At 42.6% G+C, this 61,114-nt stretch overlaps 3 protein-coding genes across 3 annotated transcripts; 1 reads left to right on the forward strand and 2 right to left on the reverse strand.

The window, feature by feature from the left end:
* Window positions 1-12,611: 12,611 nt before the first annotated feature.
* On the reverse strand, window positions 12,612-14,102 carry LOC123725446 (zinc finger protein 239-like; the record flags this gene model as incomplete). The annotated part of the gene is made up of 2 exons (XM_045690984.1): window positions 12,612-13,446; window positions 13,699-14,102. Coding segments are annotated over 2 exons (1,128 nt in total), but the record flags the coding sequence as incomplete, so codon positions are not given.
* A 9,192-nt stretch (window positions 14,103-23,294) lies between these two features.
* On the reverse strand, window positions 23,295-47,541 carry LOC123725614 (zinc finger protein 2). The gene is made up of 4 exons (XM_045692069.1): window positions 47,503-47,541; window positions 47,191-47,284; window positions 27,026-27,079; window positions 23,295-25,309 (listed from the first exon to the last, which is right to left on the reverse strand). The coding sequence occupies exons 1-4, from the start codon at window positions 47,539-47,541 to the stop codon at window positions 23,877-23,879; spliced, it is 1,620 nt and encodes a 539-aa protein (XP_045548025.1). The 3' UTR covers window positions 23,295-23,876.
* Window positions 47,542-55,395: 7,854 nt separating this feature from the next.
* LOC106595136 (zinc finger protein 3-like) lies at window positions 55,396-59,261 on the forward strand. The gene is made up of 2 exons (XM_014186511.2): window positions 55,396-55,916; window positions 57,700-59,261. The coding sequence occupies exons 1-2, from the start codon at window positions 55,583-55,585 to the stop codon at window positions 58,218-58,220; spliced, it is 855 nt and encodes a 284-aa protein (XP_014041986.1). The 5' UTR covers window positions 55,396-55,582; the 3' UTR covers window positions 58,221-59,261.
* Window positions 59,262-61,114: the final 1,853 nt, after the last annotated feature.

The following is a 61,114-nucleotide window of genomic DNA, read 5'->3' on the forward strand; positions in this document are numbered from 1 at the left end:
CAGCTATAAATGATAGGTTATGAATTAACAAGTATAAATGATGGGTTATGAATTAACAGGTATAAATGATGGGTTATGAAATAACAGGTGTAAATTATGGGTTATGAATTAACAGGTATAAATAATGGGTAATGAATTAACAGGTATAAATGATGGATTACGAAATAACAGGTATAAATTATGGGTTATGGATTAACAGATATAATTGATGGGTTAGGAATTTACAGGTATAACTGATGGGTTGTGAAAGAACAGGTATAAATGATGGGTTATGAATGAACAGGTATAAATGATGGGTTATGAATGAACAGGTATAAATGATGGGTTATGAATTAACAGATATAAATGATGGGTTATGAACTAACAGGTATAAATGATGGGTTATGAACTAACAGGTATTAATGATGGGTTATGAACAAACAGGAAAACATTTTGGGGTATTTATTAACAGGTATAAATGTTGGGTTATGAATTAACAGGAAAAATGATGGGTTGTCAATTTAAAAAAAAAAAGATGAGTTATGAATTAACAGGTATAAATGATGGGTTATGAATTCAAATAAATAAATGATGGGTTGTGAATTAACAGATATAAATGATTGGTTATGAATGGACAGGTATAAACAATGGGTTATGAATTAACAGATATAATGTCAGTCACTCCGGCGGCTCGGGGCAGTCTGGCCACTCCGGCGGCTCGGGGCAGTCTGGCCACTCCGGCGGCTTGGGGCAGTCTGGCCACTCCGGCGGCTCGGGGCAGCTCTGGTGACTGTTGACTGGCGGGCAGCTCTGGTGACTGTTGACTGGCGGGCAGCTCTGGTGACTGTTGACTGGCGGGCAGCTCTGGTGACTGTTGACTGGCGGGCAGCTCTGGTGACTGTTGACTGGCGAGGCTGGGTTTACGCACTTGAAGCCTGGTGCGTGGTGCTGGAACACGCACCTCCAGGCTAGTGCGGGGAGCGGGAACAGGACGAGTCGGACTGGGTTGACGCACTTCCGGGTCCGCACGAGAGACAGGAGCTGGAAACCCAGGGCTATGGAGGCGCACAGGCGGTCTTGATCTTACCTCCTGCACAACCCGTCCTGGATGGATGGAACTAGTAGCCCTGCACGAGCGGGGTGTTTGTACAGGGCGGACTGGGTTGTGCAGGGGCCTGATGGTAGCCGTGCGTAGAGCGGGAGTTGGGTAGCCTGGTCCTCGGAGGCGTACCGGCGACCAGATGCGCTGCGCAGGCATCCTCCTACCAGGCTGGATGCCCGCTCTAGCACTGCACCTGCGAGGGGCTGGAATAACGCGCACCGGACTGTGCGTGCGTATGGGTGAGATGTTTCGCTGAGGAGCGCACTATGGCGCTCTCCACCTCATACGCTCCTCCATATAACCACGGGTAGCTGGCTTCCGGCTCTTCCTAGGCCTAGCCAAACTACCCGTGTGCCCCCCCAAAAAGAATTCTTGGGGGTGCCTCTCGTGCTTCTCCCTCAGCGCGTCCAAGGCCTCGTACCTCCGCCTCTCTGCCTTGGCTGCCTCAATTTCCCACTGCGGGTGGCGATAATCCCCAGCCTGGTGCCAAGGTCCAGCCCCGTCCAGAACTTCCTCCCAGGTCCATCTCTCCCGCCAGTCCAACTCGAAGTCCCTTTTCTTCTGCTGCTTGGTCCTTAGTTGGTGGGAGATTCTGTCAACGCTCATCGTTAGAAATGGCGGACCAAAACGCAGCAGGTATGTGTATACTCATCCTCTTTATTTACGGGAAAAGAAGGAAAACCCAAACAAACACGTATACAAAAATAACAAAACGATGAACGACAAAATGACAGTCTTGAAGGCACCACAGCAATCCAAGAATAATCTCCCACAACCGACAAACACAAACACACCCTCATGTATGGGACTCTCAATCAAAGGCAAATAGACAACACCTGCCTTCAATTGAGAGTCCCAACCCCAATGAACCCAAACATAGAAGCAGACACACTAGACTCAACATAGAATTACATGAACATAGATCATAAACCAAAAACCCGGAAATACTAAATCAAACGCCCTCTTACCAACACACCACCCTGAACCACATAAAACAAATACCCTCTGCCACGCCCTGACCAAACTACAATAACAATTAACCCTTATACTGGCCAGGACGTGACAGTACCCCCCCCTTAAAAGGTGCTAACCCCGGAAGCACCTTAAAAAAAAAAAATAAAACACAACCCCAAACAACAAAACAAAATTTCCCCTCTACTAATAGGGAGGGAAGGGAGGGTGGCTGCCGTCAACGACGGCACTGTGCTACACCCCCCCTCCCCAACCCACCTATATCAGGAGGTGGCTCCGGTTCTGGCCGTTCCAGGCAGTCGGGCCACTCCGGCGGCTCGGGGCAGTCTGGCCACTCCGGCGGCTCGGGGCAGTCTGGCCACTCCGGCGGCTCGGGGCAGTCTGGCCACTCCGGCGGCTCGGGGCAGTCTGGCCACTCCGGCGGCTCGGGGCAGCTCTGGTTACTGTTGACTGGCGGGCAGCTCTGGTGACTGTTGACTGGCGGGCAGCTCTGGTGACTGTTGACTGGCGGGCAGCTCTGGTGACTGTTGACTGGCGGGCAGCTCTGGTGACTGTTGACTGGCGGGCAGCTCTGGTGACTGTTGACTGGCGGGCAGCTCTGGTGACTGTTGACTGGCGAGGCTGGGTTTACGCACTTGAAGCCTGGTGCGTGGTGCTGGTACTGGGCGTACCAGATTGGGAACACGCACCTCCAGGCTAGTGCGGGGAGCGGGAACAGGACGAGTCGGACTGGGTTGACGCACTTCTGGGTCCGCACGAGAGACAGGAGCTGGAAACCCAGGGCTATGGAGGCGCACAGGCGGTCTTGATCTTACCTCCTGCACAACCCGTCCTGGATGGATGGAACTAGTAGCCCTGCACGAGCGGGGTGTTTGTACAGGGCGGACTGGGTTGTGCAGGGGCCTGATGGTAGCCGTGCGTAGAGCGGGAGTTGGGTAGCCTGGTCCTCGGAGGCGTACCGGCGACCAGATGCACTGCGCAGGCATCCTCCTACCAGGCTGGATGCCCGCTCTAGCACTGCACCTGCGAGGGGCTGGAATAACGCGCACCGGACTGTGCGTGCGTATGGGTGAGATGTTTCGCTGAGGAGCGCACTATGGCGCTCTCCACCTCATACGCTCCTCCATGTAACCACGGGTAGCTGGCTTCCGGCTCTTCCTAGGCCTAGCCAAACTACCCATGTGCCCCCCCCAAAAAAATTATTGGGGGTGCCTCTCGTGCTTCTCCCTCAGCGCGTCCAAGGCCTCGTACCTCCGCCTCTCTGCCTTGGCTGCCTCAATTTCCCACTGCGGGTGGCGATAATCCCCAGCCTGGTGCCAAGGTCCAGCCCCGTCCAGAACTTCCTCCCAGGTCCATCTCTCCCGCCAGTCCAACTCGAAGTCCCTTTTCTTCTGCTGCTTGGTCCTTAGTTGGTGGGAGATTCTGTCAACGCTCATCGTTAGAAATGGCGGACCAAAACGCAGCAGGTATGTGTATACTCATCCTCTTTATTTACGGGAAAAGAAGGAAAACCCAAACAAACACGTATACAAAAATAACAAAACGATGAACGACAAAATGACAGTCTTGAAGGCACCACAGCAATCCAAGAACAATCTCCCACAACCGACAAACACACCCTCATATATGGGACTCTCAATCAAAGGCAAATAGACAACACCTGCCTTCAATTGAGAGTCCCAACCCCAATGAACCCAAACATAGAAGCAGGCACACTAGACTCAACATAGAATTACATAAACATAGATCATAAACCAAAAACCCGGAAATACTAAATCAAACGCCCTCTTACCAACACACCACCCTGAACCACATAAAACAAATACCCTCTGCCACGTCCTGACCAAACTACAATAACAATTAACCCTTATCCTGGCCAGGACGTGACATATAAATGATGGGTTATGAATTAACAGGTATTAATGATGGGTTATGAACAAACAGGAAAAAATGTTGGGGTATTTATTAACAGGTATAAATGTTGGATTATGAATTAACAGGAAAAATGATGGGTTGTCAATTTAAAAAAAGATGAGTTATGAATTAACAGGTATAAATGATGGGTTATGAATTCAAATAAATAAATGATGGGTTGTGAATTAACATATATAAATGATGGGTTATGAAGTAACAGTTATAAATGATGGGTTATGAATTAACAGGTATAAATGATGGGTTACGAAATAAAATATATAAATGATGGGTTGTGAATTAACATATATAAATGATGGGTTATGAAGTAACAGTTATAAATGATGACTTGTGAATTAACAGGTATAAATGATGAGTTGCGAATGACAATATACAAATAATAGGTTATGAAATAACATATATAAATGATGGGTTATGTATTGACAGATATACGTAATGGGTTATGAATTAACAGGGATAAATTATGTGTTATGAATTAACAGGTTTTTAATGATGGGTTATGAATTAACAGATTTAAATGATGGGTTATGAATTTACAGATATAAATGATGGGTTATGAAAGGATAGGTATAAATGATGGGTTATGAATGAACAGGTTAAAATTATGGGTTATGAACTAACAGGTATAAATGATGGGTTGTGAATTAACAGATGTAAATGATGGGATGTGAGTTAACAGGAATAAATGATGGGTTATGAACTAAGAGGTATAAATGATGGGTTTTGAACTAACAGGGATTAATGATGGGTTGCGAATCACAATATCTAAATGATGGGTTATGAATTAACAGATATAAATGATGGGTTATGAATTGACAGGTATAAATGATGGGTTGTCAATGAACAGGTATAAATGATGGGTTGCGAATTTAAATATATAAATGATGGGATATGAATTAAAAGGAATAAATGATGGGTTATAAATGAACAGATATAAATGATGGGTTATGAATTAACAAGTATAAATGATGGGTAATAAATTAAGAGGTATAAATGATGGCTTATGAAATAACAGCTATAACTTATGAGTTGAGAATTAACATATATAAATAATGGGTTAGGAATTAAAATATATAAATGATGAGTAGTGAATTAACAGGTATAAATGATGGGTTGCGAATTAAAATATATAAATTATGAGTTATGAATTAACAGGTATAAATAATGGGTAATGAATTTACAGGTATAAATGATGGGTTGCAAATTAAAATATATAAATGATGGGTTATGAATTAAGAGGTATGAATGATGGGTTATGAACTAACAGGTATAAATGATGGGTTATGAACTAACAGGTATAAATGATGGGTTTTGAATTAAAATGAATAAATGATGGGTTATGAATTAACAGGTATAAATGATGGGTTATGAACTAACAGGTATAAATGATGGGTAATGAATTAACAGGTATAAATGACAGGTTACGAATGAACAGGTATGAATGATGGGTAATGAATTAACATTACGACCCTGGACCTGACAAAAGGGTACTGGCAAATTCCTCTGACCCCCAGGGCCAAAGAAAAGACAGCCTTTGCAACCCCTGACGGTTTGTTTCAATACACCGTCATGCCATTCGGCCTACACGGGGCCCCAGCCACCTTTCAACGGCTCATGGACAAGGTCCTAAAACTGCACCAAACATACGCCGCAGCTTATTTAGATGACGTGGGGATCTACAGCCCAGATTGGGAATCCCACTTACCCCGGGTACAGGCGGTGTTAGACGCCCTTAGAAAGGCAGGGCTCACGGCGAACCCTGCCAAGTGTTATGTGGGGTTAGAGGAAACGGAGTATCTGGGATACACAGTGGGAAGAGGATTAATCAAACCCCAACGTAAGAAGGTGGAGGCAATTAGAGAATGGCCGAAACCAGTAAATAAGAAGCAGGTTCGAGCCTTCCTAGGGCTGACCGGGTACTACCGGAAGTTCATCCCAAGTTATGCCACAGTGGCCGCCCCACTCACCGACATGACTAGAGCCAGAGGGCCAAACATGGTCAAGTGGGATGAAAGGGCCACCAAAGCATTTAGGACATTACAGGAGGCCCTCTGCTGTAATCCAGTGCTGGTGGTACCAGACTTTGAGAGAGAGTTTGTGGTTCAGACGGATGCTTCAGAGGTCGGCTTGGAACACCCCATCCTGTTTTTAAGCAGGAAGCTGGAACCATGGGAAACCAACTACTCAGTTGTTGAGAAAGAGGCGCTGGCAGTAAAGTGGGCTCTGGAAAGCCTGAAATACTACCTGCTGGGGCGCCACTTCACCCTCATCAGTGACCATGCACCACTCACCTGGATGCATAGGGCTAAAGAGAAGAACGCTCGGGTGATGTTTTGAGTCTCCAACCGGCAAAGAAGGGGGTCGAGTGATAAATGGCAGATATGTGAGGGCAGAACTAATAAACGGGCTCTGCCCGATCACTAAAATGGCCACCCCGATCAGAACTACAGATCACAAAATGGCCGACTGCCAAAACTACAATTCCCAGAAGCAAGGGGAACCCTCAGAAGGTGGAGCCGACCCACAGATAAAAGGTCAAGAAAAACCAGGAAGAGAGAGAGAGGGCGGGAAGGATCTATGAACCATAGAGAAAGAGACAATCTACATTGGCTGGATTTACCGTGTACGAGCTGGACTGTTTTGGACTTACCTGTTGGCGTTTAGACCTGGACCTACCGAGAACCATATTTGTGTACCGAACCCTGCTATCCTTGACCTTACCTGTGGCCTGGGTGGACCAGGACAGCGAAACAAACACACAGGTACTGTCATGTTCGAAAGAACTTTCATTCTGGGCTGACTTTGGTGACAGTTTCCCACTTAATTTGTGACAGACGCTCCTAACTTTGAAGAGGTTTGCCACAATATATAAATAATGGGTTATGAATTAAAATATGTAAATGATGAGTTGTGAATTAACCGGTAGAAATGATGGGTTGCGAATTAAAATATACAAATGATGGGTTATGAACTAACAGGTATAAATGATGGGATGTGAATTAACAGGAATAAATGATGGGGTATAAATTATGGGTTTTGAACTAACAGCATAAATGATGGGTTGTGAATTACAATATATAAATGATGGGTTATGAATTAACAGGTATAAATAATGGGCTATGAATTAAGAGGTATAAATGATGGGTTGCGAATTAAATATATAAATGATGGGTTATGAATGAACAGATATAAATGATGGGTTTATGAATTAACAGGTATACCTGTAAATGATGAGTTGTGATTTAACAAGTATAAATGATGGGTTGCGAATTAAAATATATAAATGATGGGTTTTGAATTAACAGGTCTAAATGAAGGGTTGCGAATTAACAGGTCTAAATGATGAGTTGTGAATTAACAGGTATAAATGATGGGTTGCATATAAAAAATATATAAATGATGGGTTTTGAACTAACAGGTATAAATGATGGGTTTATAAATTAACAGATATAAATGATGGATTATGAATTAACAGGTATAAATGATGGGCTATTAATTGACAGGTGTAAATGATGGGTTATGAATTAACATGTATAAATGATGGGTTATAAATTAACAGGTATAAATGATGGGTTATGAATTAACCCAGGCATTTCAATATATTCAAGATTTCTTATGATCCATGTGCAATATGCAAATATGTTCCTTGCAATTATTCATTATTTCATGAGAGAAACATGATAATTAATGATTTCTGAACAACCATATTTAATATGTATAGAATATCTTATGAACTTTATTTCACTTGGTGACGTTTCATTATTGTCAGGAATTCCGCTTCCTGAGTCTGTTTTCTGCCTGAGCTGACTGTTTTTTTGTTTTGGAGTCTTTTGTCTGAGGTTTCTGAACGCACCCTGTCTGGTTGCCAGGCGACGAAGCTAGGCGGGAGATCTTTTGATTACCGCACCTGCATCTCATCAACCATCTGCACACCTGGTCCTGATCATCACCTCTTCATAAACCCTGACATTCATTCCCTGCCGGATCGTTAGCAACGAACAGTATGTTGTGCCAGCGTATCAGCCTCATGTTTCCTGAGTTTGTTTTGTTATTCTGTACTTGTTGCCGGTTACTCACTCCCGTTTACTCTGTCTACAGACATTCTCCCGGAACATTCAACTCCCTTGCCTGGCCGTCGGTGGATACAGTGACTTCATTGGATCAACCCATTCACTCTCATCAACTCACCTCCGCTGCCGTTTCCGTCTCCTGGATTATTCAATTTACACATCAAGACTACCAATAAATACTCACCTTCATTTTACTCACCTTGTCTGCTTCTGGGTTCTGTCTTAGAGAATTGTGACAATTATAGTGAGCATAACATGACATCATGACATCTAAGTAGCTGAATATGATTATGGTCTAACAGTTTGAAGGACACAACTCATGTTATTCTGGTTAAACAGTGAGAGACTAGTTGATAAAGGAGTGGGGATGTTTTTATAATTAGGAAATAATGTCATATTTTACTCGTACCTCAGCCAGCATTGTGAATGGTGTCTGAGGCGTTGACATACTAGACCAGGGCAGTAAATCTAATACTTAGGTGTTTTTAGTCATGCATGAAAGGTCTGGGGTGGTTATAAGTTACTGACCTTGGAATAGGTTTCTGGCCATGCTGGCAGGGTCTGAATCGAACCCAATATCCATCTGGCACACTGGCAGGGTCTGAATTAAACCCAATGTCCACCTAGCACACTGACAGGGTCTGAATCAAACCCAATGACCACCTGGCACACTGGCAGGGTCTGAATCGAACCCAATGTCCATCTGGCACACTGGCAGGGTCTGAATTAAACCCAATGTCCACCTGGCACACTGGCAGGGGATGTCCATCTGGCACACTGGCAGGATCTGAATCAAACCCAATGTCCACCTGGTACACTGGCAGGGTCTGAATCAAACCCAATGTCCATCTGGTACAATCTGGGCTTATTTGCTGTCTCTTTCCATGAATCATGGACGCCAAAGGTGGACCAGTGTTTTTAATGATGTGGTCAAACTGTTTACCAAGTGGGGAGTACTGAAGGAAGCATTGGACGTGTTGGTCTGGAGGGAGGGGAGGTTTGGGCGTCATCCTGGGTCATATTTAAGTAAAAATACTTTAAAGTACTACTTAAGTAGTTTTTGGGGGTATCTGTACTTAACTATTTATATTTTTGACAACTTTTACTTCAATACATTCCTAGAGAAAATATTGTACTTTTTACTTGATACATTTTCGCTGACAACCAAAAGTACTCGTTACATTTTGCATGCTTAGCAGGACAGGAAAATGGTCCAATACACACATTATCAAGAGAACATCCCTGGTCATCCCTACTGCCTCTGATCTGGCTGACTCACTAAACATAAATGCATCATTTTGTAAATAATGTCTGAGTGTTGGAGTGTGCCCCTGGCTATCCGTAAATTGTAAAAACAAGAAAATTGTGCCGTCTGGTTTGCTTAATATAAGGAATGTGATTTGAAGTATATTTTAGAAATTACATTTACTTCTGACACTTAAGTATATTTAAAGCCAAATACCTTGAGACTTTTGCTCAAGTAGTATTTTACTGGGTGACTTTCACTTCTACTTGAGTAAATTTCTATTAAGGTATCTATACCTTTACTCAAGTATGACAATTGGGTCATGCAGCCATTCCTCTGGGTAACCCCGCTGTCTGAAACGCTCATCCAGACAGTCGGCTTGTTTGTCATAGTCACTCTGTGTACTACAAATTCTGTGTATGTGACTGTATTGGCTGATGGGGAGACTCTTTTTTAGGGGTGAAGGGTGAAATGAATTGAAATGTAAGTCACTACTGTAAGTCGCTCTGGATAAGAGCGTCTGCTAAATGACTAAAATGTAAATATACTAAACTGACATTCCATGCACTATTTTGACATAGTGGAAGATATCGAATTTATACTGTTTTTCATACTAAAATGGACAAAGATAAGTTTCTTTTGCACATATTTGTTAATTGGTTTTGCAAGACTATGTTGATTGGTTGGTCATTGGGTTCATTTGTTTTGCAGTATGCTCAAATCAAATCAAGCTTTATTTATACAGCACATTTCAGACATGGATGCAACAAAATGGCTTCACTGGAAAAAACGAATAAAAAAATAATGAAAATAAACTGACATATTTAGTACACAACAAACATAAGATAAAAAACAGAAGACTAACAACTGAAAGACTAATGAGCACCCTAAGGAAATGCCATTAATATTAATTGGATGCAATATAAAACCCAAAATATAAGCTTGTTTTTTAGGAGGGAAAGACACTATGGGGGTGTCCACTGAAAGTTCACTAGTAACAACAACTGGGACCTAAAAGACACCCACTAAATCTGCCCAAGAAGAGGAAAACAAAAGAAAAACCCACACCAAACTTAAAGACAGGATGCAAACCTAAAAGGTGGCGCAACTAAAGGTGTTGACTCTACACATCTATCAAGACAACTGGAGCACTGGGACAGCCACTCTTAAATCGAACCTGGACCAGCTCAGGTGAAACACCTTCCCACTAATGAGATGGACAAGCCAGCACAGGTGTAACACATACTGACTAACGAGGTGACACCAATCAGTGCGCCCTACGTGCTAACGAGCTATACGTGCTAAAGTCCAACCTCAAAACTTAAATGAAAAAACCAAAGCCTTTAACACCTTCCCCCTTAAGACAACAAATATATAATGTATTTCTGTTGGACAAGTTTGCTCACCACCAACAGAAAACAACTTCCATTTCCCAATATAATCAACTAAATTGATTCCCTTCTACAATATAAACATGGTGTCTACTGGCTGTCAACAATTAAAAACATGAAAAAACACAAACATGAAAAAACAAGCTTCTAGAACTCGCGTCTTCCTAAAACTCACTAGCTTCTAGAACTCTCATCCCCTTGGAACGAGCCCAAACAAAACTTATCTCCAATACGGAAAAACGTGGAGTCAAAATAAATTGTGATCCATGGCAATGCACTGGCTAAATGCAAAACACAAATCTTTTTGACTGCCCACCCTTGAGACAATCAGCAACCAAGTTGTCCTTATCATGGACATGTCTGATTTCAAGAGGAAACTCCTGCAATATCCGTAGTCACTTTCCACCTCACTGAAACTTCTCTCTCTTTTCAGGGTTCACTAGATAGGCATATTGTTGGATCGGGGCCCAGTCCCCAATGTCATGCTCTAGTACATTTGGGTTGGCACATCTGAGAATGAACCCTGATATTCTAAAAGCAGGGCAACAATGTCAATATAATTGTACAAACAATTTGTCAGTTGGTTGCATTAATAATAATCATTAGAGGTCGACAGATTTATCGGAATGGCTGATTAATTAGGGCCGATTTCAAGTTTTCATAACAATCGGAAATCTGTATTTTTGGACACCGATTTGGCCGATGTTTTTTTTCTACACCTTTATTTAACTAGGCAAGTCAGTTAAGAACACATTCTTATTTTCAATGACGGCCTAGGAACGGTGGGTTGGCACATCTGAGAATGAATCCTGATATTCTAAAAGCAGGGCAACAATGTCAATATAATTGTACCCAAAAATTGTCCGTTGGATGCATAAATAATTATGATCACTAAATGTTACATAAATTGTAAATATGAATATCAAAACCAAATGTACACCCCTTTGTTCATATGTATTGGCCATAATTCACATCTGGAGTGATGTTGCTAGAGTGATGTAGGATTGTTAATACAATTGATTATAGATCAATTTATTGTACTGCGTTCATGTGTATAGGCTGCAAGTACAAGTCATTGAAAAAACGACCCGAAAATACATATTTTCCAACTACAATTGAACGTGTATTTTCAATTACATTTTGCTTTGTGGGATAGCCCGATGTCAAAACACAGTTTTAACATGCCCAAATCAATAACGAATATGCAGAAACAGTTTGTGATATATTGAAAACCTAAACATAAAATGTACTATCTACACAAACATCTGCCACAATAATCACATTAATTGTATTTTCTAAACAAGCACCTTATAAACTGCACAAGCACCAGAAGCGCTGTTGTTTTGACAAGTAGCAATAAATCACTGATATCGATTAATTGGGAAATCAGGAAACTAACGCAAAAAAAAAAACACATGGAAATGGGAGATATCTTTTACCTCACTGGTTAGAAACAACCCGCAGAAGACAGTCAGCTACATTTTGGAGTGATACATTTAAATGTAGGGGTCGCAAAACAAAGGAACACAACACTTATATGTCATAACTCATCGATATCATGCTAAAATCATTTGTGCCGAGAGGAGGAAGATGAGGTTGCACGTCCTGTTAAAACTAACAGCTCAAAAACCACACGGAATCTTGGAATAATGTAAACATCACTGGTTAGAGGACAATTTGTAGAAAACAGCTAGCTACATTTTGAAGTGTTGCATTTTGATTCCAGTGGGTCACCAACGTGATAAGTGTAACACAACTCTTTTTTCTGTGAGTCACTTTTTGTTAAATCACATAAATAATACTCTTTCAATTCAGAGCCTGGATTTTTCCCCCGGAGGCTAATATCCATATCATGCTGAAATCAATAGAACAGGGAAAACATTTAGAGTTCTCCATTGTGACATCATTAAAATACTTCTACTACAATGTTAAAACATTCTACATTGTGACATCATTAAAATACTCCTACTACAATGTTATAACATTCCACATTGTGACATTACATTTACATTTACATTACTTCACTGATATCATGAAACAACTCCTTCATGTATTTTCTGATGTTTAGTCAGAGATCTTTTATCAGAGTATCTCTTCCAACATTGATTAAAGCTAAGAGATTTATCTCCTGTGTGTGTTCTCTGGTGTGACACCAGGCTGTTAAGCAAAGTAAAACTCTTCCCACATTGAGTACAGCTATAAGGATTCTGTCCTGTGTGTCTTCTCTGGTGCAAAGTCAGCTGGCTAGATGTAGTAAAACCCTTCCCACATTGACTACAGCTATAAGGTTTCTCTCCTGTGTGTGTCCGCTTGTGTATATTCAGGCTGTCTGGCCGAGAAAAACTCTTCCCACATTGATCACAGCTATAAGGTTTCTCTCCAGTGTGTGTTCTCTGGTGTAAAGTCAGCTGGCTAGATGTAGTAAAACTCTTCCCACATTGACTACAGTTATACGGTTTCTCTCCTGTGTGTGTTCTCTGGTGTGTTGTCAGACATCCAGATGTACCAAAACTCTTCCCACATTGATGACAGCTATGAGGTTTCTCTCCTGTGTGTGTTCTCTGGTGTGTCATCAGACATCCAGATGTACCAAAACTCTTCCCACATTGATCACATTTAAAAGCTTTCTCTCCTGTGTGTGTCCGCTGGTGTACTATCAGGCTGTTTAGCTGAGTAAAACTCTTCCCACATTGATTACAGCTATATGGTTTCTCTCCTGTGTGTGTTCTCTGGTGTATCCTTAGATAACTAGATGTAGAAAAACTCTTCCCACATTGATCACAGCTATAACGTTTATCTCCTGTGTGTGTCCGCTGGTGTACTATCAAGCTGTTAAGGTGAGTAAAACTCTTCCCACATGTATCACAGCCATAAGATTTCTCTCCTGTGTGTATTCTCTGATGTGATTTCAGGGTTTGTAGCCGAATAAAACTCTTCCCACATTGATTACAGCTATAAGGTTTCTCTCCTGTGTGTGTTCTCTGGTGTATAGTTAGATAGCTAGATGTAGAAAAACTCTTCCCACATTGATTACAGCTATACGGTTTCTCTCCTGTATGTCCCCGCTGGTGTACCATCAGGCTGCTTAGCTGAGTAAAACTCTTCCCACATTGATCACAGCCATAAGGTTTCTCTCCAGTGTGTGTTCTCTGGTGTGATTTCAGGGTTTGTAGCCGAATAAAACTCTTCCCACATTGATCACAGCCAAAAGGTTTCTCTCCACTGTGAATTCTTTTATGTATTTTAAGGTCTACTGAAGAGTTGAATCTTTTCCCACAGTCAGAACAGCAGTGAGGTGTCTGTCCTGTGAGTCTCTGCTGGTGTTTCTTGAGGAGTTCTGATCTGGAGAGACTTTTCTCTGCCTCTTCAGTATCATGATGTTGTTGAGGCTCCCCAGAGGATTCACGATAGTCCCGTCTCTCTCCTGTGTGAATCACAAAGTCAGAGATTCCACGGTTTATTCGAGGTAAAAGGTGATGCCCAGAGCATACCCATGAAGTTGTACAACAATTGACGTCTGTTAAATTTGACAATTAAGACAGTCAAGTTAGCAACAATAGTCATATTTTGTCTTGTTTTCACATTAGTAGTAACTAGAAATAAGTTAAAGTTGTTGAAATCCTAACAGGCTGACTACACCGCTCGTGTCGCATGCGCGAGCGTTGCAAAATAAATGTAGAATTCTATATCATTCAATTATTGCACACACATTGCTCGCACGTGCCAACAAGCGTCTCCGTTGCCAAGGGATAAAATAGAAGTCAGTTCTATTTGTGACGCAGATTGCGCTGCAAGTCCTGCCTCTCCCATCTCCTCATTGATTTATAGAAGCAGGTACCCAGTAGAGGTCGACCGATTAATCGGAATGGTCGATTAATTAGGGCCGATTTCAAGTTTTCATAACAATCGGCATTTTTGGCCACCGATTTGCCGATTTCTTTTTTTTTCTCCTTTATTTTACTAGGCAAGTCAGTTAAGAACATATTCTTATTTTCAATGACGGCCTAGGAATGGTGGGTTAACTGCCTTGTTCAGGGGCAGAACGACAGATTTTTGCCTTGTCAGCTTGGGGATGCAACCTTATGGGTAACTAGTCCAACGCTCTAACCACCTGCTTTACGTTGCACTCCACGAGGAGCCTGCCTGTTACGCGAATGCAGTAAGAAGCCAAGGTAAGTTGCTAGCTAGCATTAAACTTATCTTTTAAAAAACAATCAATCATAATCACTAGTTAACTACACATGGTTGATGATATTACTAGTTTATCTAGCCTGTCCTGCGTTGCATATAATCGATGTGGTGCGCATTCGCGAAAAATGACTGTCTTTGCTCCGACGTGTACCTAACCATAAACATCAATGCCTTTCTTAAAATCAATACACAAGTATATATTTTTAAACCTGCATATTTAGTTAATATTGCCTGCTAACATGAATTTCTTTTAACTAGGGAAAATGTGTCACTTCTCTTGCAAACAGAGTTAGGGTATATGCAGCAGTTTGGGCCGCCTGGCTCGTTGCGAACTGTGAAGACTATTTCTTCCTAACAAAGACAAACGACTTCACCAAACGGGGGATGATTTAACAAAAGCACATTTGCGAAAAAAAAGCACAATCGTTGCACGACTGTACCTAACCATAAACATCAATGCCTTTCTTAAAATCAATACACAGAAGTATATATTTTTAAACCTGCATATTTAGCTAAAAGAAATCCAGGTTAGCAGGCAATATTAACCAGGTGAAATTGTGTCAGTTCTCTTGCGTTCCTTTGCAAGCAGAATCAGAGTATATGCAACAGTTTGGGCCGCCGGGCTCGTTGCGAACTAATTTGCCAGAATTTTACGTAATTATGACATAACATTGAAGGTTGTGCAATATAACAGGAATATTTAGACTTATGGATGGCACCCGTTAGATAAAATACGGAACGGTTCTGTATTTCACTGAAAGAATAACCATGATAGTTTCCGGATTCAACCATATTAATGAACTTAGGCTCGTGTTTCTGTGTGTTATTATGTTATAATTAAGTCTATGACTTGATAGAGCAGTCTGACTGAGCGGTGGTAGGCACCAGCAGGCTCGTAAGCGTTCATTCAAAATAGCACTTCCGTGCGTTTGCCAGCAGCCCTTCGCAATGCATTGCGCTGTTTATGACTTCAAGCCTATCAACTCCCAAGACGAGGCTGGTGTAACCGATGTGAAATGGCTAGCTAGTTACCCGGGTGTGTGCTAATAGCGTTTCAAACGTCACTCACTCTGAGACTTGGAGTAGTTGTTTCCCCTTGCTCTGCATGGGTAACGCTGCTTCGAGGGTGGCTGTTGTCGATGTGATCCTGGTTCGAGCCCAGGTAGGAGCGAGGAGAGGGACTGAAGCTATACTGTTACACTGGCAATACTAAAGTGCCTATAAGAACATCCAATAGTCAAAGGTATATGAAATACAAATCGTATAGAGAGAAATAGTCCTATAATTCCTATAATAACTACAACCTAAAACTTCTTACCTGGGAATATTGAAGACTCATGTTAAAAAGAACCACCAGCTTTCATATGTTCTCATGTTCTGAGCAAGGAACTTAAACATTAGCTTTCTTACATGGCACATAATGCACTTTTACTTTCTTCTCCAACACTTTGTTTTTGCATTATTTAAACCAAATTGAACATGTTTCATTATTTATTTGAGGCTAAATTGATTTCATTGATGTATTATATTAAGTTAAAATAAGTGTTCATTCAGTATTGTTGTAATTGTCATTATTACAAATAAATAAATAAATAAAAAAATCGGCTGATTAATCGGTAGCGGCTTTTTTTTTGGGGGGGGGGGGGGTCCTCCAATAATCGGTATCGGCGTTGAAAAATCATAATCGGTCGACCTCTAGTACCCACGTGCCATCACCTCATTGGTTATACCCACATGGGTGACTGAAAGATGAACGAGGTCAGTAGCAGTAATGCACCTAATTTATGAAAGTTGCCAATCGCAATATAAAGTCAAGAGAAGAAAAAGCCTGGAAGGAGGAGAGATGACTAGAAACGATTCGGTTGACCATTTTATGTGTGGATTAATTGGCGGAGGAGAGGACCTTGTGCATTTCAGGTAAAATAACAACTCAGAGAGATGACTAAATACAAAATAGCAAGCAACAGCAGCCGGTTTGGGTTCCGTGTAAGCAGTGCGCCAGACAAAAAAAGGGGTCTCCAATATAGGCCCTTTTCTGTGTTTGCTAAAATTGCAGCACGAGGGCGATGCACACGCAATTTGGTTGTAGAAACTCCTCCCTGCTAATGAGGAAACCACTAGTTATGGATGTAGTATATCTGCCTGGAGCAAAAATGGTGAGCGAAGATTTTAGTTTTTCACAATGTATTCTGAATATTACAGCGCACTATCAGAGCAAGATCAGGAGTGCTACTCAAGGAAACTCACATTCAGCTCTGTGTCTATTCACTAATTCACCACCGTGGAGGAAAACTCAGGGGAGTTCTCATAGGCTGACAGCAAAAATAGCCTCCATTTACAGGTTGCTTATGAGTGCATTTCACACTACTTCAAGATTATAATTGCAAGGCTCGCTTGAATCTCCTGCTTAATATGTTTGTGTTATTGTCGCAAATCAATGGCTTTACACTTAAAAAAACACTTCAACCAGTAAAATGCTCTTTGGCTAGCTTTGCCATCAGCCTGACAATGAGGGTTTGTACACGAAGTGTTTAATTAACAAATTAACCCATAACTTCACCAAACAATAACATAGACCTACTGTAGGACCCATAACTTCAGCTAACAGTGACATAGACCTACTGTAGGACCCATAACATCACCAAACAACAGACCTACTGTAGGACCCATAACTTCACCTAACAATAACATAGACCTACTGTAGTACCCATAACTTCACCTAACAATAACATAGACCTACTGTAGGACCCATAACATCACCAAACAACAGACCTACTGTAGGACCCATAACTTCACCTAACAATAACATAGACCTACTGTAGTACCCATAACTTCACCTAACAATAACATAGACCTACTGTAGTACCCATAACTTCACCTAACAATAACATAGACCTACTGTAGTACCCATAACTTCACCTAACAATAACATAGACCTACTGTAGGACCCATAGCTTCCCTAACAACATAGACCTAGGACTATAAATCATTGAATTTCAGGTGAAACATGGAAACTAAAATGTCTTTGTCATGATATTTCATAACCTGATCACCAGATAATTTTGTGAATGATCCCACTAGGCTACTCTGTAATGTGTTGTCATTCTAAATGTCCTGAATAAAGGAAAATAGCTCTGTGTGTTGTATAATAGCACATCAAGGAACAGTTCTCTACACATTATGAGCAAAGTATCTCTGTGTCCAAACAGACTAACGAGAGCCTACTGTAAATCAAACAGACAATAACACAATATAAACACCAATTTGTTAGGGATGTTGGATCCAACATGGAGCACGGCATAACTGTCTTTGCCAGAGTAATGAATGAAGAAGCACTTTGGTTGTTGTTGCATCTCTTGATGTTTGTCATGTGACTGTCATTCAAAAATCAATTTCCTGGATCAGCTCATGATAGTTGAACATGTGACTGTAACTAAACATCTACAGTATTAAGTATTATGTGTAATTATTGAAGATCCTCGTAAATGACAGTATCCATTTGGGTGTTGTCAATAAAGTTAAGGTGACTCTCAGTTAGAACCATTGGATTTTGCAAACTCTGAAATGATTTAGGATTTCTGTGCCCATGAAAACTGTTTCCCCAACATAACATAAGGAGACACTAAATGTTACGTAGGTAGAGAGCATTTCAGAGATCTGAATACAAAAAACCTGTACTAACAGGACAATAACCTAAACCACAAGGCCAAATCTACACTGGAGGAGCTTACCAAGATGACATTGAATGTTCCTGAGTGGCCTAGTTACAGTTTGGACTTAAATCGTCTTGAAAGTCTATGGCAAGACTAGAAAATGGCTTTCTAGCAATGATCAACAACCAACTTGACAGAACAGGAAGGATTTTAAATAGAATAATGAATATTCACATGAAGATCAGTCGCCTATTGGATAACATCACGACTTCCTATCAAGCCAACTCCTTGAAGGCCTTACTATGACATCACTCACTCCTAGTTTGCAGTTGTCTAAAAAAAACACTATTTTGCTCAAAACATTTATTTGTTTCCCTTTAGTGTGTTTATACTTTACTATATTTATATATCACTTTTCAACAGGAAAAGTTTTTTAAAAAATCACTGAAGGACGTCACGAACAATTCCAACAGTACAAAAACATATTCAAGTGTAGAATGCCGTTTTAAAAATCAAACATTTGTTCAACAACTGCAGAGATCAATGCCCCTGTTTTATAAGATAGTACTCACTGTATTTACTGGTGTTAATCAGTTCTCCAGGCTTCTCTTCTTCGTCCTCCTCTAATGTGACAGTGATCTCACCCTCTTCATCCTTCATTCCAAAAACGTCTTCATCTTCTTTCACTTCATCCTCCACTCCAAAAACTGCATCTTCCTCCTTTTCTTTCACAGTAACATCCTCCTCTTTCACTCTGAAGGCGCCTTTCTCTGTAACGTCTTTCTCTTCTTCTTTCACGGTAACGGCCTCACCCTCTACTTGTTTTTGTATTGTAACAGCCTCCTCTTCCTCCTCCTCTTTCACGAGAGCCTCTTTCTCCGTCCAGCAGACCTCCTGTTCTTTAGCAGCAAGAGGAGAGTAGCTTAGTGAACTCATGGTCGGGGATAATAGCTAGTTAGCATTAGCGACTAGACTAGTGCTAACTTAACCAGCCAGCTAGCTGACTTACAACGTAAATATTAAATTCAATGGGGTAGCTAGTTGTTTACACATAAGTATGTTTAAATCATAGTTGCAAATAAACCACGAAATTGTCTAAACAACTTGAATGTTCCGACTTTGTCGGCTAGCGAGCTACGGAGGTGGCTGCAGTTGTTGAAGAAGCGTTCCGTCCACTAGATTATACGTCACACTAGAAACATCGCCTGAAAGACACATATCGCCATCTGCTGTCTGGAGTGAGTAAACGCAGTTGAGGAGGGAAAACTTTTTTTTTTCCTTCATTGAATTATAATATTATAAAGCAGTTTAGGAAAACGTTTGTTTTTCTCTCCATTAAATATGAATATTATATCAACATGTACAAAGAGCAACAAGTGTTGTTTGATTAGTTAAGATTTTTTTATGAGAGTTTAAAACAAACTCTACATCTACTCCACATCTGTATTCCTGATTCAGTCAAATATCTAGATATCAAAATAAGCCCCTAGTTATTGATACCCTTGATAAAGATGAGCAAAAATTACTATATAAAATAAATAAAAAACTTTACCCACTACCAGGATATTTTAGCCCAAAACCTGGTTACCTCTCTGCTAGGAGGCTGAAACTTGGCCATAAGTGGATCTTCCAGCAAGACACATCAACATCAATGAAGAAATGGTTAATTGGGCACAAAATCAACATTTTCAATGGCCATCTCAGTCTTCGGACTTGAACTCCATTGAAAACCTGTGGTTTGAACTGAACAGGGCAGCCTTTTGATAAACTCCAAGCAGGCTGTCGTGCCTTTTACTGAGGAGTGGCCTCTGTCTGGCCACTCTACCATAACGGCCTGATTGGCGGAGTGCTGCAGAGAGGGTTGTCCTTCTGAAAGGTTCTCCCATCCCCACAGAGGAACTCTGGAACTCTGTCAGAGTGAACATCGGGTTCTTGGTTACCTACCTGACCAAGGTCCTTCTCTCCCGATTGCTCAGTTTGGCTGGGCGGCCAGCTCTAGGAAGAGTCTTGGTGGTTCCAAACTTCTTCCATTTAAGAATGATGGCGGCCACTGTGTTCTTGGGGACCTTCAATGCTGCAGACATTTTTTGGTACCCTTCCCCAGATCTGTGCCTCGACACAATCCTGTCTCTGAGCTCTACGGACAATTTCTTCGACCTCATGGCTTGGAATTTGCTCTGCATTGTCAACTGTGGGACCTTATATAGACAGGTATAATCATAAACAATATGATTTCATGTGGCACAAAACAAAAACACAAATTCTCAGTCAAAAATATAAGTCAGAATAAAGCCTTTCTATTCCCTAGTGATTTCAGGTTCTCTGACTGGGAAAAAGTCCTTCCACACAGAGGGAGAGCACTGGTTGGACTTGTATCGTGTGTCCTCTATGCTCCTTCAGGCTCCTTAACCAGGTAAAACTCTTTCCACACTGGGAACATTGGAAAGGCTTTTCTCCTGTGTGTATTCTCTCATGAGCTTTCAGGTCCCCTACTCATGAAAATCAGTTTTTAACACTGGGAGCAGTGGTAAGGCTTTTCTCTTGTGTGTGTCCGCTCATGCTCATTCAGGCTTCCCAACTGAATAAAACGCATTCCACAGTGGGAACAGTGATAAGTCTGATCCCTCTCCTACCAAAGACAGAGTATTTAGTTAAATATGAAAAAGAGAACTGAATGAAACCTCCATAAAATAAAACTTTCTTCCTGCGAGGCTAGATTCCTCAAAAACCTGAATACTGGGGAAGCCGTTCATGTTGGAGGGTGTTTCTACAGTACTATACTGGGGAAGCCCTTCATGTTGGAGGGTGTTTCTACAGTACTATACTGGGGAAGCCCTTCATGTTGGAGGGTGTTTCTACAGTACTATACTGGGGAAGCCCTTCATGTTGGAGGGTGTTTCTACAGTACTATACTGGGGAAGCCCTTCATGTTGGAGGGTGTTTCTACAGTACTATACTGGGGAAGTCCTTCGTGTTGGAGGGTGTTTCTACAGTACTATACTGGGGAAGTCCTTCGTGTTGGAGGGTGTTTCTACAGTACTATACTGGGGAAGTCCTTCGTGTTGGAGGGTGTTTCTACAGTACTATACTGGGGAAGTCCTTCGTGTTGGAGGGTGTTTCTACAGTACTATACTGGGGAAGTCCTTCGTGTTGGAGGGTGTTTCTACAGTACTATACTGGGGAAGTCCTTCGTGTTGGAGGGTGTTTCTACAGTACTATACTGGGGAAGTCCTTCGTGTTGGAGGGTGTTTCTACAGTACTATACTGGGGAAGTCCTTCATGTTGTTTAAACCTTCTTAAAACAATTCCATATAGTTTAGAAGAACCTCCCCCTCGGACAGGGCTTAGACTGTAAAACTATCATTTTGATCTTATGATCGTGGGACAAGGACATCCAAGCCGGCCAAACCCTCCTCTATCCCGGACGACGCTGGGCCAATTGTGTGCTGCCTCATGGGTGCGATGCATTGCTGCGCCAGTCGGGAGGCTGTTGATACCTAGCACTACCAATTATGCTTGCTAGCACCACACGAGAGCGAAGCTAGCGTGGTTATCCACATGTTTTACCAATAGTATAAACGCCCCGTTACCTGCAAGCTCTTCCTCAACAACAATGCAGTATTCAATATCAAAAGTAAAGAAATGTTTTAAAATGCAGGGACCCAAGACTAAAGATTCTATTTTAACAAACCAAACATAAATCTTAGCAAACTCGCATGGTGCAGTTGAGTTGTGGGTGTCTGAAATAATGTAGCTATTTTTACAGCAGGAATTCTGATAAATAAGTTGTAGCTGAGGCGAGGGCTTGACTACTCACTGGCCAATGAAAACATGTTCCCAACCTTTTCAAGTGGTTGAATCAAGTTGTGTATTTACGGTGTTTGATGTTGTGTTGTCATAACCTCCCGGAGGAGAGCATGGATGTTTATCCTGGGAGATTCCATGCCAGCGGAGCCCGGAAATATTTGTCAGAACAATCCTAGATATCAAAAAAAAAAATTAGGCTAGGCTGGTGTGCGCGTAATGTGTGGATAGTCAAGAAGCTCCCGACGAACAGTTCTTGTGCTGACGTTGCTTCCAGAGGCAGTTTGGAACTCGGTTGTGAGTGTTGCAACTAAGGACAGCCGATTTTTACGTGCTACGCGCTTCAGCACTCAGCGGTCCCGTTCTGTGAGCTTGTGTGGGGTACCACTTTGCGGCTGAGCCATTGTTCCTAGATGTTTCCACTTCACAATAACAGCACTTACAGTTGACCGGGGCAGCTCAACAGGGCAGAAATTTGACAAACTGACTTGTTGGAAATGTGGCATCCTATGACAGTGCCACGTTGAAAGCCACTGAGCTCTTCAGTAAGGCCATTCTACTGCCAATGTTTGTCTATGGAGATTGAATGGCTGTGTGCTCGATTTTATACACCTGTCAGCAATGGGTGTGGCTGAATTAGCCGAATGTAAACTTAAGTTAACAAAAAATGTATTGGTTCTGCAATGTTGAAAATCCTATAAGGTGTGGAGACCATCAATTTCAACTTATTTTAGAAGAAATGGGTTATTATTTAAGAAAGGTGCAAGGGTGCCAATATGTTTATCTGCAACTGTATCCAATCAAATTGATTTAGCAATATCCAAATCATATATCAAATCAAATTCAAGAGGTTTCAAGGCTGGTTTCAAGGCTATCATATCAAATTTTATTTGTCACATGCGCCAAATACAACAGGTGTAGACCTTACAGTGAAATACTTACTTACAAGCCCTAACCAACAATGCAGTTTAAAAATAAAAAAATACAAATAAGAAATAAAAGTAACAAATAATTAAAGAGAAGCAGTAAAATATTAAGACTAGCATCTTGTCCAGGGGAAGTACTGTACATCAAGCTGCCTCACACTACAGAAACAGGAGATAGACTCCTATTACTATACTGTGGTACTCTATAGACTAGAGTCCTGTCCAGGGGAAGTAGGCTCCTGTTACTATACTGTGGTATTCTATAGACTAGAGTCCTGTCCAGGGGAAGTAGGCTCCTGTTACTATGAGCTGTTCTGGCTCAGATAAGCCAAGGTTCCTGTTACTATGAGCTGTTCTGGATCAGACAATCGAAGGCTCCTGCAAGGCTACTTACTTACTATCATTGAAAATTACAAACTTTGTTATGCACCTGCTCTGTATGAGCCTGAAACCTGTACACTTGTATCCAAAATATCAATGTACATCATTTTTTAAAATCTCATTTTAGACATGAAACAAACATTTTCTTTAAGTAAACCTATTTTGTTGAAGACTTCATATAAACAATATGATTTATTAATGTGGTGTAAACAAAAACACAAATTGTCAGTCAAAAACATAAGTCAGAACACAGCCTCTCTATTCTCTCATGTGATTTCAGGTCCTCTGACTGGGAAAATGTCTTTCCACAATGAGAGCAGTGGTATGTCTTCTCCTCCTGTGTATGTATTCTTTCATGCTTATTCAGATGCCTTAACCTGTTAAATGTCTTTCCGCACAGGGAGCAGTGGTAGGTCTTATCCCCTCCTGTGTGTGTCCTCTCATGCCTTGTCAGACCCCCTAACTTTGTAAAACGCTTTCCACACAGGGAGCATTGGTAAGGCTTTTCTTGTGGGTGTGTCCTCTCATGCTGTTTCAGGTTCACTAAACCCCTAAAATTCTTTCCACACTGGGAACATTGATAAGGCTTCTCTCCTGTGTGTATTCTCTCATGAGTTTTCATATTTACTAACCAGGTAAAAGTCATTCCACAGTGGGAGCAGTGGTAAGGCTTCTCTCCAGTATGTATTCTTCCATGCAATTTCATGGACTTTAACTGGGTAAATCTCTTTCCACACATGGTGCATTGGTAAGGCTTTTCTCCTGTGTGTGCCCTCTCATGCATTTTCAAGGTACCTAACCATCTAAAACTCTTTCCACACTGGGAACAGTGATAAGGCTTCTCTCCTGTGTGTATTCTCTTATGCTGTTTCAGACTCACTAAACCCCTAAAACTCTTTCCACACTGAGAGCATTGGTAAGGCTTCTCTCCTGTGTGTGTCCTCTTGTGCCGATTTAGGTTCCCTAACTGGGTAAAACTCTTTCCACAGTGGGAACATTGGAAAGGATTTTCTCCAGTGTGTATTCTCTCATGTGTTTTCAGGCTCCCTAACCAGGTAAAAGTCATTCCACATTTTGAGCAGTGGTAAGGCTTCTCTCCAGAGTGTATTCTCTTATGTATTAATAGGTACCCTAATTCGTTAAAACTCTTACCACACTGGGAGCATTGGAAAGGTTTTTCTCCTGTGTGTGTCCTCTCATGCCTATTCAGGTGATATAACCAAAGAAAACCTTTTCCACACTGGGAACATTGGAATGTCTTTTTTCCTGTGTGTGTCCTCTCATGTTTCTTCAGGCTCCCTAACTTGGTAAAACTCTTTCCACAGTGGGAGCAGTGATGTCCTCCTGCTGCTTTGGGCGTCTCTGGGTTTGATTCCCCTGAAGGACTCTTCCCTGGGTCTGATTCCCCTGAAGGACTCTTCCCTGGGTCTGATTCCCCTGAAGGACTCTTCCCTGGGTCTGATTCCCCTGAAGGACTCTTCCCTGGGTCTGATTCCCCTGAAGGACTCTTCCCTGGGTCTGATTCCCCTGAAGGACTCTTCCCTGGGTCTGATTCCCCTGAAGGACTCTTCTCTGGGTCTGATTCCCCTGAAGGACTCTTCTCTGGGTCTGATTCCCCTGAAGGACTCTTCCCGCTGTCAGAGGGTGAGTCTGGTCTTTCTCCTGTCAAATACAAACAGAGTATCTAGTTACTTAGTTGTCTACTGTGCTGTACTGTGTGGCCAAACTTATGAAACATATAAGTCTATGATTGGTTCAGATTTGGTCTTTGGTGGAGTTCATTAAAATAATAGCCAGTGTGAAAAACAGTGGTCACCAAGGCATTCCTAGTCAATCATCAAACATTTCTGTAAAAACCCAATGTGATTTCTGTTTGCTCCAGCAGTATTCTTAAAGTGTATGTGAATTTAGCAGTAAAAACATATATTTTTAAATATTAGTTTGATGAACCCGGCCTACAAGACCCAGTTCCATCACCGCCCTCTCATGAGACTGAAAGCCCAGAGACTTGCACTTTGCCCGGGTGTGCGGTTTTGTCTGGGGACTAAAATAAACAATCGAGGCCATCAAGCTACTATGCTTGGAGATAGTTTTAATTTCAACGGAGGTCGTGGCTACGATTCAGACCCAAATACAAGAGGTTTCTGATACTTTCAAAGCAGACTGAACTAATCTGTGAAACGAGACTGTGCCTGTTATGGCCTCACTCAAAACAACAGTTACACACCATGATGATTGCAGCACTTTACACCTGACTACCTCTCTGGAGGCTGACATGAATCACTGCTGATCTGATAAAGGTGCAGGAGAGCTGTGTGAGCTTAGAGGGATTTTCTCACCGCAATATCCCGAGACCGATATTACATTTTTGGCCAATACCGATATCCAATATTTTCCTTGCCCTAAAAAACGATACCGATAACCGATATTACAAATTTTTGCGGCCTTTTAAGCATTCTAGTACAGTTAAATAGTTTGACACACACACGGATGCAGCGGTCTAAGCCACTGCATCTCAGTACAAGAGGCGTCACTACAGTCCCTGGTTCGAATCCAGGCTGTATCCAGGCTGTATGATTGGGAATCCCACAGTAGTTGTCTGTTATTTGTGTAGAGTGGACAACAAAGGAGAGGGATCCAACATGTGGATAGGAAGATACAAATTAATATTATTATTGGAAAATATTCATTTAAATCCAGGAATTGTAAAACTTTAGCTCTGTAGGTCATATCCAGGTGGAAACAATTATCAACCCAATGTGGAAAGTGTCGAATTTGGTCAACAACAAAATGAATGGCTCATTTGCAACGTGAGGTTTACTTGATCCAACAGAAGTTTCGTAAAGCTTAAGTTATGGGGACACGTGACATACAACTTTGATAAAAACACTATAGGAGTTGTCTCCAGATCGCTATGCATATTCATGCTAGTAGCTTGGCATCTCCATTGAATACAGGCGGTTGACGTCAACAACCCTCACAGAATATAAACAATAGATTACAATAATAAGATGTATCCACCAATCCAAAGAAAGGATAGGCGGGAGCTAGACAACCCACAGTGCCGCTTTGTGGACAATGTTAGGGCAGAGATACATCTTGTCAGTATATCCATAATCTTTGGTGTAGTAAATCATCGCTACATGAAAATCACAACATGCCGAGGCCCCCAGTCTGCGGTCAGCAGATAGACCCTTCTCAAATATATATGTTAAGTCACTTTTTGGAAACAGGACGGAGAAAACCAGAGGTAGCTTGCTCGCTACGTCGTCTGAGTCTAGACATATCAGTCATCATCCTAGGGCCCTCCGTTGAAGAGGTATTGACGAGCCAACTCCGAATATCCAAAAGTAAAAACAAATTTAAGGCGGTACTTACTGGTGTTACTCAGATCTCCCCTCTCCTCCTCTTCGTCTTTCAATGTGACAGTAATCTCCCCTTCCCTCTTCACTCCAAAAACTACATCCTCTTCTTTCACAGTAACATCCTGCTCCTCTTTCACTCTGAATGTGTCTTCCTCTTCTTTAACTGAAACGTCTTTCTCTTCTTCTTTCACTGTAACAGCCTCACCCTCTACTTCTTTTTTAACTGTGATATCCTCCTCTTCCTTCTCTTCTTTCACGACAATGTTCAGCCCCAGAGCTTCTTTCTCCGTCCAGCCGACCTCCTCTTCTTTAACAGGATGGGAGTAGTTTAGAGAGCTCATGTTCGAGGATCTTAGCTAGCTAGCTATCATTAGCGACTAGGCTAATGCTAACTTAACCAGCCAGCTACTATAGCTGACTAATACAAAATAACGTAATATTACATGAAATAGGTTAACAAGTAGATACGACAGATGTGTGTCTAAAACACAGTAGCTAATATACACCGAAAGCGTATAAATAGCTTGAATCTTTCGGCTATGTTGGCTAGCAAGCTACCGCGGTGGTTGACTAGCTGTTTTTAAAAAACCGTCCACTAGATTATACGTCACCTTAGCAGCATCGCCTGAAAGACGCACATCGCCGTCTGCTGACTGGAGTGGGAAACGCATTTGAGGATCATATTTTATTTTCAGACAAAGATTATTTTTAAATGGATTTAATTAAATAATACTATTATATTGAGACATACAAAGACCTGAATGTGTTGATTGATTAGTGCAAATACAGCACATTTAAGGCAGTTTCATTCAGTCAAACTAAATCTAAATAAGTAGCTAGCTACTGAAGGTCTATACTGCTCCTACATGGTGTAACAATACATACTGTAGATGTATATAATGAACAGACTAGGTCTATACTGCTCCTACATGGTGTAACAATACATACTGTAGATTTATATAATGAACAGACTAGGTCTATACTGCTCCTACGTGGTGTAACAATACATCATGTAGATGTATATAATGAACAGACTAGGTCTATACTGCTCCTACATGGTGTAACAATACATCATATAGATGTATATAAGGAACAGACTAGGTCTATACTGCTCCTACATGGTGTAACAATACATACTGTAGATGTATATAATGAACAGACTAGGTCTATACAGCTCCTACATGGTGCAACAATACATCATCTAGATGTACAGTTGAAATCGGAAGTTTACATACACTTAGGTTGGAGTCATTAAAACTCGTTTTTCAACCACTCCACAAATGTCTTGTTAACAAACTATAGTTTTGGCAAGTCGGTTAGGACATCTACTTTGTGTACGACACAAGTAATTTTTCCAACAATTGTTTACAGACAGATTATTTCACTTATAATTAACTATATCACAATTCCAGTGGGTCAGAAGTTTACATACACTAAGTTGACTATGCCTTTAAACAGCTTGGAAAATTCCAGACAATTATGTCATGGCTTTAGAAGCTTCTGATAGGCCAATTGACACCATTTGAGTCAATTGGAGGTGTACCTGTGAATGTATTTCAAGGACTACCTTCAAACTCAGTGCCTCTTTGCTTGTCATCATTGGAAAATCTAAAGAAATCAGCCAAGACCTCAGAAAAAAATTGTAGACCTCCACAAGTCTGGTTCATCCTTGGGTGCAATTTCCAAACGCCTGAAGGTACCACGTTCATCTGTACAAACAATAGTACGCAAGTATAAACACCATGAGACCACGCAGCCGTCATACCGCTCAGGATGGAGACGTGTTCTGTCTCCTAGAGAGGAATGTACTTTGGTGCAAAAAGTGCAAATCAATCCCAGAACAACAGCAAAGGACCTTATGAAGATGCTGGAGGAAACAGGTACACAAGTATCTATATCAACAGTAAAACGAGGTCTATATCGACATTACCTTAAAGGCCACTCAGCAAGGAAGAAGCCACTGGTCCAAAACCGCCATAAAACCGCCAGACTACGGTTTGCAACTGCACATGGGGACAAAGATCGCCCTGTTTGGAGAAATGTCCTCTGGTCTGCTGAAACAAAAATAGAACTGTTTGGCCATAATGACCATCGTTATGGGGGAGGCTTGCAAGCCGAAGAATACCATCCCAACTGTGAAGCACTGGAGTGGCAGTATCATGTTGTGGGGGTGCTTTGCTGCAGGAGGGACTGTTGCACATCACAAAATAGATGGCATCATGAGGTTGGAAAATTATGTGGATATATTGTAGCAACATCTCAAGTTATCAGTCAGGAAGTTACATTTTTGGTCACAAATTAGTCATCCAAATGGACAATGACCACAAGCATACTTCCAAAGTTGTGGAAAAATGGCTTAAGGACAACAAAGTCAAGGTATTGGAGTGACCATCACAAAGTCCTGGCCTCAATCCTATAGAAAATTTGTGGGCAGAACTGAAAAAGTGTGTGTGAGCAAGGAGGCCTACATCCTGACTCAGTTACACCAGCTCTGTCAGGAGGAATGGGCCAAAATTCACCCAACTTATTGTTTGTGGAATGCTACCTGAAACGTTTGACCCAAGTTAAACAATTTAAATGCAATGCTACCAAATACTAATTGAGTGTATGTAAACTTCTGACCCACTGGGAACGTGATGAAAGAAATAAAAGCTGAAATAAATCACTCTACTATTATTCTGACATTTCATTCTTAAAATAAAGTGGTGATCCTAACTGAGCTAAGACAGGGAATTTTTACTATGATTAAATGGCAGGAATTGTGAAAAAAAATGTGTTTAAATGTATTTGGCTAAGGTGTATGTAAACTTCCGACTTCAGCTGTATATTGCAATATATTTATATCTCTTTATCCATTTTTAAATTAAATGTACCTTCTGGCAACCCACCTCACCCAATGTGATACGGATCTGCTATTTTTTAGACCTTATAGCTAGAACCGCCATCAGAAGCTAACCTGCTAATTAGCTACTAGCTATTTAGTCATTGTTATCCACTGCTAGCGGACCATTACACCGGATAATCGGAGCTAGCTTGCTGCTACCGAGTGGCACATCCCCGAAGTTAACCTCGAGCCAGGTGCATCTCCCAGCTAGCAAACAAAATTACTCCAGCTACAATACCTATTTTGCCAATTGGCCTGGACACTTTGTCGACACGGAGCCCCGCCGATCCATCATGACTGGTCTGCCGACGTAATTCCGTCTGATGTGCGCAGAACCGGCCTTTGCCGGATGTCGGTGACGCCCCTTGTCCCGAAGCTAGCACCAGTTAGCCTCGAGCCAGGCGCATCTCCTGGCTAGCGTAGTAATGACTACCCAATGGCTTCCCTGTTTCATATATTGCTGTTCACTGGACCCTATGATCACTTGGCTACATAGCTGATGCCTGCTGGACTGTTCATTAATCACGGTACTCCATTTTTTTTTTTTTATCTGTCGGCCCCAGCCTCAAACTCAGGCCCTGTGTGTAGTTAACTGACCCTCTCTGCCCATTCATCGCCATTTTACCTGTTGTTGTCTTAGCTGATTAGCTGTTGTTGTCTTACCCGTTGTTGTCTTAGCTAGCTCTCCCAATCAACACCTGTGATTGCTTTATGCCACTCTTTATGTCTCTCCCTAATGTCAATATGCCTTGTATACTGTTGTTTAGGATAGTTATCATTGTTTTAGTTTACTGTGGAGCCCCTAGTCCCACTCAACATGCCTCAGAGAGCTCTTTTGTCCCACCTCCCACACGTGGCGACCTCGCCTAGCATAACTAGTGCCTCAAGAGATGTAACCTCTCTTATCGTCACTCAATGCTTAGGTTTACCTCCACTGTACCCGCACCCTACCCGTCTGTACATTATGCCTTGAATCTATCCTACCATGCCCAGAATCCTGCTCCTTTTATTCTCTGTTCACAACACACTAGTTCTGATAGCCTTTAGCCGTAACCTCATCATTCTCCTCTGTTCCTTGGGTGATGTAGAGGTTAACCCAGGCCCTGTGTGTTCCCAGGCGCTCTCATTTGCTGACTTCTGTAACTGTAAAAGCCTTGGTTTCATGCATGTTAACATCAGAAGCCTCCTCCCTAAGTTTGTTTTACTCATTGCTTTAGCACACTCCGCCAACCTTGATGTCCTTGCCGTGTCTGAATCCTGGCTTTGGAAGGCCACCAAAAATTCTGAAATTTCCATCCCCAACTACAACATTTTCCATCAAGATAGAACTGCCAAAGGGGGAGGAGTTGCAATCTACTAGAGATATGGCCTGCATAGTTCTGTCATACTTTTTAGGTCTATGCCCAAAGAGTTAGAGCTTCTAATTAAAAAAATTAATCTCTCCAGAAATAAGTCTCTCACTGTTGCCGCCTGTTTTAGACACAGCTCCCAGCTGTGCCCATGACACCATATGTGAATCGATTGCCCCCCATCTATCTTCACTTCGTTCTGTTAGGTGGCCTAAACTGGGATATGCTTAACACCCCGGCCATCCTACAATCCAAGCTAGATGCCCTCAATCTCACACAAATTATCAAGGAACCCACCAGGTACAACCCTAAATCCGTAAACATGGGCACCCTCATAGATATTATCCTGACCAACTTGCCCTCCAAATACACCTCCGCTGTTTTCAATCAGGATCTCAGCGATCACTGCCTCATTGCCTGCATCCGTTATGGGTCCGCGGTCAAACGACCACCCCTCATCACTGTTAAACACTCCCTAAAACAGTTCTGCGAGCAGGCCTTTCTAATCGACCTGGCACGGGTATCCTGGAAGGATATTGACCTCATCCCGTCAGTAGATGATGCCTAGTTGTTCTTTAAAAGTAACTTCCTCACCATCATAAATAAGCACGCCCCTTTCAAAAAATGTAGAACTAAGAACAGATATAGCCCTTGGTTCACTCCAGACCTGACTGCTCTCGACCAGCACAAAAACATCCTGTGGCGTACTGCACTCGCATCGAATAGTCCCCGCGATATGCAACTTTTCAGAGAAGTCAGGAACCAATACACACAGTCAGTTAGGAACGCAAAGACTAGCTTTTTCAAACAGAAATTTGCATCCTGTAGCTCTAACTCCAAAAAGTTTTGGGACACTGTAAAGTCCATGGAGAATAAGAGCACCTCATCCCAGCTGCCCACTGTACTGAGGCTAGGAAACACTGTCACCACCAATAAATCCACGATAATTGAGAATTTCAATAAGCATTTCTCTACGGCTGGCCATGCTTTCCTCCTGGCTACCCCAACCCCGGCCAACAGCTCCGCACACCCCGCAGCTACTTACCCAAGCCTCCCCAGCTTCTTTTTCACCCAAATCCAGATAGCTGATGTTCTGAAAGAGCTGCAAATCCTGGACCTGTACAAATCAGCTGGGCTAGACAATCTGAACCCTCTCTTTCTAAAATTATCCACCACCATTGTTACAACCCCTATTGCTAGTCTGTTCAACCTCTCTTTTGTATCATCCGAGATTCCTAAATATTGGAAAGCTTCCGCGGTCATCCCCCTCTTCAAAGGGGATGACACTCTAGACCCAAACTGTTAGACCTATATCCATCCTGTCCTGCCTTTCTAAAGTCTTCGAAATCCAAATTAACAAACAGATCACTGACCATTTCGAATCCCAATGTACCTTCTCCGCTGTGCAATCCGGTTTCCGAGCTGGTCACGGGTGCACCTCAGCCACGCTCAAGGTACTAAACGATATCATAACCGCCATCGATAAAAGACAGTACTGTGCAGCCGTCTTCATCGACCTGGCCTGTTCTCCGGACCTCTGGCAGACTCTATGGGGGTGCCACAGGGTTCAATTCTCGGGCCGACTCTTTTCTCTGTATATATCAGCAATGTCGCTCTTGCTGCGGGTGATTCCTTGATCCACCTCTACGCAGACGACACCATTCTGTATACATCTGTCCCTTCTTTGGACACTGTTATTAAGAAACCTCCAAACGAGCTTCAATGCCATACAACACTCCTTCGGTGGCCTCCAACTGCTCTTAAACGCTAGTAAAACTAAATGCATGCTCTTCAACCGATCGCTGCCCGCACCCGCCCGCCCGACTAGCATAACTACTCTGGACGGTTCTGACATAGAATATGTGGACAACTACAAATACCTAGGTGTCTGGTTAGACTGTAAACTCTCCTTCCAGACTCATATTAAGCAACTCCAATCCAAAATTAAATCTAGAATCGGCTTCCTATTTCGCAACAAAGCCTCCTTCACTCACGCTGCCAAACATACCCTCGTAAAACTGACTATCCTACAGATCCTTGACTTCGGGCGATGTCATTTAGAAAATAGCCTCCAACACTCTACTCAGACTGCATCCAGTTTGCTATCACCGTGCCATCCGTTTTGTCACCAGTGCCCCATCTACCACTGCGACCTGTATGCTCATGTCGGCTGGCCCTTGCTACATATTCGTTGCCAAACCCACTGGCTCCAGGTCATCTATAAGTCTTTGCTAGGTAAAGCTCTGCCTTAACTCAGCTCACTGGTCACCATTGCAACACCCACCCATAACACGTGCTCCAGCAGGTATATCTCACTGGTCATCCCTTCCAGTTCTCTGCTGCCAATCACTGGAACGAATTGCTAAAATCGCTGAAGTTGGAGACTTATATCTCCCTCACTAACTTTAAGCATCAGCTATCTGAGCAGCTTACCGATCACTGCAGCTGTACACAGCCCATCTGTAAATAGCCCATCCAACTGCCTACCTCATCCCCATGTTTTTATTTACTTTTTTTGCTCTTTTGCACACCAGTATTTCTACTTGCAGATCATCATCTGCACATCTATCACTCCAGTGTTAATTTGCTAAATTGTAATTACTTCGCAACTATGGCCTATTTATTGCCTTACCTCCTTACTCCATTTGCACACACTGTATATAGATTTTTCTATTGTGTTATTGACTGTACATTTGTTTATTCCATGTGTAACTCTGTGTTGTTGTTTGTGTCGCACTGCTTTGCTTTATCTTGGCCAGGTCACATTTGTAAATGAGAACTTGTTCTCAACTGGCCTACCTGGTTAAATAAAGGTGAAAAAAAAATTCAATACATTTAAAAAATCATTACTTTATTGACAACACCCAAATGGAAACTGTCATTAACGTGGTTCTTCAATAATTACACATAATTGTTAATACTGTAGCTGTTTAGTTAGTCACATGTTCAACTATCATCAGCTGATCCAGGAAATCATTTTCTGAATGCCAGTCAAATGACAAACATCACGACATAGGTATATTTGTTGTTAGGTGAAGTTATGGGTCTGTAGGTCTATGTTATTGTTAGGTGAAGTTATGGGCCAATTTGGCAAAAAGTGTACAAACCCTCATTGTCAGGCTGATGGAAAAGCTAGCCAAAGAGCATTTTACTGGTTGAGGTGTTTTTTAACGTACAAAGCGGTTGATTTGCGATGATGACACAAACATTATATTAAGCAGGACATTCAAACAAGCCTTACAATTATAATCCAAAGTAGTGTGAAATGTACTCATAAGCAACCTGGAAATGGAGGTTACTCCCCTGAGTTTCCCCCCATTCACATTCAGAATACATTGTGAAAAACTAAAATCTTTGCTCACCATTTTTGCTTCAGGCAGATATACTTTGGCCATAACTATCGGTTTCCTCATTAGCAGGGAGGTGTTTTTGCATTCAAATTGTGTATGCTATCAAATCACCCTCATGCCGCAATATTATTAAACACAGAAAGGGGCCTATATTGGAGACCAAAAGTCGTCAGGCACACTGCTTAGGATTTCAGCAACTGTAACTTATTTACTTATAACTTATACAATCATCGATTTTACTACTAATGTGAAAACAAGCCAAAATATGACTAATCTTGCCCATTTTGAGACATTTGTCAAATAATTTTAACATTTCATTACAGATGTCAATTGTTGTACAACATCATGGCTACGGTGTTGGCATCACCTTTTACAGTGGATGTCCGCTGTTGTGGGCCTTTAACCATCTGTCTGACTTTGTTGTTCACACAGGAGAGATACGGGACTATCATGGATCCTCTGGGGAGCCTCAACAACATCATGATGCTGACGAGGCAGAGAAGAGTCTCTCCAGATCAGAACACCTCTAGAAACACCAGCAGAGATCCACAGGGAAGAGAACTCATTGCTCCTCTGACTGTGGGAAGAGATTCACCTCCTCATCAGGCATTAAAATTCATCAGAGAATCCACACAGGAGAGAAATCTTTTAGCTGTACTCAATGTGGGATAATTTTTACTAGGTCAACCAGCCTGATATCACACCAGAGAACACACACAGGAGAGAAACCCTTTAGCTGTGATCAGTGTGGGAAGAGTTTTACTACATCTAGCAATCGGATTGTACACCAGAGAACACACACAGGAGAGAAATCCTATAGCTGTGATCAATGTGGGAAGAGTTTTGCTACATCTGGGCAGCTGACTGTACACAAGAGAACACACACAAGAGAGAAGTCTTTTAGCTGTAATCAATGTGGGAGGAGTTTTATTACATCGTGCATTCTGACTCCACACCAGAGAAACACACAGGAGAGAAATCTCATAGCTGTGACCAGAGATAATCTGATAAAATATTTCTGATTAAACATCAGAAAATACATGAAGGAGTTGTTTCATGATATCAATGAATTAATGTCACAATGTAGACTGTTTTAACATTGTAGTAGGATTATTTTAATAATGTCACAATGTAGAAGCCCAAACGTTTGCCCCCTTATCAATTGATTTCAGCATGATAGGGATATTAGCCTCAGGGGGAAAATCCAGGCTCTGAAATGGAGGAGTACTATTTATGTGATTTAACAAAAAGTGACTAACAAAAAAAGAGTTGTGTTACACTTACCACGTTGGTGACCCACTGGAATCAAAATGCAACAGTCCGAAATGTAGCAAGCTGTTTTCTACAAATTGTCCTCTAACCAGTGATGTACACATTATTCCCAGATTCCGAGCTGTGAGTTTTAACAGGACGTGCAACGTCATCTCCCTCCTCTCGCCCAAACGATTTTAGCATGATATCGATGAGTTATGACAAATAAGTGTTGCGTTACTTTGTTTAGTGACCCCTAAATTTAAATGCATCACTCCAAAATGTAGCTGACTGTCTTCTGCAGGTTGTCCTCTAATCAGTCGAGGTAAAAGATATCTCCCATTTCCATGTGTTTTTTTAGTTGTGTTAGTTTCAACAGCACGTAGAACCTGGTTTTCCCCCTGTGGCAAAGAAGGGGGTCGAGTGATAGATGGCAGATATGTGAGGGCAGAACTAATAAACGGGCTCTGCTTGATCACCAAAATGGCCACCCCGATCAGAACTACAGATCACAAAATGGCCGACTGCCAAAACTACAATTCCCAGAAGCAAAGGGAACCCTCAGAAGGTGGAGCAGAGAGAGAGAGAGAGAGAGAGAAAGAAAATCTACATTGGCTGGATTTACCGTGTACGAGCTGGACTGCTTTGGACTTACCTGTTGGCGTTTAGACCTGGACCTACCGAGAACCAGATTTGTGTACCGAACCCTGCTATCCTTGACCTTACCTGCGGCCTGGGTGGACCAGGACAGAGAAACAAACACACAGGTACTGTCATGTTCGAAATAACTTTCATTCTGGGCTGACTTTGGTGACAGTTTCCCACTTAATTTGTGACATACGCTCCCTTTTTGCCACACCCCCTAATCGATATCAGTGATTTATTGCTATTTTTGGTGCTTGTGCAGTTAAGGTGCTTGTTAAAAAAAAATACAAGTAATATGATTATTGTGGCAGATGTTTGTGTACATAGCACATTTTTTGTTTAGGTTTTCAATATATCACAAACTTCCTGCATATTGGTTATTGATGTAGACAAGTTAAAACTGTGTTTTGACGTTGGGCTATCCTACCTAGCAAAATGCCATTGAAAAGCTGTTGAAAATAAGACTATGCAACCAAATATTTAATATTTACATTTCATGTAACATTTAGTAATGATTATTAGAGGTTGACCGATTTATGATTTTTCAACGCCAATACCGATTATTGGAGGGCCAAAAAAAGCCGATGGCGATTAATCGGCCAATTTTTATATATTTTTTTTGCTATAAAGACAATTGCAACAATACTGAATGAACACTTATTTTAACTTAATATAATAAATCAATTTAGCCTCAAATAAATAATGAAACATGTTCAATTTGGTTTAAATAATGCAAAGTGTTGGAGAAGAAAGTAAAAGTGCAATATGTGCCATGTAAAAAAGCTAATGTTTAAGTTCCTTGCCCAGAACATGAGAACATATGAAAAGTGGTGGTTCCTTTTAACCTGAGTCTTCAATATTCCCAGGTAAGAAGTTTTAGGTTGTAGTTATTATCGGAATTATAGGACTATTTCTCTCTCTACCATTTGTATTTCATATACCTATGACTATTGGATGTTCTTATAGGCACTTTAGTATTGCCAGTGTAACAGTATAGCTTTCGTCCCTCTCCTCGCCCCTACCTGGGCTCGAACCAGGAACACACCGACAACAGCCACCCTTGAAGCATCGTTACCCATCGCTCCACAAAAGCCGCGGCCCTTGCAGAGCAAGGGGAACAACTACTCCAAGTCTCAGAGCGAGTGACGTCACCGATTGAAACGCTATTAGCGCACACCCCGCTAACTAGCTAGCCATTTCACATCGGTTACACTAGCCTAATCTCGGGAGTTGATAGGCTTGAAGTCATAAACAGCTCAATGCTTGAAGAATTGCGAAGAGCTGCTGGCAAATGCACAAAAGTGCTGTTTGAATGAATGCTTACGAGGCCCAAACTGCTGCATATACTTGGACTGCTTGAACGGAACGCAAGAGAAGTGACACAGTTTCCCTAGTTAAAAGAAATTCATGTTAGCAGGCAATATTAACTAAATATGCAGGTTTAAAAAATATACTTGTTTATTGATTTTAAAGAAAGGCATTGATGTTTATGGTTAGGTGCAACGACAGTGCTAAATCATCACCCGTTTGGCCAAGTAGGCTGTGATTCGATGAGAAATTAACAGGCACCGCATTGATTATATGCAACGCAGGACACGCTAGATAAACTAGTAATATCGTCAACCATGTGTAGTTAACTAGTGATTATGTGAAGATTGATTGTTTTTTATAAGTTTAATGCTTGCTAGCAACTTACCTTGGCTTCTTGCTGCCCTCGCGTAACAGCCTGCCACGCAGCCTCCTCGTGGAGTGCAATGTAAGGCAGGTGGTTAGAGCGTTGGACTAACAAGGTAAAAATCTGTCGTTCTGCCCCTGAACAAGGCAACTGGGACATAAAAGTCCCCCATCATGAGACCCACTAAATCTGCCCAAGAAGCGCCAAACAAAAGAAACCCACAACATACTTAAAAACAAGAAACAAACCAAAACGGTAGCGCAACTAAAGTTGCTGACTCGCCACATCTATCAAGACAACTTGAGCACTGGGCCAGACACTCTTAAATTGCACCTTGGTGAGCACAGGTGACACAACCCACCGTTCCTAGGCCGTCATTGAAAATAAGAATGTGTTCTTAACTGACTTGCCTAGTTAAATAAAGGTGTAAAAAAATAAAAATACATCGGCCAAATCGGTGTCCAAAAATACCGATTTCCAATTGTTATGAAAACTTGAAATCGGCCATTCCGATTAATCGGTCGACCTCTAATGATTATTATTAATGCAACCAACTGACAAATTGTTTGTACAATTATATTGACATTGTTGCCCTGCTTTTAGAATATCAGGGTTCATTCTCAGATGTGCCAACCCAAATGTACTAGTGCATGACATTGGGGACTGGGCCCCGATCCAACAACATGCCTATCGAGTGAACCCTGAAAAGAGAGAAGCTCTGCAGTGAGGTGAAAAGTTACTATGGATATTGCAGGAGTTTCCTTTTGAAATCAGACATGTCCGTGGTAAGGACAACTTGGTTGCTGATTGTCTCAAGGATGGCAGTCAAAAAGTTTAGTGTTTTGCGTTTAGGCAATGAGTTGCCATGGATCACAATTTATTTTGACTGCACGTTTTTCCTGTATTGGAGATTAGTTTTCTTTGGGCTCATTCCAAGGGGAGGAGAGTTCTAGAAAAAAGGGGGAAAAAATATTTAAAAATATTGTTTTTAATTGTTTATATTGGGGAAGGTGAAGCATTGTAGTTGAATATAATGTGAATTGGAAGTTGTTTTCTATTGGTGGTAAGCATTCTCTTAAGGTGTTAGTCTTTGTTTTTTTCATTTATGTTTTGAGGTTTGGATTTTAGCACATATAGCTCGTTAGCATGTCTAGCGCACGGATTGGTGTCACCTCATTAAGTATGTGTTACACCTGTGCTGGCTTGTCCATCTCGTTACTGGGAAGTTGTTTCACCTGTGCTCGCCCAGGTGCTATTTAAGAGTGTCTGGCCCAGTGCTCCAGTTGTCTTGATAGATGTGGTGAATCTTTAGTTACACTACCGTTTTGGTTTGTTTCTTGTTTTTACGTTTGTTGTGGGTTTTTCTTTTGTTTGGTGCTTCTTGGGCAGATTTAGTGGGTCTCATGATGGGGGACTTTTATGTCCCAGTTGTTACTAGTCAACTTTCAGTGGACACTGAGAACAAAACTGCAAGATTGTTATAATACTTTTATTGCATCAAATGGTTGTTTTATGCAACAGAATAGAGGGTTCTTAGAACTATTGTGTCTGTGTGTTCTACTGAGGATGGGCCTCTGGGAGATAACACTGACAGGAGATTTACAATGTCTTTTGGGTGATAAAACCTAAAGAGACTGCATTCCGGAGCATGAGTTAATGTTTCTGTTCTATATGGTATCAGGGAGAGATGACCCCAGGGCCAGACCCTGGTCTCTACACAAAGAGTACTGTTTTTACAGCAGATACTTATAATTCTCAGCAGACAGTATCTTTCATACAAATCTTAACCTTGTAACCCGTTCTATACATCTGTTGTTCGTCATGTAGGTTGAAAGGGGTGTATCTTAGCTGTAAAAGACCTTGGTACTTTTGTCTCAGGGCTCGCAATAAATCATCTGGGGGTGATTTGTTTATCATAGAGCACTCAATTGATTCACTTTATATGTGTATGTTGTAGTGACCTGCTCCCTTATTAAGTGAATAAAGATTTATTTTAAGAATAACTCTGACTTGTGATAAGTTTGTCTCATTTGATATTAAAGAAATTAACAACCACATTTGGCGATGGGGACGTGAATCTTGACTTGGTGACTGACGACCTGGGTAAATGGTGCACAAGGGATCCATCTAACTTGAGATCTCAGAGAGACCACACTTCGGGAACGGAGCAGATGAATCCACCTTTGATCTGAGTGGATACCACAACTCAAACATAGTTTTAAAAAAAGAATGAGGTGAGCGAAACACGCAAAGTGGAGTTTTTAGAAAATCCTCGTAGGCTCTGAGTGTGTATTCCTGTGTGAGTGGGGGCACCTTGGAGGTGTAAACAGGGCCCAGTCAGGAGGCGCTGAGTCAGCTATCTGTGTGAACTGGATGAAAACTAGAATCTGTGTTTACTAGTTAAGTCCATTTCTGATATAGTATAAGATAGTAAGGTGCACCTGTAATTGTTTTAAACCTGGACCCCTTTTTAGAACTATTGAAAGATGTAAATGTACGAGTTACATTATCCTAGGAACTAACTATGAGATAGAAATTAGAAAATATTCCTGCAGGTTAAAATATTGTTGAAAAACAACTAATTGATTAGGTATGTTTGGGAATAGCATTGTGTGACTGTGATATGAGAGTTGTGTGAATGTGTAAATGAGTCTTAATCTGATGTTTGGATAGTAACATATAGAAATATGCTTAACCAGATTATTGAAATTTGGATAATAACCGGGATGATATTTTAGAAAGCAGTGGAAGGTCTATAGTTCCTGGGAGGCTTGATTTTTGCCGTGGTCTCTGGGAGGTTAGAGAACCGTTGGGGATCCCATGGTCATTGTCCGGGAAACAAAAGTTAATTTTTTTGTTCTGCTGGGATTATGTTTGGAGAGCTGCTTTGTAGCTATGGAGAGTCCTTGAAAAAGCAAATGCAATGGTTGTTGTGACTACCTAAGAATTTCTTACGTTTTATATGGATTCTGTGAATATATGATGAATTGTATGTGTGTATAATCGATTACTAGAGATTTGATGAAGTAATACTGGGAATATAATTAGATACAAATTAAACAACCCATATGTAGACGAACGTAGGTTTTGAGTTGGTATCTTTAATGGATAATTTGATAAAGATGAGGTTTAAACAGTCTACAAAGTCTGGGCAGTTGTCTCAGAAACTGATGGGAGTGTGTCCACTTTAGGGTAAGTTACCCTAACGATGTAACTATAAAACGCTTATTGGATTTTCTCCGTCTGGGTGCTACATTTGAAATAAAACTGCCCTTAAGGCTGGAATATTCGGGGGGGGAGTTCTTCCCAGTTAGAGTGAACCAAGGTGGCTGACTAGCTGTTGATGTTGAAGAAGCGTCCCGTCCACTAGATTATTCGTCACAGTGGCAGAATCACCTGAAAGACGCACATCGCCATCTGCTGACTGGAGTTGGTATCGCAGTTGAGAAAATACTTTCAGACAAAAAGCTAAAAAACGAAATTTCTCAACCCTTCTGGCTGTATGAAAGTTAATCTCCGCTCAGGCACACATATTTGTTCTTTGTTATTACCTGAGCCACTGCCTGTTCATCCCACTATCATTCAGAAGGCGAGGTCAGTACAGGTGCATCAAAGCTGGGACCGAAAGAAGAATCTGTTTTTCATATCTCAAGGTCATCAGACTGTTAAACAGGCATCATGAAATCATTGTCCCTTTAATAATGTTTACATATCATTTCTCATCTCATATGTATAAACTGTATCTCAGTCTATGCTGCTCTGACATTGTTTATCCATATATTTATATATTCCTAATTCCATTCCTTTACTTAGATTTGTGTGTATTAGGTATTTGTTGTGAAATTGTTAGATATTAATTGTTAGACATTGCTGCACTGTGGGAACAAGAAGGACAAGCATTTTGCTACACCCGCAATAACATCTGCTGAACACCTGTATGTGACAAATAACATTTGATTTATGAAGGTAATTTGTGTCAAATGTGTTTTTCCCCACTCATTCACCCCATCTCTTTACATTGCTTATGCATATTCAGTGGCCTGACTGCGTCCAGACTGTCAAAGGCCCATCCTGGTAGATCTGAACCTAATGCAGCTTAGAGTGATCAGATGACAGAAGTCACATTTAGGTGCCAGGTGTAACTGAGGCCATAGATGCTCCATATCCATTACTTTGAGTGTTTTATATATTATGACTAAATGTGTTTCTGTGTTGCAGGGGCAGTCAAGAAATGGAATGGAAAGGCCACAGAACATGACATAAGCAGAGCTGTGGGAGGTGGTTACCACTCCACCACGCCTTCAGCAGGCTGGAAAAGTGGTTGGTACTGTTTGATCCATTTGTTTTTTCAGTTTTCTGTAGTTGAATCCTTTGATGTATTGTTGATTTCAACATTTTTCATCTTCAACAAATGCACTGGGTTGGTTGAAAAGTGATACTAAACTTACATACCATGCACTATTCTGACATAGTGGAAGATAAACAGTATAAATTCAGTGTTTCATACTAAGATGGACCAAGATATGTGTTGCTTTTGCACATAATATTTCATTGGTTTTGCAAGAGTCTGTTGATTGGTCAGTCATTGGGTTCATTTGTTTTACAATATGTTCAAATCAAGCTTTATTTATACAGCACATTTCAGACATGGATGCAACAATGGCTTCACAGGAAAAAACAATTATTTACCACAACAAACATACGATTAACAACTGAAAGACTGATGAGCATTCTAAGGAAATGCCATCGATTTAAAGTATGAACAATTGGAGGCAACAATCCATCCAAGCCAAACGGTTTCTCTCCAGTGTGTGAATTCTTTGATGTATTTTAAGTTTTACTGAGGAGTTTAATCTTTTCCCACAGTCAGAGCAGAATGAGATTTCTTCCCTGTGGGTCTCTGCAGGTGTTTCTTGAGGAGTTCTGATCTGGAGAGACTTTTCTCTGCCTCGTCAGCATCATGATGTTGCTGAGGATCCCCAGAGGATCCACGATAGTCCCGTCTCTCCCCTGTGTGAACAACAAAGTCATACAGATGGTTAAATGCCCACAACAGCAGAAATCCACTGTTTATTTGAGGTAAAAAGGATGACCAAATCAAATTTATGTCACATACACATGGTTAGCAGATGTTAATGCAAGTGCAGTGAAATGCTTGTACTTCTACTTCCGACCATGCAGTAATATCTAACAAGCAATATAACCTAACAATTTCACAACAACTACCTTATACACACAAGTGTAAAGGAATGAATATGTACATAAAAAATATATAAATGAGTGATGCCCGAACGGCATAGGCAAGATGCAGTAGATGGTATAGAGTACAGTATATACATATCAGATGAGTAATGTAGGGTATGAAAACATTATATAAAGTGGCATTGTTTAAAGTGGCTAGTGATACATTTTAATTACATCAAGATGGCAAGAAGCAGTAGATGGTATAGCGTACAGTAAATACATATGAGATAAGTAATGTAGGGTATGTAAGCAATATCTAAAGTGGCTAGTGATAAATTCATTACATTAATTTTTCCATTATTAAAATGGCAAGAGTTGAGTCAGTATGTTGGCAGCGGCCACTCAATGTTAGTGATGGCTGTTTAACAGTCTGATGGCCTTGAGATAGAAGCTGTTTTTCAGTCTCTCGGTCCCAGCTTTGATGCACCTGTACTGACCTCGCCTTCTAGATGATAGCGGGGTGAACACGCAGTGGCTCGGGTTGTTGTCCTTGATGATCTTTTTGGCCTTCCTGTGACATCGGGTGGTGTAGGTGTCCTGGAGGGCAGGTAGTTTGTCCCCGGTGATGCGTTGTGCAGACCTCACTACCCTCTGGAGAGCCTTACGGTTATGGGCAGAGCAGTTGCTGTACCAGGCGGTGATACAGCCCAACAGGATGCTCTCGATTGTGCATCTGTAAAAGTTTGAGTGTTTTTGGTAACAAGCCGAATTTCTTCAGCCTCCTGAGGTTGAAGAGGCGCTGCTGCGCCTTCTTCACCACGCTGTCTGTGTGGGTGGACCATTTCAGTTTGTCCGTGATGTGTACGCCGAGGAACTCAACTTTCCACCCTCTCCACTACTGTCCCGTCAATGTAGATAGGGGGCTGCTCCCTCTGCTGTTTCCTGAAGTCCACAATTATCTCCTTTATTTTGTTGACATTGTGTGAGGTTATTTTCCTGACACCACACTCCAAGGGCCCTCACCTCCTCCCTGTAGGCCGTCTCGTCGTTGTTGGTGATCAAGCCTACCACTGTAGTGTCGTCTGCAAACTTGATGATTGAGTTGGAGGCGTGCATGGCCACGCAGTCGTGGGTGAACAGGGAGTACAGGAGAGGGCTGAGAACGCACCCTTGTGGGGACCCAGTTTTGAGGATCAGCGGGGTGGAGATGTTGTTACCTACTCTCACCACCTGGGGGCGGCCCGTCAGGAAGTCCAGGATCCAGTTGCACAGGGTGGGGTTGAGACCCAGGGTCTCGAGCTTAATGACGAGTTTGGAGGGTACTATGGTGTTAAATGCTGAGCTGTAATCGATGAACAGCATTCTTACATAGGTATTCCTCTTGTCCAGATGGGTTAGGGCAGTGTGCAGTGTGATGGCGATTACGTCGTCTGTGGACCTATTGGGGCGGTAAGCAAATTGGAGTGGGTCTAGGGTGTCAGGTAGGGTGGAGGTGATATGGTCCTTGACTAGTCGCTCAAAGCACTTCATGATGACGGAAGTGAGTGCTACAGGGCGGTAGTCATTTAGCTCAGTTAGCTTTCTTGGGAACAGGAACAATGGTGGCACTCTTGAAGCATGTGGGAATAGCAGACTGAGATAGGGATTGATTGAATATGTCCGTAAACACCAGCCAGCCAGCTGGTCTGCGCATGCTCTGAGGACACGGCCGGGGATGCCACCTGGGCCTGCAGCTTTGCGTGGGTTAACACATTTAAATGTTTTACTAACGTTGGCTACAGTGAAGGAGAGCCCGCAGGTTTTGGTAGCGGGCCATGTCAGTGACACTGTATTGTCCTCAAAGCGAGCAAAAAAGTTATTTAGTCTGTATGGGAGCAAGGCATCATGGTCCGCAACGGGTCTGGTTTTTCTTTTGTAGTCCGTGATTGACTGTAGACCCTGCCACATACCTCTCGTGTCTGAGACGTTGAATGGCGACTCCACTTTGTCTCTATACTGACGCTTAGCTTGTTTGATTGCGGAGGGAATAGCTACACTGTTTGTATTCGGTCATGTTTCCGATCACCTTGCTCTGATTAAAAACAGTGGTTCGCACTTTCAGTTTGCGCGAATGCTGCCATCAATCCACAGTTTCTGGTTGGGGAATGTTTTAATAGACGCTGTGGGTACGACATCACCGATGCACTTGCTAATAAACTCGCTCACCGAATCAGCTTATTCGTCAATGTTGTTGTTCGCCGCAATGCGGAACATATCCCAGTCCACGTGATCGAAGCAATTTTGAAGTGTGGAATCCGATTGGTCGGACCAGCATTGAACAGACCTGAGCACGGGAGCTTCCTGTTTTAGTTTCTGTCTATAGGCTGGGAGCAACAAAATGGAGTCGTGGTCAGCTTTTCCAAAGGGAGGGCAGGGGAGGGCCTTATATGCGTCTCGGAAGTTAGAATAACAGTGGTCTAGGGTTTTACCAGCCCTGGTTGCACAATCGATATGCTGATAGAATTTGGGGAGCCTTGTTTTCAGATTAGCCTTGATAAAATCCCCAGCTACAATGAATGCAGCCTCAGGATATGTGGTTTCCAGTTTACATAGAGTCGAATGAAGTTCTTTCAGGACCGTCGACGTGTCTGCTTGGGGGGGAATATACACGACTGTGATTATGATCGAAGAGAATTCTCTTGGTAGATAATGCGGTCGGCATTTGACTGTGAGGAATTCTAAGTCAGGTGAACAAAAGGAGTTGAGTTCCTGTATGTTGTTATGATCACACCACGTCTCGTTAATCATAAGGCATACACCCCCGCCCTTCTTCTTACCAGAGAGATGCATGTTTCTGTCGGCGCGATGTGTAAAGAAACCAGATGGCTGTACTGACTCAGATAGTGTGTCTCGAATGAGCCCTGTTTCCGTGAAACAAAGAACGTTAGTCTCTGATCTCTCTCTGGAATGCTACCCTTGCTCGGATTTCATCTACCTTCTTGTCAAGACTGGACATTGGCGAGTAGTATGCTCGGGAGCGGTGCGCGATGTGCCCGTCTACGGAGCCTGACCAGAAGACCGCTCCGTCTGCCCCTTCTACGGCGTCGTTGTTTTGGGTCGCCGGCTGGGATCCGATCCATTGTCCTGGGTGGTGGGCCAAACAGAGGATCCGCTTCGGGAAAGTCGTATTCCTGGTCGTAATGTTGGTGAGTTGACGTTGCTCTTATATCCAGTAGACCAGGAGCCTGGGGAGAGGCAGCTTGTTGGGGTAATTATACTCTGGACAACATCCTAAGGGGGGAATATGGGAACCAAACTATTCTTACTGTTAAGCGTCAGGGGGAAGAAGATGCATATGAGCAGAGGAAGACAGACTTCCAGACTCATTTAGGGGCTGAACTAGTGACTGACAGATATCCATGAGTGTAGACAGTATGATGGGGGGGGGGTCAAGGGTCAGTCTTATGGAGTGTTAGTTGCAGATTCTGGCAGGACCGATATCAATCATTCTTTGGAGTCCCAAAAACCAAGGCATTAATGTTACAGGGAATTGGGAGAGCAGAATGTAATATGACTGGGGACCAAGGCATTAGCTGGTAGTAGAGGAAGGACAGCTAATAGAGTCTCTGGGGAATGATACCACTCCTCTGTGTATATTGTTACAGGGGGTAGCTGGTAGTAGAGGGACAGCTAACTGTGTACAATACAGAGACTATGGAGTTAAATTGAACGTTACACATACCCAGATCACGGTGAGATTAGCAGAGATAGTGTTGTCAACTTTCAGTAATGAGTTTGTCTGAGAAGGCACCACACTTGAAAGACGAGCTACAGATCCCTGTATACAAGAGGCCAACTCACCAGAACGACGAGCTACAGATTCCTGTATACAGGAGGCCTCATCCCCAGAAGTGAGGTTCTCCATAATAATACGGTCCTGTAGACAGGAGGCCACCTCACCAGACGGGAAGAAAACAACAGAGATTACAGGAGAGCAGAATACAGATTTCATGCAATAGCTATTCTCACTGCAGTCGCTGTGGGGACAGAACTGAAGAAGCAGTCATATTATCGAAAGAGGCTATAGTAACAGCATGGAACTAGACTACGGCGCAAATGTGTGCCAGTACTTACTAGTGTTCATCAGGGCCCTGTTTCTCAAAACCATCTTACGGCCCAGATATCCAGTTTCCTCATCTTCTTCCTCCTCATTTTCCAATGTGACGGTCATCTCCCCCTCCCCCTCTTTCACTTCAAAAATGGCATCTTCCTCTTTCTCCTCCTCTTTCACTCTGAACGCGTCTTCCTCTAATTTCACTGTAACGTCTTTCTCTTCTTTCACTGTAACAGCCTCACCCTTTACTTGTTTTTGTATTGTGACAGCCTCCTCTTCCACGACGTTCAGCCACAGACCCTCTTTCTCCGTCCAGCAGACCTCCTCTTCTTTAGCAGGAGGAGAGTAGCTTAGTGAGCTCATGGTCGGGAATGTTAACTAACAGTTAGCTAGCTAGGCTAATGCTAACTTAACCAGCCCGCTAGCTGACTAATAGCAACAACAGCGTACAGTGAGGGGAAAAAAGTATTTGATCCCCTGCTGATTTTGTACGTTTGCCCACAGACAAAGAAATGATCAGTCTATAATTTTAATGGTAGGTTTATTTGAACAGTGAGAGACCGAATAACAACAAAAAAGTCCAGAAAAATGCATGTCAAAAATGTTATAAAGTGATTTGCATTTTAATGAGGGAAATAAGTATTTGACCCCCTCTCAATCAGAAAGATTTCTGGCTCCCAGGTGTCTTTTATACAGGTAAGGAGCTGAGATTAGGAGCACACTCTTAAAGGGAGTGCTCCTAATCTCAGCTTGTTACCTGTCCACAGAAGCAATCAATCAGATTCCAAACTCTCCACCATGGCCAATGTAACAGTATAGCTTCCGTCCCTCTCCTCGCCCCAACCCGGGCTCGAACCAGGGACCCTCTGCGCACATCAACAACTGACACCCCACAAAGCATCATTATCCATCGCGCCACAAAAGCCGCGGCCCTTGCAGCGCAAGGGGAACAACTACTTAAGGTCGCAGAGCGAGTGACGTCACCGATTGAAACGCTATTAGCACGCACCACCGCTAACTAACTAGCCATTTCACATCGGTTACACCAAGACCAAAGAGCTCTCCAAGGATGTCAGGGACAAGATTGTAGACCTACACAAGGCTGGAATGGGCTACAAGACCATCGCCAAGCAGCTTGGTGAGAAGGTGACAACAGTCGGTGTGATTATTCGCAAATGGAAGAAACACAAAATAACTGTCAATCTCCCTCTGCCTGGGGCTCCATGCAAGATCTCACCTCGTGGAGTTGCAATGATCATGAGAACGGTGAGGAATCAGCCCAGAACTACACGGGAGGATCTTGTCAATGATCTCAAGGCAGCTGGGACCATAGTCACCAAGAAAACAATTGGTAACACACTACGCCGTGAAGGACTGAAATCCTGCAGCGCCCGCAAGGTCCCCCTGCTCAAGAAAGCACATATACATGCCGTCTGAAGTTTGCCAATGAACATCTGAATGAATCAGAGGACAACTGGGTGAAAGTGTTGTGGTCAGATGAGACCAAAATGGAGCTCTTTGGCATCAACTCAACTCGCCGTGTTTGGAGGAGGAGGAATGCTGCCTATGACCCCAAGAACACCATCCCCACCGTCAAACATGGAGGTGGAAACATTATGCTTTGGGGGTGTTTTTCTGCTAAGGGTACAGGACAACTTCACCACATCAAAGGGACGATGGACGGGGTTATGTACTGTCAAATCTTGGGTGAGAACCTCCTTCCCTCAGCCAGGGCATTGAAAATTGGTCGTGGATGGGTATTCTAGCATGACAATGACCCAAAACACACGGCCAAGGCAACAAAGGAGTGGCTCAAGAAGAAGCACATTAAGGTCTTGGAGTGGCCTAGCCAGTCTCCATACCTTAATTCCATAGAAAATCTGTGGAGGGAGCTGAAAGTTCGAGTTGACAAACGTCAGCCTCGAAACCTTAATGACTTGGAGAAGATCTGCAAAGAGGAGTGGGACAAAATCCCTCCTGAGATGTGTGCAAACCTGGTGGCCAACTACAAGAAACGTCTGACCTCTGTGATTGCCAACAAGGGTTTTCCCACCAAGTACTAAGTCATGTTTTGCAGAGGGGTCAAATACTTATTTCCCTCATTAAAATGCAAATTTTTGATAACATTTTTTACGTGTTTTTCTGGATGTTTTTGTTATTCTGTCTCTCACTGTTCAAATAAACCTACCATTAAAATTATAGACTTATCATTTCTTTGTCAGTGGGCAAACGTACAAAATCAGCAGGGGATCAAATACTTTTTTCCCTCACTGTAAATATGAAATTAAATCAGATAACTAACTAGACGACAGAAGTGGGTTTAAAACACAGTGGCTAATACACACTAAAGCACCTAAAGAGCTTTATTACATTTACATTACATTTAAGTCATTTAGCAGACGCTCTTATCCAGAACGACTTACAAATTGGTGCATTCACCTTATGATATCCAGTGGAACAACCACTTTACAATAGTACATCTAAATCTTTTAAGGGGGGGGTTAGAAGGATTACTTTATCCTATCCCAGGTATTCCTTAAAGAGGTGGGGTTTCAGGTGTCTCCGGAAGGTGGTGATTGACTCCGCTGTCCTGGCGTCGTGAGGGAGCTTGTTCCACCATTGGGGTGCCAGAGCAGCGAACAGTTTTGACTGGGCTGAGCGGGAACTGTGCTTCCTCAGAGGTAGGGAGGCGAGCAGGCCAGAGGTGGATGAACGCAGTGCCCTTGTTTGGGTGTAGGGCCTGATCAGAGCCTGAAGGTACGGAGGTGCCGTTCCCCTCACAGCTCCGTAGGCAAGCACCATGGTCTTGTAGCGGATGCGAGCTTCAACTGGAAGCCAGTGGAGAGGGCGGAGGAGCGGGGTGACATGAGAGAACTTGAACACCAGACGGGCTGCGGTGTTCTGGATGAGTTGTAGGGGTTTAATGGCACAGGTAGGGAGCCCAGCCACCAGTGAGTTGCAGTAATCCAGACGGGAGATGACAAGTGCCTGGATTAGGACCTGCGCCTCTTCCTGTGTGAGGCAGGGTCGTACTCTGCGAATGTTGTAGAGCATGAACCTACAGGATCGGGTCACCGCCTTGATGTTAGTGGAGAACGACAGGGTGTTGTCCAGGGTCACGCCAAGGTTCTTAGCACTCGGAGGAGGACACAATGGAGTTGTCAACCATGATGGCGAGATCATGGAACGGGCAGTCCTTCCCCGGGAGGAAGAGCAGCTCCATCTTGCCGAGGTTCAGCTTGAGGTGGTGATCCGTCATCCACACTGATATGTCTGACAGACATGCAGAGATGCGATTCGCCACCTGGTTATCAGAAGGGGGAAAGGAGAAGATTAATTGTGTGTCGTCTGCATAGCAATGATAGGAGAGACCATGTGAGGATATGACAGAGCCAAGTGACTTGGTGTATAGCGTGAATAGGAGAGGGCCTACAACAGAGCCCTGGGGGACACCAGTGGTGAGAGCACGCGGCCGGCCGTCACAAGACGCGAGATTTCATCTGGAGAGAGAGGGGGGAAAGAGGTCAAAGCACAGGGTAGGGCAGTGTGAGCAGGACCAGCGGTTTCGTTTGACTTAGCAAACGAGGATCGGATGTCGTCGACCTTCTTTTCAAAATGGTTGACGAAGTCATCCGCAGAGAGGGAGGGGGGGGAGGGTTCAGGAGGGAGAAGAAGGTGGCAAAGAGCTTCCTAGGGTTAGAGGCAGATGCTTGGAATTTAGAGTGGTAGAAAGTGGCTTTAGCAGCAGAGACAGAAGAGGAAATGTAGAGAGGAGGGAGTGAAAGGATGCCAGGTCCGCAGGGAGGCGAGTTTTCCTCCATTTCCGCTCGGCTGCCCGGAACACTGTTCTGTGAGCTCGCAATGAGTCGTCAAGCCACGGAGCATGAGGGGAGGACCGAGCCGGCCTGGAGGATAGGGGACATAGAGAGTCAAAGGATGCAGAAATGGAGGAGAGGAGGGTTGAGGAGGCAGAATCAGGAGATAGGTTGGAGAAGGTTTGAGGAGAGGGAAGAGATGATAGGATGGAAGAGGAGAGAGTAGCAGGAGAGAGAGAGCGAAGGTTGGGACGGCGCAATACCATCCGAGTAGGGGCAGAGTGAGAAGTGTTGGATGAGAGGGAAAAGGATACAAGGTAGTGGTCGGAGACTTGGAGGGGAGTTGCAATGAGATTAGTGGAAGAACAGCATCTAGTAAAGATGAGGTCAAGCGTATTGCCTGCCTTGTGAGTAGGGGGGGAATGTGAGAGGGTGAGGTCAAAAGAGGATAGGAATGGAAAGAAGGATGCAGAGAGGAATGAGTCAAAGGTAGACGTGGGGAGGTTAAAGTCACCCAGCACTGTGAGAGGTGAGCCATCCTCAGGAAAGGAACTTATCAAGGCGTCAAGCTCATTGATGAACTCTCCAAGGGAACCTGGAGGGCGATAAATGATAAGGATGTTAAGCTTGAAAGGGCTGGTAACTGTGACAGCATGGAATTCAAAGGAGGCGATAGACAGATGGGTCAGGGGAGAAAGAGAGAATGTCCACTTGGGAGAGATGAGGATCCCAGTGCCACCACCCCGCTGACCAGAAGCTCTCGGGGTGTGCGAGAACACATGGGCAGACGAGGAGAGAGCAGTAGGAGTAGCAGTGTTATCTGTGGTAATCCATGTTTCCGTCAGCGCCAAGAAGTCGAGGGACTGGAGGGTAGCATAGGCTGAGATGAACTCTGCCTTGTTGGCCGCAGACCGGCAGTTCCAGAGGCTGTCAGAGACCTGGAACTCCACGTGGGTCGTGCGCGCTGGGACCACCAGGTTAGAGTGGCAGCGGCCACGCGGTGTGAAGCGTTTGTATGGCCTGTGCAGAGGGGAGAGAACAGGGATAGACAGACACATAGTTGACAGGCTACAGAAGAGGCTACGCTAATGCAAAGGAGATTGGAATGACAAGTGGACTACACGTCTCGAATGTTCAGAAAGTTAAGCTTACGTTGCAAAAATCTTATTGACTAAAATGATTAAAATGATACAGTACTGCTGGCTGGTGAAGTAGGCTAGCTAGCAGGGGCTTCGTTGTTGACTTTGTTTGAAAGTGTAGCTGGCTAGGTAACCTCGATAGTTTCAGTACTACACCTTATCATGATACAAAGGCAACTATGTAGCTAGCTAACATAACACTAATCAAGACATTCCTTTGTAATGTATTTAGTTTCTACAATGCTGCTCGTCGGTAATAGTTGGCTATTTAGTCTAGCAAGCTACCGAGGTGGCTGACTAACTGTTGCTGCTGTTGAAAGAAGCATTCCGTCCACTAGATTATTTGTCACACCAGCAGCATTGCCATAAAGTCGCATATCGTCATCTATTGCCTGGAGCGGGTAACGCAGTTGAGTGAAATGTAGATTTAATTTTCAGACAAAAAGTTAGTGTAGGAAGCATGAGTTTTTACTCACCAGTGTTACAAAACAGTGTGGTTAAAGCCTTAGTAAGTTAGTTGTATTGAAGATCTGGTTACATATAAGTACAAACAGTTATGTTTTTGCGTCATTACATATTTATTCACTTCCAGATATCTTCTAAACGACCCACAATGCACTATTTCTCCACGTCATATGGAGGATCTACTCTGTGCTACAGAGTTTCTATGCTAGCTCGGTATCTAGCTCAAACTTGTTAATGTTAGCTTCACCTCATGCTTTCCATGTACTGTGTGATTGTGTTATCTAGAGGGAACCCATTAGCACGGTAGACTCTGGTGCCTTCTTGCCGTGGGCACAAAACGAAAGAGAAAATTCAACCTTCTTGCTCCTTTATGTTTTCTCAACTTTTCGGTAGGGATGTTACTGATAAGAGAATTATCTAATAAAGGTAAATGAATCAATAAACCATGATGAATTATTAGTCATACAGCATGGTTAATGAATAATCAATGTAATGATCAATGTAGGGATCGATTAGTCTGATTAGTTCCGGAAAGTCCAGGAACCACTGGAGAGGGAAAGAAATGTGTGTATGCAATTAGTATAGAGAGATAGAGAAGCAGATGGTCAAGGGAGTAAAACCTCAGAGAGCTCCTAACCTTGAAGGAAAGGAACAGGCTGAGCCAGAAGGTGATAAACAGTGTGAGAAGTTTATGGGGGTTGCAGGTCACCAACGGATTGTGTGTAAATGCATGTGCGTAAGTAAGCAAGAACTATATAATGACTGTTTTGTTATCCTGACGCCAGAACGTTCTAATGAATAAAGCTACAGAAACCTTTTGCAGAAAGCTGAGTCCTTGCCTAATTATTTTAACCCATTGTCTTACAAACCTTGGGCATTATTCAAGGCGAATTGATTATTGATTATTATCATCAAGATATAAAATTCTTATAACAGTTACGTTTGATACCGGAGCTACGAGGCATGCTTCGAAATCGCTAAGCAGTAAACTTCAAAGCAGTGTGCTGATGCCTGTATCACTTTATCAGCAGCATGTCATCAATGACGTCTGAAGATTAATTTCGTCAAACAACCACATGATTGGTTTGGTATTGGGCTTGTTCGACACTGCAGGCAACTGCCGACTGACTGATCTACAAATCACCTTACATCATAAATAACTACTCATTATTATTTATAAGTCAGTAAGCCAGTCACCATTTACCCACAATGCAGCATGGATTTGTCGAACACTGCCAGTGGTTTAGTAGATGACATAAAGGCTATGCTGCTACGGCTACGATGTGGGACGTCATCTATAATAATGACATAAAGCCTATGCTGCTACGCGCTTCGGTGTGGGACGTCATCTATAATAATGACATAAAGGCTATGCTGCTACGGTGTGGGATTCATCTATAATAATGACATAAAGGCTATGCTGCTACAGTGTGGGATTCATCTATAATAATGACATAAAGGCTATGCTGCTACGTGCTGCGGTGTGGGATGTCATCTATAATTGGCTGTTCTAAATTCTGTGTTGCTTAAAGCCTTGAGTAATGAACCTATTTTTGAGACAATTGGCTGGAAAGCGTTAATGCTTCAGGAAGCTTTGTTTCCCCATCATGGAATCTCTCTATTTTTGATGATGGGGATTTTCCCTGCCATCATTCTGTATTTCTCTGCTCTTCTGATCTGCAGTCATGTTTTAGTTGGGTTTTGTTAGTTGGGTTCTAACTGGTCTCCATTAGTTGGGCTCCAGCTCGCTGACCATAGTGTCACGAATCGGCTCGAAGACCGTAACAAAAAGTGAGACAACGTGGAGATAAAGAATAACCGACATCCTATTAAGGAAAACGAGAGCAAAGAGAAAGAATTCGGCAGACAGAGTGGGAGGGTTGTCACAGCAGTTCGATGATATACCAGGGACTGGGGATGCAGTTAGGCTTGTATGCAGTCTGATGATATACCAGGGACTGGGGATGCAGTTAGGCTTGTATGCAGTCTGATGATATACCAGGGCCTGGGGATGTAGTTAGGTTTGTATGCAGTCTGTTGAAATACCAGGGCCTGGGGATGCAGTTAGGTTTGTATGCAGTCTGATGATATACCAGGGCCTGGGGATGCAGTTAGGTTTGTATGCAGTCTGACGATATACCAGGGCCTGGGGATGCAGTTAGGTTTGTTTTCCTCTAGCTATTCTCCAGTGTGCTCCCAGCAGCGTTCATAGAACATAGATCACTGTTAAACTAGGCTGCAGAGTGTTCCTAGTTTGACAGATAATTCAACCAGTGTGTGACCAGTGGGTTTCTTTAAATGAATGAATATGAAACTGCCTTAAATACAGATGTGAAGGACAATGTTTTAAATTCTCACTCAAAATATGCACTACTCTTATTGAACGTTTCAATATAATTGTATTATTTAATGAAAGGAATGAAAGATAAATTTGTCTTAAAATGAAAAATAAAAAAACGTATCTTAACTGCGTTACCCACTCCAGTCAGCAGACGGCGATGTGCGTCTTTCAGGCGATGCTGCGAGCGTGACGTATAATCTAGTGGACGGGGCACTTCAACAACAACGAGTCAGCCACCTTGGTAGCCAACAGCCGAAACATTTAACAGCCGAAACATTTAAATGTTATAGGTACATTGTTAGTCAACTAGCTGGCTTGATAAGTTAGCCTAGCACTATACTAGTCGCTCATGCTAGCTAGCTAGCTAACATCCCCGACCATGAGCTCACTGATGTATTCCCCCCCTGCTAAAGAAGAGGTCTGCTGGACGGAGAAAGAGGGTATGTGGCTGAACATTGTCGTGAAAGATGAGAAGGAAGAGGAGGATGTCACAGTTAAAAATGAAGTAGAGGGTGAGGATGTTACAATGAAATTAGAGAAATACGTTTCAGTGAAAGAAGAGGACGCGTTCAGAGTGAAAGAGGAGGAGGATGTTACAGTAAAAGAAGAGGAGGAAGAGAAAGAGGAGGATGCCGTTTTTGGAGTGAAGAAGGAGAAAGAGGGAGAGATAACGGTCATATTGACAGAGGAGTCAGGAGATCTGATTACCACCAGTAAGTACTGTCTTAAAAACGGGCTCTAACTGTCCAGTTTTTGAACGAATGTGTTGTTTTGAAGCAGCATGTTACTGAAATTCTATACTTGAAAATGTTGTTCTGTACTATAGGAATTCATGTTATAATATAATGTTAAAGCTACATTTTAAAATGGGTGGTTAAAGCCCTGAATGCTGATTGGCTGACAGCCGTGGTATATCAGGCCGTATACCATGGGTATGACATGTATTTTTACTGTTCTGATTACGTTGGTAACCAGTTTATAATAGCAATAAGACACCTCAGTGATAGATGGCCAATATACCACGGCTAAGGGCTGTATCCAGGCACTCTGTGTTGCGTTGTGCATAAGGACAGTCTTTAACCATGCTATATTGGCCATATACCACACTTCCTCGGGCCTTATTGCTTAACTGTAACGTGTATACCATCAGAGTCCCTCCCACCACAAAATCACAACTTAATTGTCTCACAGAATGGCAAACAAGTTATAAATGAAACTTTTGACGTGTGTCTATTGTAGACCTTGCGTGGGGTGTGTATACCCAATAAAAGCACATTTCTAAACAATGTTGGAGAAATACATAAAATAAGAAGCATTATTGAAATGAAATGGACATGTGTTATGGGGAGACTAAACATATTAGCAAAAGGACAAGTGTTTTGGGGAGACTGAACATGTTAGCAAAAGGACAAGTGTTTTGAGGAGACTGAACATGTTAGCAAAAGGACAAGTGTTTTGGGGAGACTGAACATATTAGCAAAAGGACAAGTGCTTTGGAGAGACTGAACATATTAGCAAAAGGACAAGCGCTTTGGAGAGACTGAACATATTAGCAAAAGGACAAGCGTTTTGGGGAGACTGAACATATTAGCAAAAGGACAAGCGTTTTGGGGAGACTGAACATATTAGCAAAAGGACAAGCGTTTTGGGGAGACTGAACATATTAGCAAACGTTTGTTAGTTGACAAAAAACATGGTCAAAATAGCCATTTCAAACTAAAGAATTATCATTTAGAAAGTATGGTAATTTTTACTTTGAAAGATTAAGTGGGCCACCAACAAAATGTTATTAACATTGGATCAAATACAGCCTATAACATTGACTGAAATAGTAATATATATTATTATAGACCTCTGCTCAGCCTATAAACATGACATTATGTATTATTATAGAGCTCTGTTCAGCCTATAAACATGATCTATTATTATAGAGCTCTGTTCAGCCTAAGACATGACATTATCTATTATTATAGAGCTCTGTTCAGCCTATAAACATGACATGATCTATTATTATAGAGCTCTGCTCAGCCTATAAACATGACATTATCTATTATTATAGAGCTCTGCTCAGCCTAAAACATGACATTATCTATTATAGAGCTCTGCTCAGCCTATAAACATTATCTATTATTATAGCGCTCTGCTCAGCCTATAAACATGACATGATCTATTATTATAGACCTCTGCTCAGCCTATGCTCAGTCTATAAACATGACATGATCTATTATTATAGAGCTCTGCTCAGCTTATAAACATGACATTATCTATTATGACATCATGACATTCCCTGAGAGATTAGATATGGAGCTCTACATCATTTGTTTTTAAATCTCACCGTCACCAAGTTTGTTATTAATGATGTAATGTTGTGAAAACTGACCTCAGTTTATTGAGGGATCTAGTCTAGATTAAACCTAATAGGAAAACAGTTTTATTTAATGCAGGTTTCATTCAGGTCTCTCTTTAGTATTAAACAAATGACTCTGTCTTTGGCAGGAGAGAGACCAGACTTTCACTCTGACAGCAGAAAGAGGCCTTCAGAGGAACCAGACACAGAGACGCCCAAACCAGCGAGACGACACCACTGCTCCTACTGTGGAAATAGTTTTACCCGATTACTACACCTGAAAGCACATGAGAGAATACATACAGGAGAAAAGCCCTTCCACTGTTCCCAGTGTGAAAAGAGTTTTAGGTGGTTAACGAGTCTGAAAAAGCATGAGAGGACACACACACAAGAAAAGCTCTACCAATGCTCCCTGTGTGGAAAGAGTTTTACCAAGTTAGGAGGCCTGACTAGGCATGACAGGACACACACAGGAGGGGATAAGACCTACCACTGCTCCCAGTGTGGAAAGAGATTTAACCGGTTAAGGCATCTGAATAAGCATGAAATAATACATACACAGGAGGAGAAAACATACCACTGCTCTCATTGTGGAAAGACATTTTCCCAGTCAGAGGACCTGAAAGCACATGAGAGAATAGAGAGACTGTGTTCTGACTTGTGTTTTTGACTGAGAATTTGTGATTTTGTTGGGACTGTCAGACTTAAGTTCACTTTGTGTAATGTTAGTGCACAATTTTTTTATTGCGATTAATCCATTGTCTGAAAGTGTTGAAACTACACTGAAAACATCCAAAATACATACCATATACTGCTAAAATCTACAATGCCATGTAAAAACATGATTACATTTACATTTTAGCAGACGCTCTTATCCAGAGCGACTTACAGTAGTGAATGCATACATTTCATACATTTTTATTTTATTTTTCCTTACTGGTTCCCCCCCCCCTGGCGTTGCAAACACCATGCTCTACCAACTAAGCCACACGGGAAGATGACATTGAGGTTAAATAAAGTGTGCTTTAACAATGTAACATATTTTGACACGTCCACTGTGGGGCTCTGTAGAGTCGTCATATCCATAACAACTACAGGTCAAACAGGGAAATGGTTCACATCGTTTTTCCACCATTCATTTTCCCATAGGGCTGTGTTTTGTTTACGCTCACCGTGGTGTGACGTTTTGATAACCATGTAAATCTCTCTAGGACAAGGTGACTGAGGACACAGTGTGTTGTGAATTTATTGTAATGTTTTTAAAATGGTATAACTGCCTTTATTTTAGCTGGACCCCAGGAAGAGTAGCTTCTGCCTTGGCAGGAACTAATGGGGATCCATAATAAACCCCAGGAAGAGGAGCTGCTGCCTTGGCAGGAACTAATGGGGATCCATAATAAACCCCAGGAAGAGTAGCTGCTGCCTATATTTGTCTCTCTTTACTCTCGGATTCTAAAATGCTAATTAGCGTCAAAGTAGATGACATGCAAGACTACAAATCCCTGCATGTCATCTCTAGCCGACACATTTCACAGAACAGTTCACTGAATTGTCCATTGAAATAAATGTTGACAATTTAATCATTGCTACATTAAGGCCTGATTGGTGGAGTGCTGCAGAGATGGTTGTCCTTCTGGAAGGTTCTCCCATCTCCACAGAGGAAATCTGGAGCTCTGTCAGAGTGAACATCAGGTTCTTGTTCACCTCCCTGACCAAGGCCCTTCTCCTCCGATTTCTCAGTTTGGCCAGGCGGCCAGCTCTAGGAAGAGTCTTGGTGGTTCCAAACTTCTTCCATTTAAGAATAATGGAGGCCTCTTTGTTCTCGGGGACCTTCAATGCTGCAGACATTTTTTGGAACCCTTCCCCAGATCTGTGCCTCGACACAATCCTGTCTCAGAACTCTATGGACAATTCCTTTGGACCTCATGGCTTGGTTTTTGCTCTGACATGCACTGTCAACTGTGGGACCTTACATAGACAGATGTGTGCCTTTCAAATCATGTCCAATCAATTGCATTTACCACAAGTGGACTCCAATCAAGTTGTAGAAACATCTCAAGGATGATCAATGGAATCAGGATGCATCTGAGTTCAATTTCGGGTCTCATAGGAAAAGTTCTGAATACCTAAGTAAATACATTTGCAAAAATCTCTAAAAACCGGTTTTCACTTTGTCATTATGGGGTATTGTGTGTAGATTGATGAGGAGGAAAAATATTACATTTTAGAATAAAGCTGTAATGTAACAAAATGTGGAAAATGTGAAAGGTCTGAATACTTTACTTTTCTACTGCAGTTTTGTACATGATCAAATCAAAGTTTATACACTGTCATGTGATACGTGATATATACTGCTCAAAAAAATAAAGGGAACACTTAAACAACACATCCTAGATCTGAATGAAAGAAATAATCTTATTAAATACTTTTTTCTTTACATAGTTGAATGTGCTGACAACAAAATCACACAAAAATAATCAATGGAAATCCAATTTATCAACCCATGGAGGTCTGAATTTGGAGTCACACTCAAAATTAAAGTGGAAAACCACACTACAGGCTGATCCAACTTAGATGTAATGCCCTTAAAACAAGTCAAAATGAGGCTCAGTAGTGTGTGTGGCCTCCACATGCCTGTATGACCTCCCTACAACACCTGGGCATGCTCCTGATGAGGTGGCGGATGGTCTCCTGAGGGATCTCCTCCCAGACCTGGACTAAAGCATCCGCCAACTCCTGAACAGTCTGTGGTGCAACGTGGCGTTCGTGGATGGAGCGAGACATGATGTCCCAGATGTGCTCAATTGGATTCAGGTCTGGGGAACGGGCGGGCCAGTCCATAGCATCAATGCCTTCCTCTTGCAGGAACTGCTGACACACTCCAACCACATGAGGTCTAGCATTGTCTTGCATTAGGAGGAACCCAGGGCAAACCGCACCAGCATATGGTCTCACAAGGGGTCTGAGGATCTCATCTCGGTACCTAATGGCAGTCAGGCTACATCTGGCGAGCACATGGAGGGCTGTGCGGCCCCCCCAAAGAAATGCCACCCCACACCATGACTGACCCACCGCCAAACCGGTCATGCTGGAGGATGTTGCAGGCAGCAGAACGTTCTCCACGGTGTCTCCAGACTCTGTCACGTCTGTCACGTGCTCAGTGTGAACCTGCTTTCATCTGTGAAGAGCACAGGGCGCCAGTGGCGAATTTGCCAATCTTGGTGTTCTCTGGCAAATGCCAAACGTCCTGCACGGTGTTGGGCTGTAAGCACAACCCCCACCTGTGGACGTCGGGCCCTCATACCACCCTCATGGAGTCTGTTTCTGACCGTTTGAGCAGACACATGCACATTTGTTGCCTGCTGGAGGTCATTTTGCAGGGCTCTGGCAGTGCTTCTCCTGCTCCTCCTTGCACAAAGGCGGAGGTAGCGGTCCTGCTGCTGGGTTGTTGCCCTCCTACGGCCTCCTCCACGTCTCCTGATGTACTGGCCTGTCTCCTGGTAGCGCCTCCATGCTCTGGACACTACGCTGACAGACACAGCAAACCTTCTTGCCACAGCTCGC

This window comes from Salmo salar, chromosome ssa12, assembly GCF_905237065.1.
Source record: "Salmo salar chromosome ssa12, Ssal_v3.1, whole genome shotgun sequence".
Lineage (NCBI taxonomy): Eukaryota > Metazoa > Chordata > Actinopteri > Salmoniformes > Salmonidae > Salmo > Salmo salar.

Bases quoted from the DNA above. Each gene is read 5' to 3' on its own strand.
- LOC123725614 (XM_045692069.1), bottom strand. From the start codon at position 47,541: ATGAGGAGGAAGAAGATGAGGAAACTGGATATCTGGGCC. The intron at 47,285-47,502 runs GTAAGATGGTTT...CCGTCTGGTGAG, and splicing joins GGAAACTGGATATCTGGGCC to GTGGCCTCCTGTCTACAGGA. The intron at 27,080-47,190 runs GTGAGTTGGCCT...GGGAAGGGGAGA, and splicing joins ATCTGTAGCTCGTCGTTCTG to TTACTGTCACATTGAAAGAC.
- LOC106595136 (XM_014186511.2), top strand. From the start codon at position 55,583: ATGAGCTCACTGATGTATTCCCCCCCTGCTAAAGAAGAGGTCTGCTGG. The intron at 55,917-57,699 runs GTAAGTACTGTC...TGTCTTTGGCAG, and splicing joins AGGAGATCTGATTACCACCA to GAGAGAGACCAGACTTTCAC.